The sequence below is a fragment of the Rhipicephalus microplus genome, chromosome 10, assembly GCF_043290135.1.
Source record: "Rhipicephalus microplus isolate Deutch F79 chromosome 10, USDA_Rmic, whole genome shotgun sequence".
NCBI classification, from domain to species: domain Eukaryota; kingdom Metazoa; phylum Arthropoda; class Arachnida; order Ixodida; family Ixodidae; genus Rhipicephalus; species Rhipicephalus microplus.
This window is the reverse complement of record NC_134709.1, coordinates 97,086,686-97,158,774: the sequence shown is the minus strand read 5'-3', so window position 1 is coordinate 97,158,774 and position 72,089 is coordinate 97,086,686. Positions and strand designations below refer to the sequence as shown.

The 72,089-nt window shown below is 46.1% G+C and overlaps 1 protein-coding gene and 1 long non-coding RNA gene across 2 annotated transcripts; one reads left to right on the top strand and one right to left on the bottom strand.

The window, feature by feature from the left end:
- Window positions 1-14,845: 14,845 nt before the first annotated feature.
- On the bottom strand, window positions 14,846-55,664 carry LOC142774821 (MIF4G domain-containing protein B-like). The gene is made up of 6 exons (XM_075875927.1): window positions 55,359-55,664; window positions 49,817-49,989; window positions 45,822-46,014; window positions 34,425-34,543; window positions 29,575-29,883; window positions 14,846-15,240 (listed from the first exon to the last, which is right to left on the bottom strand). The coding sequence occupies exons 2-6, from the start codon at window positions 49,985-49,987 to the stop codon at window positions 14,956-14,958; spliced, it is 1,077 nt and encodes a 358-aa protein (XP_075732042.1). The 5' UTR covers window positions 49,988-49,989; window positions 55,359-55,664; the 3' UTR covers window positions 14,846-14,955.
- A 4,550-nt stretch (window positions 55,665-60,214) lies between these two features.
- Window positions 60,215-71,271, top strand: LOC142774819 (uncharacterized). Its single transcript, XR_012886571.1, has 4 exons — window positions 60,215-60,397; window positions 64,223-64,286; window positions 66,936-67,095; window positions 69,630-71,271. It is a non-coding gene; the product is annotated as an uncharacterized LOC142774819 (long non-coding RNA).
- Window positions 71,272-72,089: the final 818 nt, after the last annotated feature.

Below are 72,089 nucleotides of genomic sequence, written 5' to 3'. Positions count from 1 at the left end.
CGACCTGATTTGTAGACAACCGTGTAGGAATATTCCTGTAGCCGTAGAGCCCACCGGCCGAGACGTCCACTGGGATCTTTTAAGGACGACAACCAGCATAAGGCGTGGTGATCAGTGACAACCGTGAACGGGCGTCCATACAAATAAGGCCGAAATTTAGCCACTGCCCAGACGAGTGCGAGGCATTCGCGTTCTGTGATGGAGTAATTTCGCTCTGCTGGCGATAAAAGACGGCTAGCGTATGCAATAACGCGCTCGCAGCCATGCTGTCGTTGTGCCAAAACGGCTCCAATGCCGTGGCCGCTGGCGTCGGTACGCACTTCCGTTGGAGCGCATATATCAAAGTGGCCGAGAATCGGTGGCGTCGTAAGTCTACTCGTCAGTTCAACGAATGCTCTGGTTTGTTCAGGTCCCCACACAAATGTCACATTTTTTTTTAGTAGTTCCGTGAGTGGTCGTGCGACGTCAGCAAAATTCCGCACAAATCTGCGAAAGTAAGAACAAAGGCCCAGAAAGCTTCGAACATCGTTCGCAGAGGTCGGCACAGGGAAATCTTTGACGGCACAGATTTTCTCAGGATCGGGACGAACACCAGAAGAATCGATAAGGTGTCCAAGGACAGTAAGCTGCCGGCGGCCGAAGTGACATTTCGACGAGTTTAGCTGGAGCCCTGCTTTGCGGAAAACCGAAAGAATTATTGAGAGACGCTCGAGGTGTGTTTCGAAAGTTGGCGAAAAAACAATGACGTCATCAAGGTAGCATAAGCAGATTGACCACTTGAAACCGTGAAGAAGAGCGTCCATCATTCGTTCGAATGTAGCCGGGGCATTGCATAAACCGAACGGCATTACTTTGAACTGATAGAGCCCGTCGGGAGTTATAAATGCCGTCTTTTTACGGTCCAGGTCATCAACTGATATCTGCCAGTACCCGGAACGAAGGTCGATGGAAGAGAAATAATTTGCGCCACTAAGGCAGTCAAGAGCGTCGTCTATCCGCGGCAGAGGATATACGTCTTTTTTCGTAACCTTGTTAAGATTTCTGTAGTTGACACAGAAGCGCCAGCTGTTATCCTTCTTTCTCACAAGCACAACGGGCGAAGCCCAAGGACTTGAAGAAGGTTCAATGATGTCTCGGGCAAGCATCTTGTCGACTTCTTGCTGGATCACGTGGCGCTCGGTGGAGGAAACTCGATAGGGTCGCCGGTGTACTGGATTTGCATCACCGGTGTTGATCCGATGTTTTACGACGGTCGTTTGACCTAGGGGTCGGCCGCAGAGATCAAAGACGTCTTCATACGACGCAAGAAGGCCACGAAGCGCAGACACATGCTCGGCCGGGAGATCAGAGGCAATCATTCCAGTTATGCAGTCTAGTGTACTGCGCGACTGAATACTTGTAGATGACGGTGTATCCTCTGTTAAGGCCGATATGTGGAAGTCGCCGGCCGGGGCAAGGGTTGCAAGGGATATTCCTCGTGGCAGCACTTCAGAGCAAAGTCCAAAATTCACAATAGGGAGACATGCCACGTTGTTCTTCATTGTGATGATGGTGTGAGGGAACGCAACATTGAGCGAACAGAGTACTGTAGGATTAGGTGAAATTACATAATCGCCGTCAGCCACAGGTGGATCAGAAGAGACGTCGATATACGTCACAGCTCGGCAAGATAGGCGAACAAAGTCGGCGGAGCATAGCTTTGGCGGCGCAGGATCAGGAGGGTCAACGGCGTGTGGTAGGACGAGCTGAACAACACCAGCAGAACAGTCAATTAGGGCGGAATGTTCCGACAGAAAATCGAGTCCCAATATGATGTCATGTGGGCAGTGGTCCAGTACGTAAAACAGAACAGTGGTATGACGTCCAGCAACAGTGACACCGGCGGCACACATCCCGGTGACCGCTGGTGTTGCACCATCAGCTACTCGGACAAGAGTGATCGGAGCAGGAGTGAGCATTTTCTTGAGTCGAGCACAAAGGCTGGAGTTCATGACTGAGATGTGAGCGCCGGTGTCAATGAGTGCTGCCACAGAAGTACCGTCAACATTTACTTTAATCAAGTTGTTGTGTCCGGGTATCGTGTGTAGAGGAATTTTGGGTCGGGTCGTCGAAGCAGGCTCACCTCTAGGAGCTGCGCCCGTCAGTTTTCCGAGGACTGGTGGTAGGAGGGCGAGGGGGAGTGACGTCGGTTAGTTGAGCGGGACATGCGTCCAGAGGGTGACGGAGAGCGGCTTGGTTGGGCGGGCCTGGATGGCGAAGCATCATCTTGTGCCGTGTAGATCGGCATCCGAGAGCCAGCAAGTGGGCGTCGGGTGTTGGCATAATGCGACCATGGCTGCCAACCCGAGGAAGTGCGGCAATGACGTGAAATATGGCCCACTCGTCCACAGTTGAAGCAGATCGGTCTGTCATCGGAAGTTCGCCATTCTGCCGGGTTCCGGTAACGTGGGCGGTTGTTCGGTCCGCGGGACATATTAGGTGTACTGGGCAGTCGGTAGTCAGGTCGGTTAACGGGGCATAGCGTCTGAAGTCCGGCGTTGGCTAGTTCCTGGCGTACGACACTCTTGATTAAGGAAATCGTGGCGCGAGAGTCGTCAGGGGCCTGGACTTGGTCAGACAGAGGAGATGCTGCTTCGATTTCGTGGCGCACGATGCGCACGATATTGTCGGAAGCAGCATGGGCTGGTGCCAAACGGGCGTCCTCGCAGGTTGATGTTGCAGCCGTGTTGGGAAGACGCGAAAAGTGCGGAGTGATGCGGCGACTTTTCGCGTCTTCGAAGCGTCGGCATTCATTAATAACGTCATCTACGGTCGATGAGTTTCGATATACGAGGAGATTGAAAGCGTCATCGGCGATTCCTTTGAGGATGTGCGCGACCTTTTCAGATTCCGGCATCTTGTCATCAACCTTCCGGCAGAGGGCGAGCACATGCTGTATGTATGTGACGTACGACTCGGTGCCGGACTGGAGTCGGGACGCTAGTTCTTTCTGCGCAGCACGACGACGCCCGATGGGCTTGCCGAAGAGATCGATGAGTTTTTGCTTACAGATGTCCCAACTCGTGATATCTTCCTCGTGGTTGGAAAACCATAGTTTAGCTGTACCATCAAGGTACAAAATAATATTGGCCAACATGAGCGTCGGATCCCAGTTGTAAAGAGCGCTCACCCTTTCGTACAGCTGAAGCCATTCCTCCACGTCAGTACTGTCACTGCCCGAAAATGTGCCTGGGTCACGCGGTTGAGTCAGGACGATGGTGCGGTTAGTAGCAGCTGGATGCGGTGCTGTTGGTGACTGCGTAGTTGGACGAAGCACGCTTGGGGTAGTCTCCGAAGAATCCTCGTGTTCGTCTTGATCAGGCATCGCACAGGCAGCCAAGGAACGTCCGCTGCGTAGAATCGTCGTGGTGTTGACTGTGGGAAGACCCGCACTCTCCACCAAAATGTTACGGGGAGAAGGCGTCTGAAAAATGCCTTTACTTTCGGTAAACAGGCAGGCATACAATATGGAGCCCGGTCTGCACGAGCTCGCGCTAAACATCGTCCTCTTTTCTAGAATGTTCATTTGTGGCGCCCCGTAGCAATATATATATATATAACGGTGTCAGTAACGCGCCTTATATCCAGATGGTAGCGTTGCATCCGGGACATCCATCACACGACCTGCTCTCGACGGGAGACTGAGAGAGAAGGCGCGCACGCGAGAGAGAGGGGTGAGCGCGCAGCTGCAGTGAGCGAGGAGAGCAGAGGAGCGACACCGATATCAGCGTCGCGTTCGTGGCTTATTCGGTAGAGCGTCGCGCTGCGGCCCGCCAAGTCCTCTTTCTTTTAAAGATAGAGAGAAGACTGCGGACGCCGCCGACTACGGTGGATGGTTTGGGGTCGCTTATAAAGTGTATTCACACTTAAAACACCTACTCCCATGTCGGCCCCTTGTCCCGATGTCCCCAGGATCCGCGATCCACCCATCTTCACGGGCGCCGATGGCACTGACGTAGAGAACTGGCTTGCCATTTACGAGCTCGTGAGCGTCCCCAACAAATGGGACGAGGACGGCAAGTTGACAAACATGGTGCTCTACCTTGCGGGCGTTGCAAGTTTGTGGTACAGCAACCACGCGTCCGATTTCGCAACGTGGTCCCATTTTAAGACTGCTACCCCCAAAGTTTTTGGCCGCACTATTGTTTGTAAGCTGCAAGCCGAGCAGCGTTTACGCGAACGCCTTCAGCATGCCGGTGAGTCATTCACCAATTACATCGAATATGTCCTGGACATTCGCAAGAAATCCAACGACGTATGTGTGAATCAGACAAGATCCGGAACATCATGAAATGCAGTGACGATGATGCCTTCACGATGGTGCTTACCAAAAACCCAGGCACAGTGGCTGAGGTCATCACGCTGTGCCAGAGCTACAAGGAGCTCCGCCGGCAGCGTTCGACGACCCGTCGCTCTACACCACGAGATGCAGGGCTTGCTGGCTTGGAGGAGAGCTGTGATCAGGCGGCACTGCTCGCAGACCTCAAGTCTTTCATACGCCAGGAAATCGCGCGCCAGTTCTTTCTCCTGCCCTTTGTCCACCCACCGGCTGTTCAACGATCGGCCACTACCATTCTTCCACCCATCCGCCGAGCGATTGAGCAGGAAATAGCAGCGGTCATGCCTGCGTACTACCCATAACAACTTCCTGCCCCATCGCCCCCAAGTTACGCCCAAGTGGTCACCAGGCCGCCTCCAGTCGTTCAAGCGCCCGCCCCTCTGACTTACGCCGAAGCTGCAACACGAGCTCCGTCTTTGCAGCGGGTACGCTGGCTACGTACGTTGACGCAACCCCGCAGACTCAGCTTCAGCCACCCTGCAGCTTCTCCAGCCACTGTTCCGTGCGTCGGCTTTTGCGACATGGACAAGACCTACCCCAGCGAACCGATGGCGCACACCCGACAACTGGCCCATCTGCTTTCCCTGCGGTTACGCCGGCCACATAGCACGCTATTCTTCACTCGCGTACAGACGCCCCCTATCTCATCGCCGGTTGCTGGGCAGATCAGCCGCCCCTATTCCGACGAACCGCCGTCGATGCCACCGCCGTCTCGCCTAGCTCCATCTCCTCGAAGGTCACCGTCTCCACGACATCGTTCCCCGTCCCCCATGCGGCCAAGTTCAGCTGCTCACGAGCGGGAAAACTAGTGGTCGCAGTCCTTGAGGCAAGGGCTGCGATGATATCGCATTGTGAAAGCCCCCAGAGCCGCCCATCTAATGTCATAGACGTGCAGTGTTCATGCATCCGCTCTTGTTAACACTGGAGCTGCCGTATCCGTTATGGACGAAAACCTTTGCCGCTTGCTACGAAAAGTGATGACGCCAATTTCTGGGTTGTCCCTTCGTACCGCTTGTTCGCATCGTATTCATCCAACAGCGGATGCGCAGCTCGCGTTGTCATTCAGGACGTTCTCCATGTCGCCCAATTCTTCATCATTTCTGCATTCTTTCATGACGTCATCCCGGGATGGGATTTTCTCTCCCGCAACGACGCCGTCATCCATTGTGCCGCCACCGAAATTGAACTCTCACTCTTCTGGATTTGACGCCAGAAGACAGTCGCTCGACACTGCGCAGGATTCTCGTGAAAGCCGATACCATAGTGGCTCCAAGCTCGACGATGGGTGTATCGGGCTAGTGCGCCGGTCTCTCCAGCACAATTGCACTCGTTTCGCCATCCGACCATGCTTGCAGAAGGAAATGGTGTCGAAACCTTTCGCGATCATGCAAATCACCCAGGACCACACCGCTATTTTTGTAACCAACCCATCCCCGTACACTGTTACCTTGGTTCAAGGGGAATGTCTCGGCAGAGTGGAACCAGTCGACGACGCACAAGTCCTGGACGCACCCGATGACTCACATTGTCCCAATTCGCGTACCATCAGTGCTGTTTCCACTTCTGATCCATCATCTCCTGCTGTATTTGGGCCCTACATTGATGACCATCTTACATCGGTGCAGCATCCCCAGCTTCTGGACCTGTTGCAAGAATATCGTTCTTCTTTCAATGTCGGGCGCAGTTCTCTCGGTCACGCGTCCACTGTTGCGCATCGTATCGACACTGGTTCCCATCCACCATTACGGCAACGTCCATACCACGTTTGAACGTCAGAAAATTTACGAGCAGGTTGACGATATGCTCCGACGTGACGTTATTCAGCCCTGGGACCGTCCATAGGCGTTTCCTGTTGCTCTTGTTGCGAATAAAGATGGTTCTGTGCAGTTCTGTGTAGACTACAGATGGCTCAATAAGATCACTTGCAAGGATTTTTACCCACAGCCGTGCATCGATGACGCAATTGACAGCCTTCCCGGAGCCAAACTTTTTTTTTCGTTCTCTCGATCTGCGCGCGGGGTACTGGCAAGTACCCATGGCTGATGACGCTCGACCGAGGACTGCCTTCACCACACCCGACGGCTTGTACAACTTCAACGCCATGCCGTTTGGTTTATGTAATGCACCTGCGACCATTGAGCGCATGATGGACACTGTTCTGCGCAACTTGAAATGGCACACGTGCTTGTGTTACCTCGATGACGTTGTTGTCTTCGCTCCGGATTTCTCCACGCATCTTCAAAGTCTGAAAGAAGTTTTCGCACATGTAAGATACGACACTGTCGCATGACTCCCCTGTCACTATTGTAACAGATTCACAAGCTGCTTGCCGTGCTTTCGCTCAAGGACTTGTGGATGCACATAAACACAATATCCTCTCTTCTTTTTCACCGTCCGCATTATGTCCTGTGCGTATCACCTGGTCTCCAGGACACGCCTCTCTCCATGGTAATAAACGCGTTCATGCGGTTGCCTGAGACCTGACTGCCTGGGCTCCATTGGAAGAGCTGTCCAATCCAGATGACGTATGAACAGAACCACTGAACTACAACACTACGCTTGAGTACTACCGAAAGAGCCGTTATATGTATCCTCCCCATTATCCTTCACTTAACAGAGGAGATGCTGCCGCTTGGCGGCAAATACAGACCAATTCATTTCCTTGCCTTTATATACTAAATCGCTTTCATCCGACTCTCTACTCCTCCTACTGCCCTTTCTGTGAATCTGTACTGACAGTGTGCCACTCCACGTGGGATTGCTTTTCCCAACAGGGCGTTCCTTCCATTCCCAACCCCACGTCTTCCTTTTGGGAGTCTGCACTGCTGAGCTTACGCGGCAGGAACAGCAGCCGCTGGTCCAGCATGCTCGCAGGGTCGCGCAAGGCAATGGAGGCCTGGACTGAGGGCCCCATCTAAGGAAGTCTCAGTGAGCATTTATTATTAATAGAACTTGATCCTTTCTCTCTCTTTCGCTCATGTAAGAAATGCCGGCTTGCAACTAAATCTGAAGAAATGCAACTTTGCAGCACGGACACTCACCATCCTAGGGTACGTCGTGTCCAAGGATGGCATTCTTCCTGACCCAGCCAAGCTTCGGGTCATGGCCAAATTCCTCAAACCTGCGTCTGTCAAAGAACTGCGTAGTTTTGGGGGCCTGTGCTCATATTTCCGACGCTTCATACGAAACTTTGCATCGATCATATCACCGCTGACGAAGCTCCTTGGAAGTAACGGGCCCCTCAATTCGTGGTCGTCCGAGTGCGACGACGTGTTCGCGAAGCTCCGCCATTTGTTGACGTCGCCTCCCATTCTGCGCCACTATGACCCTACGACCCCAACGGTGGTGGACACGGACGCCAGCGGTGTAGGGCTCGGCGCAGTCCTGGCATAGCGCAAATCCGGATTCCCTGAATATGTCATGGCATATGCAAGCCGTACGCTCACGAGAGCCGAGAAAAACTACACCATCACGAAAAAAGAGTGCCTGGCGATCGTCTGGGCTCTTACAAAGTTTTTTTACCTTATGTGTATCGTCGCCCATTTGATGTCATCACCGACCATTATGCACTATGCTGGCTGTCATCATTGTAGGATCCCTCAGGCCGTCTCGCCCGTGTGGCTCTTCGCTTACAAGACTACAACATGCGCGTGCTATACCACAACGGACGCCAGCATGCTGTTGCCGACGCCCTCTCGTGCTCCCGTCTGCCTGAAGATGACGTGCTCTGCTCAGTATTCTCGGTTGCTGTTTCTGCCATTGATGTTAACATCATCGTTACCCAACAGCCAAAGGATAATTGGATCGCCCCGCTGATCGACTCTTCCTCTGATCCGTCCGCAATGCCATCCACGCGTGCCTTGTGTCGTCGACCTCACCCTTTCGTCACTCTTGACGACCTCCTACACCGACGCAATCACTACGCCGATGACCGGCAGTGGTTACTCGTGATACCCCGAACCTAGACAAATTTGTTGGGGCGTTTATTAGCCGGCACACAGCGAGCATACACAATGGCGACAGTAATGACCAAGCACGGACTCTCAGCGCGAGTGGCGTTCTTTTTGGTTAGAGCCCCTGGAAAGCACTTGAGAGTTCGACCCATTTCAGTGTTTGGAGGCTTCGCTACAAGCTATACAATTCAGGTTAGCAGGCATCGTCAAAAACTTTGTAAAGGTCGAAAAAGTTAAAATTTAAGCAATGCGAGTCTACAAACGATCTTTACTGAGCCCAAGCTCCGGTTCCACGAAAAGTGCAAAGGGTAATAAAACTTGACGTTTGCTGCAAGAAACCATTCCGCCAGCAGCAACAGGATTCCAGCCACATTAATTTAATTACATCGCTTGAACTAGTTCAGAATAATTCCACACGCTTCATATTATCGAACTACAATCGCACTGCCAGTATATCTGCAATGAAAAATAATCTGTCCCTGCCTACCCTGTCACTTCGAAGAAAAGTTTCCCGCCTATCAACTTTTCATAAATTTTATGACCACCCCATCTTGTGCGACGAACTTATTTTGCAACCCCAGTATTTTTCCAACCGTGTCGATTACCGTCACAAGGTTGGAATTATCACCTATCGTACTAACACAGCTGCGCAGTTGTTCCTGCGTCGTTCTTCTCGCGAGTGGAACCACCTTCCCCCTGAAATTGTTGCTATTAATGACAACCATGTTTTTCGTGATACCGTAGCTAACATTGTATACGCAGGACGTATTTAATGTATTTTTTGTTTGTACGCTGACTTTTGCTTATATTCGTACTAACGCTGTATTTTTCCCTCCCCACCATGTACCATGTGTTATTCGATGTAATCCACTCCCCTCTGTAATGCCATTTGGCCCTGAGGGTATTATAAATAAATAAATAAATAAATGAATAAATAAATAAATAAATAAATAAATAGGCAGCTCTGAAGTTATTTGAAATTCCCGTTTGAAACATCTCCAGTGGTATTTAAATCCCTGTTAAGCTTCGTTACTACGAGAAATTTGATTTAAGAAGTGACGTCCGCTTAGCTCCGATGGCGTAAAACCAGACGCAACGACGAAGCTGCGTGGTCTCTGTAGTTTATCTTTATTTATTGCTTCTGTTCCCCTGTTTGTTTATTGGATAAGTTTTTTTGTACTTCATATTGTCTGTTTCTTTCTTCCTTTCTTCCTTTCTTTCTTTCTTTCTTTCTTTCTTTCTTTCTTTGTTGACGTGGTGCAATCTTATTGCAATCGCATGAATTTGTGCGCGTACTTCGGTGACCAATAGCATCGTATCAATGAGTTACGAAATTACAATAATGTGCTACCCACGTTCATATGAAAGCATCGTGTCTGCCATGGGAAATACTTAATCGCAAATTTTTTTGACTCGGCGAATTTTTTTTTTCAAAAGAAATGATTGCATGTATACATGGTGACCTGAAAGCAAGCGCAGCCTCCATGCTTCAGTTTGAGCTTCCGGCAGTTAACGTCCGCGTTTACAACAACATATGCGCACGACACACGAGGACGAGGAACAGCCACACATGCATATATAGTGGCATATAGAGCGCGTTATCAGACAAGAAACGAAAAACAGAGTAATACAGACGAGTGCTGCATAACTCTGTCCCTCGTTTCTTGTCTGTTTACGCGCTCTGAATATAACTATGTTCAAGCACAAACCTTTCCCAATATTTCAGTGCTTTTAAACATGTAGATATGCGTAAGTCATTCATCTGTCGCTTCGCTTGGTGAATGAGTATTACAACTTCTACTGTACATTTAAGGCGAATTATCAAAAGTGGCGCAATTTGCGCTGTTGAGTTTCGTTTATCGGTTCCCCCTGGATTTTAGCTTCATCCCGCATTATTCATAGAACACGAAGACTAGTTTGGTCTCCAACTTTCCGGCTTTGCACAGAAGCAGCGTCGTACCCATTGCAGTTCCTTCTGTTCTTAAGCGAACGTTGTCGAAAAAAACAACGCAGTTTCTATAAAGCTTTCGCCCGTTGGTTGCTCTTGTTCGTCCCTTTATTTTCAGCACGTGCTTGTCAACGATGAATTCATTGAAGTTAGAGGCTGACTCACCGTTATGTACAAGTCAGCATCTATACTCTCAATAAAGTTTTCCAGCACGGCAAGATCGTGCTTATAGGATAATTTCCAGCATGGCAAATCTTTCCTCGCCTGACGCTAAGCGCACTCGCACACTTCTGAGCGTGTTTCCGCTTGGTGCAAACGATAGCGGCCACGCTAGCTTATGCACAGTAAACGTTACATAATGAGCCCGCTCAGGCGGTTTCATTGTACTCATTATTGCACAAGCTACTATTCAGCCACCTTAAGGTAAGTATATATGTTCATAACTTCCTTATGTACTTTCACTTTCACCGCACTGAGCGAATTAGCAGGAGCAGTGGTTAATGCGGACGTGACACAATCGTTCGCGTATCCCGTCAATTGCCTTTCTGTTGACTTTCGAAATTCTGCTCCGTGCTTATGTTCCATATTCAAGTGCCGTATTTTGGTATTTCTTTATAGGGAAGCTGTCATGAGATCCCAACACGGGTTACGGGCACCGTAGTTGTCTGCTTCCACCGGTGTCTGTAATCCCTATCGCGCAAAGCAAAACAAAAAACTAAAAAAAATAGTAAGACCACAATTGGATTCGAGCCGAGTCCGCTGTGTGCCAACCCAGTATTCTACACTCAGCTACGCTAGTGCTTGGAACTCCGTGGCAAACTGCACCCTATAAGCAGGCTTCATGTCGGGGACGAAATCACCATTAATGTGTGTAAATAAAGCGTTTAGAGCTGCAACACAGCAGCCAGGCGCCACACCTTGAGAATTTCGTAACGAGTGGTTCGTCGAATGGTACTAGTTCTTGTTCTTGTTCACCTATATTGATCGGGATGCATACGGCCCAGAATGGAGTGGTTTTAAAATTTGTTGTTCAGATTAAGTATATTGGAGATATAATAGAAAGATTACCGATAACCTTGGAAAGTTTAGTGCTTAATTTAATGCATGCAATATTTAAATAAAGAAACGATTTTATTCTTAAAAACTAGCAATAACGTGATTTTTATGCGTTTATAATTTTGTAGATATGTTACGATTATGAAACACATTAATTAGTCAACCTATTAGTTTCATCAGCACGGTTTCGGACGGCCACGCGTACTATTACATTAAAGAACCCAGAACTGGAAGCTGCAAAAAACAAAATGACTGGCACAGATAAGTCCATACCAATACCACGTAAAGGTATTTCTAAAAGGTTGTTTCGGAATGTGTCAAACCACCTGCACGTGAAAAAGAAATGATCTATTTTTTTTAAGTTCATCACAGAACGTGCAAAGTGGCGAAGGTGCCTGAGCAGACCTGCGTTTAGAGAAATTCAGATTTGGTACCCGGCAACGCAGTCTTGTTATAGCTACTTCTTGTTTACTTGTGCTGCAAAAGTCTCTTCACCAGTGATATAATAAATGGCGATATTCTGTAGAGTTATTGAGCGCTGTACCTCTAAAGACTTCTATAAGCGTACGTATGCGGAATCGAGCAACAGTCACATAAGCGGATGATGGACACTGCGGTAGAATCGATTCGCTAATTTACGACTTAGCTGAGGAATCAGCTATTTCATTTAGAAATAAACCTTTATGTCCAGGCACCCAAACTAATCGTACTTTTCTCAAATGCTCAGGCACTAGTGCACGGAACACCTTTTGTTACTTGATTATTAGCACCAACAGAAAGTGCCGCACAGGGAGATGGGGAATCTGTTATTATGACAGCTGATGTAATTGCTGTATGTAACTTGCGTTATTGCTGTATGTAACTACTGTCAAAAATTCAGCCACAAAACGGGGTATGAAATCGGATAGTCTAAGGGAATAAATCCATTGTAAATTTGGGCTGAAAATACCAACCCCGCAATTTTAGTCACATTGCGATGCGTCTGTAGCAATAATAACGTTCGTTGTAATACCGCGCAGGTGGTCTTGTAATAAACCATCCAAAATATTATGGGAATGTAATTTGGCGTTATTAGAGAAAATATTGCTAAATTTAATTTCCACAGGGTATGAACTATAGCGACTCGGCATGATGTCGCATATACGTATGTTTAGAGGCTCCAGTAATTATTGCACAAATATAAGTAGGGGGTTGTGGAATCGCGGTCGTCTAGCACTGAAAATTGATTCCGGGGTGGAAATAAAGGCTGTTTCTGCAGGTAGTAATAGGGATTTATAAATTCTTAAGAATGTCTGAACGGTCAGAAAGAGAATTCTACAAGAAAGAGAAGGGACCCTCGATTCGAGACACAACACATTGTTAGCAACTGTTTTGGGCAGGCCAAGGCATAAGCGCAACGCTTCTATTTCCAGAAGAATTAAAGACCACAACTTGTAAGCTGGAACTCCAGAGAAAAGTACACAACCAAATTCCAAACTAGGATGAACGTATATGCGATATATCATTACCAATGTGTCTGTTTTCATACCTATGCGGTAGTTGCTTAGCCTACGTAATATGCCAATGACCCGCACACCTTTTCCGGCGATATATTCGATATGAGGTCGCCACTTAATTTATGTGTGTGGTCGCCAGTTAAGCGTTGGTACTACCCTGTCATAATAGCATTAGGCATAATCCTTCCTCGTCGTCAACCATGGCAACAAAACATTGCACAAAATTTCCTGCAAGCGTGAAGCGGATGACGCTGCACCGAATATTGACGAAGGATGGCATAGTGGATATTATGTATTCTTGGCCCCACAGTAAGTATGTGCCATCAATTCCAGTCTACAAACAAACAAACAAATGCCGGCACCAAAATTATGGGTGTAGTGGCTACACCGCAATTGTGTTTGTATCGGTTTCCCATATTGTTTAAAAAAGCTCCGGAAGGTTGCTCCTCCAGCTTTAGCGGTGTCTGTGTTGCGCGTTCTGCTCAGGCATGGCGTTTTTAAAGATGATAGTCTTTCTTGGCGACCTTCGATGGAAAAATGTCGGTCTGTATGACAGTTTGTACATTTGTCTGTTTGTCCACCCTAACGACATCTCAAACGGCACCAAACGGCCAACCCCATCCACAGCGCCCTCCAATATTGCTCAAGCTTTAGTGTTCATAGTTGTGGGATTGTCAATAAAAAAGCAAGTACTGTGTATATCAGAGGCACCACGACAACACGTCTATGTTTTGTATGTCTGCCTTTATACTAGTGAAAGCACACACAAGTAACTCTAAGGACTGTAGCGTTTGTCGCACTGCGCTGACAGTGCAACGCGATGCTCATGAAAATGTTTTCAACGCTTTGCTACGATGACAGGTGGTGGCACCTGCCCGTCGCTTTGCATTCTACACCTTATCTCCTTCGAGACTGGCGCGCATCTTTCTCCGTGGTCGCGCACACCATCGTTTTCAAAGATAACTGCCAGATGGCGCTCTTGTCTAACGTGTCTGGATGCTCTTGTTCACCTCCGCTACACGCTCGATGCACTCCAACGCAGCGCCTTGAGAATACCATTCACCGATTTTCTTGCACAGAACATAAAATACACGTATTGTTCACATTCTCCAGACGCAAGACTATCGTCTTTCGACGACATTTACAGTGTAGCATGTAGATACAGGCCCATTTTTTTGTCGTTTCTACTGCATTGTGTTTAGTCAGTTCAGTTTCCGTTATTATCATTGACATTCATGTACCCACTGCTGCTGCAGCCCGAAAACGCTCAGCAGTATTTGTAATAAACAAATAAATAAATAAATAGAGATAAAAATTCACTGTACTTATATCATGACAGATTTGCCCTAATCAGTATCGTTTCAATTTTTTTACTTCAGGGATTTCCATATTCACATCTCATCTGAATTCTTTCGGAAGGAGGTATTTATTACACACAGTGAATTTCATTCGGTAAATTCCACCATGACTTTCTTCAGGTATTTGTAGAGAACGCAATGCTTATCGGTCGTTTTTTTCCTTTCAGTCTTCCCCCTTCGGTCGCATTGAGAAAGGCACTTAGCAGAGCAGAGTGATTAGCAGCCTAAGCCAAAACAAAATAGCAGCCGACGCTGTCGGCACAGCCCACCTGCGTGAACGGAAATCTACGAAGGAATAAAATGCGTGTTTTATAATGACCTATTCGTACTGAAGCAGCAAAGAGCGCACTTGAAAGGGCGTAACCGAGATTCTCTTCTGGATGGGGTTCTGATATTCTCTTCGAATGTTCGTGAATTCTGTGTGTGAATACATACGCCTGCCAACTCGAAAAAAAAATATTTGAGAAGGTGATGAGGGTCAAACCATTTGCCGTCCTCTCGAAACAAGATGTATCTTGTTGCAGCTTTTGGTTCTGGGCCATGCTGTTACCTCGTTTTATCTGAGGCCTTCCATCGCTGTACTTAAAAAAATCAGTTTACATTTCAAAACGAAAAACCAAGTTAAAAACAGCTCGTAAAAGCCATAGGCAGATCCATCAAATAGGAATTAGTTTATTTCACACAAAGAAAAGGAAGAAGCTATTGAGCGTGATGCAAAACGTGTTGACGGAAAGGTTTCGTCTCCGGGTGCAAATGTAAGGAAGCCTCATTCGGCGATGCGCCATGGGAGAGGTGACAAGTTTTGAACATCGTCGCATTCGTCTCCGACGGCATCGTTGAGGCTAGCGTACGAGATTTGCTGCTCCGGGGATAGTTTCCACCCTGAAGCGCGCAGCTCTATAAGTTCGAGCAGGGTCAGGCGATCATCCTCCGGAACATCTGGCGACAAGAAAGCGTCCCGCAAGCAGTCCACTAGCGCTGCCATGCGGGCAGGGGCACCTCGTTCAGCAGCTTCGCCGGCTGTAGTTAGGGCTCTGCGGAGGCACTCGACCTGCGGTGGCAGTTTTAAAACAATAATATATTATTATATGCTTAGCAGTCTGTTAAAATGTGTTGTCCGACTGAAGAAACAAATGCGCCACTCAACAAGGCTTCAAATGACTTGACCTACGAAGGCTCTTTAAAGAATCGAAGCAATGGCTTCAAGTCGCAAACGCTCGGCACACTGCTCCAGGTCTTTGCATTGCATCGCCGGTGCTTGAAAATGTGCTAGCATCAATCTACATCTTTTCCCAGCACAGCTAATCTCACTACTTTTATATCTCCTCCCTACACCACCTGTTCTAATGCCACCGCAGCTTCACCTTCGTTCTGCTTCTTTCTACCTTGCATGGTCTTTTCAATATTGCCACGCTTTCTTTACCTGGCTCAAGTAGCTTCTCAATATAAGCCTCCCTGTGTTCCTCATATCTTTACCATGTTCTCCCTCTTGTCAGGCTTCTTCGCTCTCGCGCGTGGGCAAAAAAGGGCGCACGACCGACCCTCGGTTTTAAAGAGTTCCTTTGAAGGAGAGCTCCATGAATCATGCATATAACAGACACGAGTTCACTTATCTGCAACAAAGCCACACCACTGCGTGAAACGTCTTGGAGAAAACACCCTATACATGCTTTATGTAAGGCGAGAACTCTGGAATCAGGGGAGAGGTGAGAAGGTGAGAACACGTGGCCGAAGTGCAGAATAGAACTGTAAGTTGCATTATGTCAACCAGTAAGGGGGCTTGGAGAGCTTCGCTTATGTTACAATGGGCACAGTCATAACTAATGTTTTAAAGCAGTATGTGCACTTAAGAGATGTAGTAACCGTGGAGCCGAACCGCGAGAGTGAATTAACAAGAAGAATAAGGATGGGATGGAGCATATTCGACACACATTCTGAAATCATTAAGGACAGTCTACCACTACCCTTCAACAAGAATGTATGTAATAGCTTCATCTTACAGACACTTCCCTGCGCAGAAGGAACTTGGAAGCTTACAAAAAGCTAGGACTTGAAAAAAATTGAGGATGACGCAGTGAGCGATTGAAAGGAAAATTATAGATGTAACCTTGAGAGCCAATAAGAGGGCAGAGTTGGTCAAGGAACAAACCGGGGTTAAGAGTATCGTAGTCGAAATCAAGGAGAAATAATGGTCATCGGCAGAGCACGTAGTGCGTAGGCAGGACCACCGCTCGTCATTAAAGGTAACTGACTGATTTTTAACAAAAAGTAAAGGCGCGAAAGGGAGACAGAAAAGTACGTGAGCAGATGAGATTAAGTAGTTCGGGTAAACATGGCAGCAAAAAAGTACTATACCAGGTTGATTGTTGGGACATGGTAGAGGCCTTTGCTCTGCAGTGGGCGTAGTCAAGCTGATGGTGATGAAAATAAATAATCGCCATCGTTCACAATGTAAACAATACACTGAAATCTCGTCAATTCAACTTTCACAAATCCGGTAAATGTATCAGAAGTCATTGAATGTCGACCTATCGAGTACAAATAAAGAAAACAAAGGAAAAATGTCTGCTATGTATACCTCAATTTCCTTCATGAATAGGTAAATGCTGCACTTATTCCGCATAAGACCTGTGTAGAAGCAGCAACTTTTCTCACTATGCGTTCTAGTTTCCAACGCGACATCGGTGCCAGACTACCGTGTTTAATTAATTTAAAACTATTCGGCAGGCCTCCTCCTTTGCGTGTATACTGCCACCATTACGACCATCACACGCATGCATTCGCTATGATGAAAATAGCGATCCGGACTCAACTTTGTTTCCGCTGGCTGTGAATGCTGTTGTTCTTTCGGGACAAAGAATTGCCATGTTTCGTGCTAGGCGCGCTCCGAAGATTGTCAGAATCAACCGAGTTGCGGCCTAATGTGGCCGAATAAAAAATGTTTCTCGCCGTCAAGCAACGCGTAGGCTGCCCAGAACCAAAAGATCCGTGCGAAGGATCCTGTTTTATTGATTATTGAGGTACGACCTATAAAGCTTTTACTGCATTTGCATATACGTATATTGTGGGCATTTAGTATATGCATGCTCTTCACCTGTACATTATCATAATTGTCATGTGTGGTTCATGCATCCTCATCGTTGTCGCGTAGCATCATCATCTTGGTTCATTTATCGTAGCTGTCGGCTGCCGGTTCCTCAGGCCTAATAAAGGTTATCCAAACCAAGACTTCATACGTGGTGGGGCGTGCTGTTAGATCCCCCGCCTTCCTCTCGACCACTCTACCCCTGGGGCTACGTTCAGGTCGCCGCTTGGGCCAGGTGTCCAGAAATATGTCGCACCAAGATGAGGTCAGTGCTGCAGCCATTCCCACTCCACCACCGCGTGCCGTGCCTTCTCACGTCATCAACAGCCTCCAGCGCGAGCCCCATGCCTTCGCTGGTATGCGCGGGGGAGATGTAGAGGAATGACTGAACGATTTCGAACGTGTCGGCGCTGCTAACTGGTGATATAACACCTACAAACTCGCTCACGTGTCATACTACCTCACGGGTGTCGCGAAGACGTGGTTCCTCAACCACTTCATCGACATCCCCGACTGGACAGCCTTCAATGATCAGCTTCGCCATGTCTTTGGCACACCGGCTCTTCGTTCGGCTCTTGCAAAGAAAGCTTTCGCGACTCGGAAAAACCACATCGCGGAGTCGTATACATCCTACATCGGGGATGTTCTTTCACTTTGCCGCAGGGTTTACACACCAGTGACAGAGTCAGACAAAGTGCGCCAGCTTCTTAAGAGGATTGCACCTATCGCAATCAATGCCCTTGCAATCCAGAATACGGCTACCGTTGCTGACGTTGTGCCAACCTGTCAGCGCCTCGAAGAACTTGAGTCTACGCGCTTACAACCGGATAGTGACGTGGCCCGTATTACAGCCGATCCAAACCTACGAGACACGATAAGTGTGATTGTACGCGAAGAGTTAGAAACAATGGGATTCACACTCCCTTCAGTGTGTCCCATTCAGTCTTCTTCAACGTCATTGCGGGATGTCATCAGGGAGGAGCTCACGTGTATGACCCACATGGCCCACCTGCAGCCCACTGTCACCGTACTCTCCTATCACTCCCGCACACCGCCGCCGCGCCACCAGGCACCGTCAGCTCGACGTCTCCACCACGAACGTACGCGTCGGTTGCTGCCGCACCTCCCACATGCTTTCCCACGAGCTTTCCATCACCACCGCCTAAGCCGTCATCTGTCCCTCTCACTGCTCTCTCTCCTGGTGCAGTTAGGGCAAGCTACTATCCTCCTTATCGATCGACTCACCCTACGGGCTATTATTGCGGCTATCGTGGTCACATTTCACGCTTTTGCCGCAAGCGCCAGCAAGACAAGCGGTGAGGGTACGACATACGCGAACGGGACTATACCACAAGAGCCTTGTAGCAGGGCCACCGTTATTCGTCAGCGCCGCATTGGTCTCCTTCTCCGCCAGCGTAGGGAGACTTGCGCAGTAGTCATCGATCAAACCAACGCCGTTCACCATCGCCCTACCGTTGCTCCTCTTCTCTTCAGCCTGCTTCCCTCGCTTCTGATCGGCGTCCGAAAACTAAGCGACGCAGTTTTTGGAGGACAAACTGCATTCCAACACAGGACTACAATTACTCCAGCGCGCCCTTACAATATGATGGCGGTCAGAGTTGAGGGAGTGGACGTTGATGCTTTGGTGGACACTGAGGCTGCGTTTTCTGTTAGTGGTGCTGATTTGTGTGCCCGTCTTCGAAAAGTCACGACGTCTTATGATGGACCAACACTGGTTACAGCCCAGGGAACAACGATTTGCCCTTCCGCTCTCTTTACTGCCTGTGTACTAATCAACGAAATTCTTCATCACATAGGGTTTGCTGTGCTATCCCCGTGCTCCCACGAACTCATTTTAGGCTGAGACTTTCTTTCCTCTCCTTCTGCGGCTATTTGTTCTGCGCAACGTGTCGTCCATCTTACTGACACGGACCACTTACTCAACGACGAAACCTACAGGCCACTTCGACTTATCGCTGCTCTATACATCGAGGTACCACCACAAGAACATCACGACGTCAACTCTGGTCACATTCTGGTCACTCCGTCGCCCCGTTGCCTTAATAAAGGCATAGCTCTCGCATCAGGTGTGGCTCACTTCAACAATGAATCAGCTGTCCTTGCTGCTACCAACACCACACCAGATAAAATTTTACTGCCATGGGGCACTACTGTCGCCTGCGTTGCCGATCTGGAGCCTGTGTGCGTCGTGCCTCTTAACCCTGTTTCCTCTAAATGCCATCTTGCAGATCATGCTCCTTCCTCGCCCTTTACAGCAGCCATAAACAAGACTAGACAGACACACAGAAGCAGCACCTGCTTAATTTGTTGGAAAAGCATGCAAACTCCTTTATTTATTATTCATTTATTCACATTGTCAGTCCAAGAGCCAAGACAGGAGTTGGGGTTACATATCTGGCACGTACAAAGAACATATGTGGAAACAAGTTTCACACTGTACGCTCAAGACACACACTATGTGGAAATAACAAAAACAAAAACATAAAACTATATCAGAGAACATCCCGCACATATCACGGATAAAAGAAACATGTTCAAATACATCTCGTACACGTCACTAAAAAAGAAAAAAGATCTGAAGTGATATAGTACATAATGAACATATTGATATAGTACATTGAACATGTTCAAGCGACAAGGAACAAGCAATTTGGTTACAAATATTCTGACAAAGCCTTTTCGAACCTTTGTAAATCGCAATGTTCGACTATGTATTGGGGTAATTGATTCCAGTCTTTGATGTTCTGAACCAAAAACGAATACTTGAATAAATCTGTTCTGTAGCTAAGTGGTGTGATATGTTTCGAGTGTTTTGTTCTGGATGTGGTAAATAGGTGTAGTGCGATGTGTTTTTTTAGGTGAACTTTGTAGTCTCCAGTGAGTATCTGAAAAAGGAATATCAGTCGATTATGTTGCATTTTTCGTTTCACCGTCATTAAACCGGCTCACTAATAGACTCAGTTCTGGAATAGGAGTTTACGTTCATTCATTCACCCTGGGCCAGACAGCCACTACAGCACATCGTATTCAGACCAAAGGAACATCCATTGTGCTCCACCGTCCGTACCGCGTCTCGCTAGCCGAACGAAAAATCATTGAAAAAAACGTAGACCATATGCTACAACGGGAGATAATCCGACCCTCAACCAGTCCTTGGTCGTCTCCCATCATTCTGGTGTGCAGAAAAAGATGGTTCCGTACGATTTTGCGTCGACTAGGAAGGACGTATACCCCATGCCACGCATCGACGACGCCCTCGATTCCTTACAGGGTGCTGAACCCTTTTCGAGCCTCCACTTGCGTTCCGGCTATTGGCAAATCGCCATGCACGAAGATGATAAAGAAAAAACTCAGTTTGCAACCCCAGACGGCTTATACGAATTCAATGTTATGCCGTTTGGTCTATGCAATGCGCCCGCAACTTTTGAGCGCATGACTGACACCGTGCTGCGTGGCCTGAAATGGAAGATTTGCCTACGTTAACTCGATGACATTGTTGTCTTTTCATTGACGTTTCCTCAAGATCTGGAACGCTTGGACGAGGTCTTGACTTGTCTTGCGGGCGCTGGTCTTTAAATTAACACTAAGAAGTGCCATTTTGCCAGCATATCTATCAAGGTCCTCGGTCATGTTGTGAACAAGGATGGAATTCGTCCAGATCCTGATAACACTGCCGACGTGGGAGTCGCCCACTGCGCGCTGACGTGCGCCTTGCAGGACCTCAATAAAGTTTCGCAACCAACCAACCAACCAACCAACCTGATAACACTGCTGCAGTGCTTCGCTTCCCTTGCCCTGACAAACCGAAAGATTTCCGAAGTTTCCTTGGTCTCGCCTGTTACTTTCGGCGATTCATACAAAACTTTACCTCCATAGCCGCACCACTCCATAAGCTACTTGCTTCCGGTATGCCCTTTCAGTGGTCTGAGGAATGTGATTCGGCTTTTGACGGGTTGAAGAGATGCCCTCACGACTGACCCTGTACTTTCCGATTTTCACGAGGATGCAGCGACGTTCCTGCACACAGACGCTAGCGGCCGCGGTTTAGGAGCCGTGCTCCTGCAACCCGACAACTCTTCGCGAGAGCGAGTCGTTGCATACGCCGGCCGCGTCCTTTCTGCAGACGAGAGGAACTACACGATCACCGAGCAGGAATGCCTTGCCATCGTTTGGTCCATGCAGAAATTTCGTCTATATCTGCATGGCCACTATTTCACCATTGTGACCGACCACCACGCTTTACGTTCGCTTTCGACACTCAATAGTGGGCTTGGCAGCATGTCAGCAACGCCTCAAGCTCACGCGATCCCCTTGCCTTTCGTGCAGTCACTCACCCTGATGTGCCTGCTGACATCCTTCCATGGGCCGCCCTGCGTAGCCGATGGAGACCCGATGTTCGTGGGCTACCAGCTGCTGCATCCTTCAGCTACGACAGTCTTCGTTCAACGAGATCCCGGCTCCGAAAACTAGCGGCGTGTGCATGATGATCTTCGCAAGCACACCCCTGCCTACGTCATCGCTCAGATGCCTCATGCCCTTTCCTTCTGTGGATGCTTCACCGCTACGTCAACCACTCTGACGTCACAGCAGCACTATATAAGGCCTGATAAAATGTCACCTGCTTCCATTTGGCTTGGCAGCATGTCAGCAACGCCTCACGCTCACGTGATCCGCTTTCTTTTCGTGCAGTCACTCACCCTGATGTGCCTGCTGACATCCTTCCATGGGCCCCCCTGCGTAGCCGATGGAGACCCGATGTTCGTGGGCCACCAGCTGCTGCATCCTTCAACTACGACAGTCTTCGTTCAACGAGATCCTGGCTCCGAAAACGAGCGGCGTGTGCATGATGATCTTCGCAAGCACACCCCTGCCTACGTCATCGCTCAGCTGTCTCATGCCCTTTCCTTCTGTGGATGCTTCACCGCTACGTCGACCACTCTGACGTCACAGCAGCACTATATAAGGCCTGACAAAACGTCACCTGCTTCCAGTGGGCTTGGCAGCATGTCAGCAACGCCTCACGCGATTCGCTTGCCTTTCGTTCAGGTAACATGTTCATATTCTCTCTTCACCCGCCGTACACAATACAAGGCATTAGTCGTGCTGCCAAGCCCACGGTGTTGCATTGCCATGATTTGTGAGTGTACTCATGTTATTCTTAACCTCTTGCTTCTAGCAGGCGATATTGAGGAAAACCCTGGTCCCAACACTTGATCCGCTTCATCACAGCCATCTGATGACATATAGTTAGTGCTGAGCGCAATTCAGAGCAGACAAGCAACACTCTTAGATGAAATGAAATCAATCCACTTAAAATTATCAGAAAATGACAAAGCTCTCGACGATATAAAGAAAAGACTAGGGGAAATAGAGGGCGTTTGTTCTTCGATCGCCTTAGTCGAAAAACAAATCCATGAAGTTCGAGGCATGGCAGAGCAGAGCACCAAGATGTTTGCAAATTCGGCTACCAGACTAGACGACTCCGAAGATAGGGCTAGACGCTCAAATCTAGTGTTTTTTGGGCGAAAAGACAATGAACATGAAACATGGGAGCAATCGGAGAAGTTCGGAGATGAATAATCGATTTCTGCAGCGCGAGCCTTTTAACTTCTTTGCAACCAAGAGACATAGAGCGCGCTCACAGAATTGGCCGCTTTCGACCAAATAACAATCGACCCATTATTGTCAGATTTTTCCATTTCAAAGATAAGGAGGGCGTATTATCAAGAAGCACGTGACTCAAGGGCACCAACTACAGGATTACAGCAGATTTCTCGCCAGCTACTCGCCTTTCCCGCAAAAAGCTAGTCGAATTCGGTAGAACTCAACGCAAGCCTTTCAAGCTCCGTTATGAGAAACTTATACTCGATAACACTACTTACCTTTTTGATTCTACTAAGCAGAAGGTCATTCGACAGCCACGGTAGCAATCACATGACTCTTCTCAGCGAGAATTTCCACGCACAGCTCTGTCTTTCGTATATACGAACATAAGAAGTATCCTGCCCAAACGCGACTCACTTTCCCACTTAACAGATACCACTGACTGCAATTTCATAGTTCTAACCGATACTTGGCTAAAATCATCCATTTCCAACACCGAACTACAGTGCTGTTTCCCTGATTTTGAAATTTTTCGGCGCGACCGAGAAAATAAACGTGGTGGTGGTGTTAAGATGGCCGCCCATAACAGTGTTCAGTGCTCCATAGTTGATGTACCCTCTCCCTTAGAAATCTTTTTTGTGCATTGCCAAGCGTCTAATCCACCTGTTGTAATCGGAGTGCGTTACCGCCCACCTGAAGCCGATACGTCTTTCACAAAACATTTCCATGATGCCATTTATTCTGTCACAACTGCATTTCCAAACGCCCCACTTATTTTATTTGGTGACTTCAATTTCCCCGGAATAACATGGTCAAATGTAGCACTAACTGCATCAAAACAGAACGCTGAAAGTGACTTCTTAAACTCTTGTTTAACATTCGGCTTATCACAACTTATCTCTAAACCTACTCGACAAACAGAACCCTCCTCCAACATTCTAGACCTATTGCTTACGTCTCACCCTGATAATTTTAGTACAGTGTCATATTTATCTGCCATTAGCGATCACTCTGTTCTTCAGACAACCTTTCAGTGCTACTTACCTAATCCCAAAAAAACTAAGAGAACAATCGCATTATAAGATAAGGGCAACTACAGAGCTATAAACGATGAACTAACAGCTTTCTCTGAATCCTTTCTAACCGATTTTTTATGCGCACTGTCAAAACAAACTGGCACCTATTTAAAACCAAACTACAGCACCTGATAAAAGTTCACGTTCCCACCGTCACCTTAACCATAAGGTCAACATCCCCATGGTTCAACGCCTCACTAAAACGTCTGAAAAATAAAAAGACGCGCCAGTTCCGCTCCGCTAAGCATTCAGACACCCAGTACGCGTGGGACAAATACAAGGCAACCGAAAAGCTTTTTGATTCTCTCGCAGCTAAAGCCAAGCATTCTTTCTATTCTTCTACCTTACCTGGTATGCTCCGAAAAAATCCTAAGCGATTTTGGAAAACAATTAACCCATCATCTATTACCCCTTCATCGAACATTACACTACGCGACGAACAAAGTGTTTCAATTCCTGAACACTACACTTCGCATGTATTAAATGAAACCTTCTGCTCTGAATTCACCATAGAACCTGACGGTGACCTTCCCCATGCCCTTCCTGTATGCCACCCGATCATGTCGAAAATCGTATTTCATGCAAATGGTATTTCCAAGATAATCGGCTCGTTAGAGCTTACTTCATTAATGGGTATAGATGGCATTAACACAAAAATATTGAAGAACACTAAAATTGTAACAAGTGTGATTTTATCTAACATTTTTCAGCAATCACTCTCATCTGGGATGGTGCCCCAAGACTGGAAGGTAGGCAAGGTCATTCCAATCCGAAAGAAAGGTAACTCGTATTCACCCAAAAACTATCGTCCCATTTCGCTCACAAGTGTATGCTCTAAAATAATGGAACACGTAATCTATTCCCACGTAGTCAACTTTCTCGCACCTCTTCATTTCTTTCATAAAAACCAACATGGCTTTCAGAAAGGTGCTTCGTGTGACACTCAACTAGCTCTGTTTACTAATGACATTAGCTCTAGCATTGATGTAAATATACCAGTAGGCGCGCTCTTTTTAGACTTCGAAAAAGCTTTTGACAAAGTTCCTCATAAACACTTGTTCTTAAAACTTTCTTGTCTCAACCTTGACCCCTTAGTTTTCTATTGGATTTGCGACTTTTTAACAAACCGCCAGCAGTTCGTTTACGCAAATAATCTTTCTTCGTCTTTACGCCCCGTCATTTCAGGCGTGCCCCAAGGCGCGGTTCTAGGACCTTTGCTTTTTCTCATATATATTAACGACTTGCCGAATAATATTTTTTCTAACATCAGAGTTTTCGCCGATGATTGTCCTTTATCGCCCAATTAACAACACATCAGATGTTCATGAACTTCAATCTGACCTTCATAAAATTGAAATCGGGTGTACAACGTGGTTAATAACCCTTAACGCAAACAAAACGTCACTAGTCTCTTTCCATCGCCGACAGTGCTACCCATCTCCAGCATACTTCATTAACAACACTCAAATTTCATGCGTAACTACATACAAGTATCTAGGTGTTCATTTTTCTTCTGATTTAACATGGTCCCTTCACATAACGCACATTACTAACGAAGCAAACCGTGCTCTTGGCTGTCTGCGCCGAAACCTTCCTCTAGCTCCTACCCCTGTCAAACTACTCGCTTATCAGACACTAATCAGACCAAAACTTGAATACGCATGCGCTGTTTGGGACCCTCATCAGAGTAACAATACTAAAACACTTGAAACAGTGCAAAGCCGGGCAGCAAGATTCATCTTTTCAGATTATTCATATCAGTCATGCGTAACCGAACTTAAATCTCGTGCTAACCTCGCTACCCTTTCGTCACGCCGCTGTATAGCTCGTCTGTGCCTGTTTTTTAAGTTTTATCATGGATCGCCTCGTACTCCCACCATCACGCCAGCCCATCGTCATTCCGATCGCATCAATCACAGGAAAGCTGTTTACCCGCCAAGAGCTCACACCACTGCGCACCTTTCATCCATCTTTGTCAAGACCGCACATGATTGGAATGGCCTTCCTCCTCACGTTGCGCACCACTCCAGTATCATCAACTTCAAAGCAGCGATCGAGCATCTACTCCTTTACCGATTGTAATAGCCCACCCCTCATGTAAAACCCCTTCATTGGGGCCTTTGAGGTACTGTAAATAAATGAAGGAATAACTTGTCGGGATGCCTCGGCCGCTGGATTTTACGCCTCCAAGAATATGATTTTGTTATCGTATACAAGTGTGGAAGGAAGCATAGTGACGCCGACGCTCTTTCTCACTGCCCATTTACAGCGACTCCACTCAGGATTTCCGTCACCACTTTGCATTACACACCCTCGGAGTCCACATCTACGGAGGTTTCCTCTCTCCTCTGTGGACCAGCTGCCTTCGGACGATCCCCACAATTTTTCTTCTCGGCAGTTGGCTGACCCATACTGTCGACGTATTATAGGCTACCTCACTGGCAGTTCCCGTCCACCTAATGCAAGGCTCCGTCGCCAAGTCTCGCAATTTAAGCTGGATAACCGGGTGCTGTACCGCAAAAATTACCATCCTGACGATCTGCGCTGGGTTCCCGTTCTACCCCAATCGCTTCGGTCCGAAGTCCTCAGAGCGCTTCATGACCATCCGACCGCTGGTCACCTTGGTTACCATAAAACCTACGATCACCTTCGAAGTTGGTTTTACTGGCCAAGCATTACCACTAGTGTAGCTTGGTACGTCGTGTCCTGCACTACCTGTCAATGTAGAAAACTACCAACATCTGCTCCAGCCGGTACACTGCAGCCTATTCCGAGCCCAGCCACACCATTCGAAGTTGTAGGCGTCGATCTTAATGGCCCCCTTAAAGTCAGTGCTGCTGGAAACCGGTGGATAGTAACAGCCGCTGACCATTTGACGTGCTACGCCAAAACGGCATCCGTCACTACTGGTTCAGCTTCTGAAATTGCCGATTTCATCCTCCGAGCCTATATACTGCGTCGTGGTACTTCACGTGTATTGCTCAGTGACCGTGGAAGGGCCTTCCTTTCACGACTAGTGAATGAACTTCTTCACGCCTTCGGCACAACTCACAAGACTGCCTTTAGTTATCACCCCCAGACTAACGACCTCACTGAGCGATTCCACCGCACTCTAGCTGACATGATCGCCGCTTATATTCAACCAGACCACAAAAACTGGTACTTAGTTCTACCATTCGTCACTTTCGCCTACAATACGGCCATTCAGTGGACAACCGGCTACTCACCATTTTACCTAGTTTATGGACGCTCCCCTACTTCTCTCCTGGACGTCTCTTTCTTTACCTGCCAAACGGATTAATCTCCACACTCTACAGAGGAATACATTTTACGACTCGCACAGTGCCGCCAACGTGATCGCATAAATACTGAAACTCGACAGAAAGACAAAAGGATAGCTTATAATGAATCGCAACGTGCTGTATTCTTCCAACCTGGAAACGAAGTGCTCCTTTTGACACCTCTTCGCACACCTGGTTTGTGTGACGAATTTCAGCCACGGTTTATCGGGCCATACATAGTTCTTGAAGAGACTGCACCTGTGAATTATCACGTGACGCCACTTGTACCCCAGCAGATCGCTGTTATCGTGCTACAGAGGTCTTCCATGTCTCCCTTATGAAGCCCTTCATGCGACGTTCTTTGTACTCTTGACTTGTTGCAGCCAGGCTGGCCGCTTTGACGGAGGGGGGGGGATATGTGTGGGCATTTAGTATACGCATCCTCTACACCTGTACATTATCATCATTATCATGTGTATCTCATGCATCCTCATTGTTGTCGCGTAGCATCATCACCTTCGTTCAATCATCGTAGCTTTAGGCTGCCGGTTCCTCGGGCCTAATAAAGGTCATTCAAATTGAGACTTCATAATATGTCAGTGCACAGAGCGCGTTATAAAGAGGCGTAGTGGTTGATTTGTTAAAGCAGCAATGACATCAATTTTATGCATGTCACGTTTATGGCGTCAATGCGTAGTTCATCCCCTGGTGATGGTTCTGTACTGATCACGCAACATATGGACGAATGGATATACGTTATCTCGATCAGTATGACTAGTATCAAACCCAATTCAAAATGGGTGCAAAACCCGCCAATTTTCAGCGCTGCCAGCACCGCCAAGCGGTCCCCTCCCGCAGTCTCGCCCCGTTTGATCACGCAGCCACAAAAAATAGTGACTAAATTTTCAGTTGACATTTCTTTTGCTTGGCGCACACGTGTATAGGCATGCCTCCGCCACAGCCATTGTCGTCGCCACCGTCATCAGCGTCCACGAGCGATGATCAAAACACTGGGGAATATGGAATTGTGACGATTCTTGCCGCAGCGAAGCAATATCGGTTCGATCGTTGTCTGAGGATTTATTTTGAAATCGACGCCGGACCGCGCACTGACGAGACAGCTGCAGACGCACGCTTGGGCCATGCTGGCTGGTAATACATATTAACGCTGCTTGTGGGTTACTTGTTCGCGATTTGCCTATAGCTTCAAGTAATCACATTCACGCACACTAATTTCTGACAAATTATCCGAAGCGGCAAAATGAAAACGCACAATTAACACGAACGCCCTGCACAAACCAAGCAAAACAAGCATGTGAAGCCGTTGCCAGGCAGCCAGGCGTTTCCACCAGACGGTACCACATGTAGACTCCGTGATGAGAACACCAAAATTGTCGACATCATTGCTGCTCGCTCATCGGCACTTGTCGATGCTTCTATGCGTGGCCCTGGAGCTTGCTGAATATGCAAAAATACTATTGATGAGAGAGAGAAGTTAAGGAAAGGAAAAGATGCAAATTCTGCAGAAATAATTGAGAGCACGGCGCAGCGCCTGCAGGGGAGGAGGAGAAGAGGACATTAAAGATGTGAAGAAGAGATTGTAGAAAGAGAAATGGCGTCCATGACCAAGGACGTGGCGGGCGGCTTCTATAGCCGGTTGTCTAGTCCAGTGTCCTCAAGGAAGCGAAGAATCGCTTTGACGACCTGAGTGTTGTGCCGTGCAGGAACGAGAAGGCCTCTCTGTGTAGCTGCGGGTGGACCGTGGCGACGAAGTGCGGCGAGCAAGACGCCGCGTTGTGTGTGAAGCGCTGGGCAAACACACAACAGGTGCTCGATGGTGTCACCTGCCCTGCACGCAGTGCACACAGGGGACGAGGCTCTGCCAAGCCCATGACGCCGGGCCGCAGGCCAGGAGAAGCTGATGCGTGAGCGAAGAAGAAAAGACCTCTCATTCCCGATTGAACCCCGGTCAGGCAGCCGGGTGACTCATGGTCGGGAATTCGCCGATGAGCTTTGTCACCACCACCTAGTTTTCTCGGTGGCGGTGGCTTTGGATGCTCTTTGCGCTCGAAATAGAATAACTTACACCAAATGGATCTGATTCCTACTTCACTAAAAAAACACGTGCTTACCAAGAAACGAATGAACTCTACATATTATGTTTGAATTTTGGTGTCACTGCTCCTTGAAATCTTAAGACGGTTATTAATGAACGGCTTGTACTTAGCAACCATACTTGTGAAGGTGCGCTAACAGAGTTTATGACGAGTCCTATGACGAGCCGTGGTGTGTTGGTGGCGATGATGATAATAACATACCTTGGTGTGGTGGTCCAGCTCAGGCGACCTCAGGACAAGCTTGCAGGAATCACACAGGAGCGCCGCGATGCAGAAAATATGTCCGGAGTGGCACGAGCCCACATATGCAGCCGTCCCTTTTCCAGGGATGGATGACAGAAGCACGGCCATGAAGACAACTAAAGCGGTCAGTTGGTTAACAGCTTCTTGCTGCGGCGGTGGCTTCCATTGCGCCCTAGCAGTGGATCTCCGCAGCGGGACGTCGTGTTCCTTGAACCAGACGCGGCAGGTCCACAACAGCCGATCGATGAACACCCCGTCCAGCTCAGCCTGTGGTAATTCGCATTGCAAATAAATAGAAGAATATTTGTTGGAGTTTAACGCCTCAAAACCACGATATCATTGATAGACGCTATCGTGAAGGTCTCCAGAAATATGGACCACATGAAGTTCTTTAAAGTGAACCTAATTTGAAGCATTTTCGCCTCCATCAAAAATGCGGTCAGCGCAGCCGGGATTCGATCCCGTGACTTGCAGACAGAAGTCAAGTGCATTGACCCCTAAATCACCGTGGCGGGTCATTGCCAATGCAGTCGTTACAAATTAATATCTAATCAGTGCATGGTAAATAAGGGCAAATTTCCGACATGTAGTTGGAGGTAGCTCGGTCATAGACGACCAAAAATGATATACCGCTGGCCAGAGACGCCCCAGGAAGTAAATGTCTCCTATTATGTATCTGAGTAATGTATAGCTCGTACCACAGGCCTGGCAAATTTCGCAATAAAGTTTGTCCCCTCTTTCTTACCATTACAGTGCAATGTTTGTGGAGGATTTACCAAGACGTGGATGACTGACGAATGTTATCGCCCCGACTGGTTGCTGCTTAAAAAAATCGCATCTGGTGAATAAACTTCACACTGGTGAATATCTGGTAACTTATCTGGTGAATAAAGTTCAAAGTAGAATGTCTGTCCTGTGTACTTCTTGTTTATAACCCGCTTCATAGCACTTATCTTTATTGACTCAGTTTAATTGAGGGACTCAAAATGAGAATGACCAGACCAACGCATAAAACGCAGTGCAATCGCAGCCAAATCACAGCGAAAGCCTTTCTAGCGCGCTATGTAAAAACTCTTGGGGCAGTCACTTTTTGCAAGTACCCTGTGGTTATCTTCACCCTTCCCTGTCTATTTTTTCCGTCCCGCTCTCCATGGAACTGCAAAGACTGAGTAACGATGTGAACGCTACAGGTCTGCTAATTAGGTCTGGAGATCTACTAATTTTAAATTAACTGTATTTATTCTAGTAATCATTCGTCAATCTCTTGATGTGTCACTCCAGAGCTGCAAACGTAAGCCTTTTGAATGATGGCCTCCTATCTACGATTCAAAGTACTTTCAGGGACATTTCGACCACAGGAAACCTAACAGCAGCAGCTGCCAATAACAATAAAAATTGCTTGGTCCAGTCAGAACACGTAGCGCATTCGCAACGAAAGCTGGAACGGTGTCCTTTCCACAGCCAGTTGTAGACATTCCTGAAGACTGGTACAAGTTCAAGGTACCCTACGCCATGAACCAACGTAACTTCCAGGAAGTAGGGAAGTACCCAATATACGCTCACTGATGCTATTGCCACTGGCGTTTAATAGTTATGGCTGAAGCTTTTACAATTGGTTAGAGTATTAAATTGCGGTCGTTGTGCAATTCATATTGAGTAACACTTGTTTGTTATGTGCTAACATGGTTCCTTGCCAGGCAGACCTGCATTGCGTGTCCTACTGAAGGAGTGTTAAGAGCTACTGTCTCTTTAAGTGCTCGATTGCCGCGCAGAAATTCGGGTTTCAAATCCCATCCTTTCCTGGAAATATTTGTTACTGATTACATTTTACTTTATGTCTCGCGATAGTAGAGCGGTTGCGGACCCTAGCGCTGGCAGCGGCGTATAACTGCGCCGCATAAATCGGTTCTTGTTGTGATCTCAATGCAGCTTTCAGTATTATATTATGATGATGCCTGAGGCCCTTATTGGCACCACAGTGGTAGCCGAAAGCAAAGAGCAAATGTTAGGTAGAGGGTGGATGTATGTCGCCCAGGTTGACTCGATAGTTTGATATGAAAACCAAGGTGAAGAGCCCGAAACTGACCCCGAAGTTGAAGCTGCTCATTATCATAATTATGACAATAAAAGCTGTCTACAACCCTTAAATTTTTCTGGATTCGTTTTCTTTTACTAATTTTGCGGATAGTGGTTGTGGACACAAGCGGTGGTGGACAACAGCTCCCACTGCCACTTCCATTGTTATCTGATAACAGCTTTCGCTGCAAAAAAAAAAACGTCATCTTCCCGACGTGAAGGAAGATTGAGGAGCTCGCTCGGAACAGATCGGGAGAACCCATGAGTTCTCTGGACGAGGCCCTTTTTATAGCAAGGCGTGTTAACGAGCCGCGGCACTTGAGGTGTGTTTCGAAGGCGGCGTCGTCGGGCACGTTCCGCTGAAGACACTGCACGAGAGGAAACTCTCGTTGGAGCACAGTGATGACGTTCTCGTGGATCTGGTAGTTACGGCTGTAGACGATGGTCGTGATATTGTTAAACCACACGTGGTCGCGTGGTCGCTTACCTTAAATCCATGGCCGAACAAGCGATTCAAGAAGTTTCGCTTGAAGTGGGCGTTGGTGCAACCACACTCGGGTAGCGACATTTAGGCGCTTGATCGCTGTTTACCGCGACCACTTTGATTACAGGTTTTCTTTCCGCAACGTACGTGCCGCCTCTGCTTCGCGGGCTCTCACTTGAGGATCCGCTTGTCGACGAGCCCGTTTTGCTTCTGCTGCGCGTGCCCTCGCCGCGGCCGCCACCTCCGGATCGATGCTGGCGCTGATTTGCGATTGCTGCTGACGCTACTGTCTTTCTTCAAACGCGCGAGCTCTCACTGCGGGGTCTAGGCGGCGGGCCTGTATTGCAGCCGTACTGCGATGTCTCTGCGCCGCTGCCTTCGCTTTAAAGGTGTTGATCATGAGTAGCTGCGTGGAGATGTGCACTCATCGCGCTACTGCAGCTATCAGAAAGGAAGTGTACCAAAAGCCCTCGCCTCGACAACTAGAGTAACGTCAAGGGACATGCCGCGAGCATAATCTTGGCGAGCAAACTCCTAAATAAAGGCACATTCTTTGATAAAAAACATTCTTTTCAATTTAACAGACTCCATTTCCCTATCCAGGAGAAGTCCTAGCTTGGCGACACAAGGGTTTTTTAAGTAATAAAGGCGAAAGCCTTCCATTCCTTACCAAACGCTGAATTTGATCATTGCCAGTGTACTATACGTCGTCGGTGATTGATGCAAAAATTCTCCTAAAGGAAGACTGAATGCAAAAAGATTTTTCGCTTATTAGTGAAGTACACTGGCAGAACCACGAAAACACCCCTCCTGCCGCAAGACGACGTTTGCCTAGTGATGAACTAGCGAAAAAAATTGCGGGTGGAGACGTTACCAATTCCGCACCAAACACCGTGACGAAGTAAATTTTGAAAACGTTTACTCGGTCGTACATAGCATGTACTCAATAAATAGGAAGTACCTTGTGTGTCGGTGTCCTAGAGCGAGCATACGAGAGTTCAAAAATGTCGTGAACATAGGAAAAGTACGTTTCGGAATTTTAACACCTGGTGTGGTGATTTCGGTGCGAAATTCAACGATCAAACTTCCGTATAGTTTCTCCACTAATAATAAACTTGTGATTGCAAAACTTGAAGTGTACGAGTTCTTAGAGTCCTCTTTATCAACCTAAACCAAATTATTGCTTTTTTTCAGTGTCTAACAGGATCAACTCACAGATTGCGAAAAATTAAGACGTCGCTGTGAAGTCATGACTACGCCACATAGTCACGTCTTTGCACATCTGTCATTCTGTCAAATATGAGCCGATCCTGGAGGCAGTGGAAACCGCGTTATTTACCGGAAGCTTTTGTAAAGTGGCAGGATAGTGTCATTACATCTACCGAAAAGAATGCAAAGACTGCTACTGCCTTCGTGTTGTCTCAGCTTTATGCTTACGGGACACTGACAGTTCTTCCACGTGGATTCTAGCTGACTTGTATATTTTTCCATTCAACGCAGGAATGTTTCCAGTGACAGGAATGCTGAGGACAGTGGTTTTTCTGCTAGGTTTAACGTTAATTGTGAGCATAAGCCCGTCTAAGGAGTTATTACGACACTGGTTTTGAGATAAGGAAAACGGTTGCAAAGCAGATCACCAGTTTGTTGATAGATACAAGTTGTGATGGTATTTGTAACAGTGGTGGCCGCTTTACACGCCGGACAACTGATTACGGAGACGTCCTTGCACGCGAAGTACACAGTTTCATTTTAAAATAAAGCTCGCAGGGCCCCTCCAGCATCTTTGTCAGTCTACTCTAATGCTAAGTCCAACCCCTTTTCCTCTGAAGTTGACGTAATAAAGCTTCTGCGCGTTCCTCCGAAAGCTCCGTGGAACAAACCTGGTTTTGCAATGCGTTGCCGCCAGGGCTGGAGTTATTGCAGGCTTGCTGCTTCTTTCTTTTTTTTACGCAGCCTCTGTGATCAGCCCACGTTTGACCCAAGCACTGCTGCCGTGATTACGTCACCATGTGACTTCACGTTATACATGACGTCACCAGGACATTGCTATGAGGTCATTTGTTTTGATGATGGGTGGCGTCGTGATGACATATCGTGACATCATCTCATGATGATGGTGTTGTAACGTTACTGTACTAACGCCACCGACACTAGGCCGTCTAATCACGGGACCCCAGCCGATGTCCGCATCTGTCGAGGCATTTTCGCCTTGAAAAGTAAGGTGCATCGTTGAATGCTAATAGCTCACCGTGATGACGCGGGCGCAGAACTTCGCTGCCGGCTCGGCACTGTCGTCGTCGTGAATGGCTTTCCAGAACACAACGCGCACAAGTCGATCCACTTCCACTGGCGTCAGCAAGTCAGGATCTGAAGGAAAACGGCAAATGGGTCACGTTGCGACAAACGTGTCGTAATTTAGTGTAAAAGTGCATTGGTGAAGTGAATTCATACTAAACTTAGGAATGGTCAATTACGAAATGCATTCGATAACTGTATTGTTTATAGCACTGTTACGCAATGCAGAATATGTTGCAAAGTGAATTATTTGTTCGTAGGACGTCTTTGAATGATAATACAATTCCGCGAAGTGTCTAGTCGCGCGGCACTTTTTAAAGTACGAGCATTTTCTTACTACACTGGAAAAAGCTCACGCCATTGTAGCTATCACGACAAAGAGCTTACATTTGAGCCCTAAATTTCAGGCTCAATGTAAAACTTTATTGAATATATTGTACTTAAGGAAACAATCAACGTTCTCAATTATTGAGCTAGAAGCCACATGCACCTCATAAAAGGCGAGAATTTAGTAATGTCAACACGAGTGATAGAAAAAAGCCGTGGGAGGACGTCACCATATGACGTCATTATGATTTCACTGATAGCCAAAATTTTTGTATCACTTCACGTGAATTCACAGATTAGTGACGTTCAAAAATTTTGCTGACCAATGACGACATGATGACGTTATTACGACTCAACTGTCAATTCACATCAAAGACATGACATGGTTCTTCTGCTGATAGGTGGGCCCACGCTGGAAGCAGTACAACACCGCGTTAGTCACAGAAAGGTTTTGGGGAAGGGGGAGGAGGACGATGAGGTTCATTGCATCGAACTAGAAGATAGAGAAGGAGATGGATTGCGCCTTGAAGTCAATTCAAGTGGATTGCTAAGGAATCCTGGTCCCGGAATACTGAACAGAAATTGGCAACATATCCACGGAGTGAATGATGGAGAGTGGGGCGAAGCATTCGTCCGTCCATTCGTTCTTGCTTCCGTCCGTCCATGCGTCGATCCACCCGTCAGTGCGTGCGTCTGTTCGTGCGTACGTCCCTGCGTTCATCGATGCATCCGCCCCTGCTTCCGTTCATGCGTTCATCCATGCATCTGATGATATATGGTGTTTTTTGGTGCAAGGGCCATTTGATGGCCAAAGAGCGCCAGTTCATGGGACAAGGGATGTGGACAATGATTGTGATTAGCGGCTGTATAAGGGTCATAAAATTCCTCGCGGTAAGGCGGGTAAAAACATACAGGTAATAAAATCATGACCATGCCGTGAAAGGTGTGTGTGGTGCGAATAGATGAACAAAGTTGGTGATAATAAAAGACGATGGTGGATATGTATGGCATTAGCACAAGCGCCTCACTCGTTCATACCCTTGCGTCCAAGGGCCGTGAGGCAAGTGCTTTCTTGTGTAGCCACCGCAGCGAAAACCTCTCAGGAGAGGTCGTGCTACGGAATGCCCGGGTATATGATATGAAAACTATGAATTTCTTTTAAAAACGCTAGCAATGATTTATAACTAAAAAGCGGTTCCCTACCGACGAACAATGCAGGGTGTAAAGGTATATGTTGTCGGTAGGGTAATGGAAAGTGTTGTCTTCTTAGAGTGTCTAACTGTTTACATTGAAATAAAACGTGAAGAACTGTTAATGCCTCACCACATTTATCACACAATGGTGGATCACCATCGGACAAAAAATGTGTGTGTATCGTGTATGTGTGTCCTATCCTGAGTCTTGTTAGTGTTACCTCTGTTAGACGTGATTTTGATACTGGCAGCCAATGACCAAGGTGTGGCTTAATAATGTGTAGTTTGTTTTGTGTGTGTGTATTCCACTTGCTCTGCCAGTAGTTCCTGAGGTTTCGTTTGAGGGAGGGCTTAAGATCAAGGGCGGGGATTAATATGGGTGTAGAGGCAGTGCTTTTGTGGACGGAGGCAGCGAGCTGATCCGCCCTCACGTTGCCTTCGATCTCATGGTGCCCTGGCACCCAGCACACTACAACATGTTGTTTGAGTGTGTAGAGTGTGCACAAAGTGGAGTAAAGTGAGACAAGGAGCGGGTTTTTTTGTTTTTTAAGACTGTGCAGAGCCGTTACCACACTGAGGAAGTCTGTGTAAATTACTGCTTTTTGTATTTGTAATTGTTTGATGTGTTTAGCTGCCACAAGTATCGCGTAAGCTTCTGCTGTGAAGATACTTGTGCCTGGATGTAGAGGGCCAGCATCCGAAAAGGATGGGCCGACAGCAGCGTAGGACACAGAGGAGTTGGACTTGGGGGCATCTGTAAAGAACTCAGGACGTGTGTATTTGTGTTGAAGTTCCAGAAAGTATGTTCAGATATGGGAAATAGGCGCATGTTTTGTAACTTCTAGAAAGGACACATCACAGTCTATAGTCTGCCATTGCCACGGTGGCGGATATGCTACAGGAGCCATTAAGCTGTGTTCAAGTGAGACTCCAGTTTCCTCAGCTAGGCTTTTCAGGCGAACTGAGAAGGGCTGCCTCATCGAAGGCCTGTTTTGAAACAGAATTGAGCTCGACAAATCATTAAGAGTAGAGTATGCGGGGTGCTTCTTATCCGCTTTCACCTTAAGGAAATAAACAAAGGATATGTAAGTTCTCTGCAGATGAAGCGACCACTCATTTGACACAACATAAAGGCTTTCTATGGGGCTGGTGCGAAAAGCACCCGTAGAAAGGCGGATGCCCAAATGGTGCACGGGGTCCAGCATCTTCAAAGCACTTTGAGTTGCAGACTGATAAACAACGGCCACATAATCTAAGCGGGTGCGAACGAGGCTTCGATACAGATTCAGGAGGCATTGCCTGTCACTACCCCAAGTAGTACGGGACAACACTTTTATAACATTCATGGTTTTTAAACATTTTGTTTTTATATACTTTATGTGGGGTACCAAGGTCAACTTGTTGTCCAAGATTAAGCCTAAGAATTTATGCTCGGCTTTGACGAACAGACGTTGCCCGTTCAGTCAAATGTCAGGTTCCCAGTGCATGCCTCTCTTTCGAGAGAACAACACACACGTGCTTTTTTGTGGGTTAAGTTGAAATCCGTTTTCATCTGCCCATTTGGAGACCTTGTTTAAACCCAGCTGAACCTGCCGCTCACACATTGCCAAGTTGCATGACTTGAAGCCAAGCTGGACGTCGTGGACATATGTACAACAGAACATATTGCGGGGGATGGACAAGTGCAAGGAATTCATTTTGATGAGAAAAAGTGTGCAGCTAAGTACACCACCTTGTGGCACGCCTGTTTCCTGGACAAATATTTGGGAAAGAACCGTGCCCACTCGGTCACGGAATGTCCGGTTTGACAGGTAACTTTCAATCATTTGAAACATTCTTGCGCACGCCAAGGTGGAACAGGTCTCTTAAAATTCCAAAACGCCATGTATCATAAGCCTTTTCGATATCGAGGAACACAGAGAGAAAATATTGTTTATGGACGAAGGCGTCTGTGATCTGTGCCTCGATACGAACGAGGTGGTCTGTGGTGGATCTACTTTCTCAAAACCCGCACTGAAATGGGTCAAGCGAATTGTTTGTTTCAAGGATATATAGAAGTCGGCAGTTTATCATTTTTTCGAAGACTTTGCACAAGCAGCTTGTAAGTGCAATAGGTCTATAGTTTGAAGCTAAAGAAGGTCCTTGCCCTCTTTCGAAATGGGAATAATAATAGCCTCTTTCCAGGAGGTAGGGATAGGGTCAGAAAACCAGATAGCATTGTATAAACAAAGTAACGTTTTTCGTGTTTCGGCTGGTAGGTTTTTTAACATTTCATACACCACACGGTCAGAACCTGGGACAGAAGTACTGCTGGAGTTTAGAGATGTTCGGAGCTAAGCAAGACTGAAATCTTGGTTATACGCCTCGTATCCAGTGGATTTGTGTTCGAGTTTCTGCTTTTCTATTCTTGTTCTGTATTTTTGCAAAATGTCGGTATAGTGGTACGAGCTGGATATCCGTTCAAAGTATGCACCGAGGAAGTTTGCCTGATCTTCCAAGGTATCACCCTGAGTGTTTACGAGTGGAAGTATGTGCACTTGTTTTCCTGCTATCCTACTGACCATGTTCCAGACATTAGCCTCGTGTGTGTATGAATTGATCCCTGACAAAAACTTCTGCCAGCTTTCTCTTCTGGCCTGCCGACGCGTTCTCCTGCCTTGAGACTTTATTTTCTTAAAGCTCTCAAGGTTTTCCGCTGTCTGCAAGTTGCGCAGCAACCTCCATGCCCTGTTCTGTTCCTTTCGCGCATTACGACGCTCTGTGTTCCACCATGGGACGTGTCGCTTGCCGGGCTGTCCAGATGTTTGTGGGATGCATTTGGCTGCTGCATTAATAAGGAGGGCTGTGAAGTACTGCACAGCTTCATCTATGCTTAGTCCACATATGTCAGTCCAACATAACTGAGCATTGTTATGAAACTGTTCCCAGTTGGCTTTGTGTATAAGCCATTTGGGAACTCGTAGAGGACATTCGTATGATGTTTGTGTACTCAAAACAACAGGAAAGTGGTCACTTCCGTAGGGATTATTTAGAACTTTCCATTGAAGTAATGGTACCAGTGAACGAGATGCGATGCCGAGATCTATGGAAGAGTAGGTTTTGTTGGCAAGGTTATAATATGTTGCCTCTTTCCTATTGAACAGACAGGCGCCGGAGGAAAAAAGGAACTGTTCAATGAGACGGCCTCGTGCATCGCAGCGAGAATCACCCCATAGACTGCTATGAGCATTCAGGTCACCAAGGACCAGATAAGGTTCGGGTAGTTGGTCTATAAAGGACTCGAATTCTAGTTTTCCAAGACGGTGGTGTGGAGGTATGTACAGAGAGCAGATGGTGACGAGCTTGTTGAAAAGAACTGCTCGAACAGCCACTGCCTCTAGTGTTGTTTGCAGTGGTAAATGTGTGCATGCTACTTTTTGATTAACAATAACGGCTACACCACCGGATGATGCCGCAGCATCATCTCTGTCCTTTCGGAAGAGAGCATACCGACGCAAAAAATTCGTGTTTTTAGATTTTAAATGAGTTCCCTGTACACACAGCACTTTCGGCGAATGTTTGCAAAAGAGCTCTTGAACATCATCGAGGTTTCTAAAGGGTCCTATGACGTTCCAATGTATTATTTGTGTTGCCATGTTGGAGGTAACGTAGTGCTGTGTGTAAGGAAAAATGGGTGTGTCTGCTTCTTAAGCTAAGCGTTAAGACTCAAAGAACAGGGCCGTCACCGGGCCCCATTATTGGCTTTTTATTTCTTTTCGCGTGCTCCAGGGAGCTACGCCGATCTTTCTGCACCAGGGGTGCCGTGGTGTCCATTGCCTCCTCAGAGGCACTGCGTGCCCGCATTTGCGAGCTGATATTTTGGGCTTGAGACCTCGCCTGGTGAGACGAGGCCTTCATATCGGCCGACCCTGGGGTCTCCTTCACCTCGGGGGGCGAAACCTTCGGTCCTCTTGGGCTAGAGGTCGAAGGCACCTCCTTTGGTGCTGGGATACCCTGGCCGCTGCAAGAGCTTGCAGCGGCCGTGGTTGTCGCCGTGGGGACGAGTGGCAGGGCAGCCTTGGCTGTTCCCGCCGTGAATGGGGGCATTGGCGACCGCCTGGGCACACTGTGCCTGGCATGGGCAGTTGCCGCAGGCTGTTGTAGTGCTGCCCCCTGTTGCACTACATCGGCGAACGATGGTTTGTTTGTGAAAAGACCAGATACTTGTTGATGGGCTTCTCGGAAAGTAATGTTTTGTGTGATTTTGATTGTAACAATTTCTTTTTCCTTTTTTCATGTTGGACAGGTTCGGGAGTATGCGGGATGGGCACCATCGCAGTTTGCGCAGTGGGCCCCATCCTCCACCTTACGCTCGTCCGTAGCGTGTCCTGTGGTGGCACACTTTCCGCAGGTGAGTTGGCCGCGGAAACTCTGAGAGCCGTGACCAAAACGCTGGAATTTGAAGCAACGTCGTGGGTTGGGAATGTAGGGTATCACATTCAACTTCAAGTATCCTGTTTCGAGATGTTCAGGCAGGGTACTGGTGCAAAATGTCACAATTATGTGTTTTGCTGGGATTTCCTTCTTATCACGCCTAATTTTGATTCTTTGTACTTGTGTCACCTGCTGGTCCTTGCGGCCCTCAAAGAGCTCACCTTCAGTCAGGTCAAGCAAGTCTTGATCAGATACAACGCCTCGGGAAGTGTTGAGTGAGCGGTGTGGTGTAATTGAGATAGGAATGTTTCCAAACGATCCTAGTTTCGAGAGGTTTTCATACTTGCTCTGACTTTTTACCTCGAGGAGGAGATCCCCACTGACCATTCTTGTAGCCTGGTAACCTGGTCCAAGTGTAGTGGTGAGGCATTTGGAAACAACGAAAGGCGAAACAGTTCTGGCGTTCTTTTCAGCGGTTTCACAATGGATTACGTGGTAGCGGAGAAAGATTTCTTTCGGTTTGCTGAAATAATTGCAAAAGTCTTCGGTGCGCCCTCTCTCGAGAGAGGACGATCGTGCAATGAAGGGAGAGAAGAGAAAGCCAGAAACTAAATATGAGTTCGGCAGCCATGCCAGCCGCTCAGCATGGAGCCCAACACGGGGACGTGACAAGTCCTAAATTTATATGAGGCATGTCACCGTCAGCTGTACACAGCCGCTATAACCAAATATATTGCGCCCAAGACAGAGCACATACACAAGGTTAACCCTTGCCGCCAGGAAAAATCGGAAGTAAATGGAAGAGAGAAGAAGACAGGATAGATTTAAAGACGAAAAAAGACTAAGTTGTAGAGAGAGAGAGAAAAGGAAAAGGCGACTACCGATTTCCTCTGGGTGGGTCAGCCCAGGGGTGCCGTCTACGTGAAGCCGGGGCCAAAGAGGTGTGTTGCCTCTTCCGGGGGGCCTTAAAGGTCCAATCACCAAGCATTGGCTCAACCCCCAGGATCCCCTTTTCCCCGGACACGGCAAAGCCACGCACGGCTAGGCGTGGGAGGGAGCCGAAACTCCCCCGTTAGCTCGGATCCGTGGTGTCGCGACACACCAAACGCCTACTTGCACAGACGCCCCTGCGGGGTCCATCCATGCACCTGTCTGTGTGTCCGTTCGTCCATCTATTCAACACTCCAACTACCACCATCTCGCATCTTTTCATCATATATTCCCCGCATAGAAGCACCGCCATCCAGCGGACATTCCAAGGATTAAACGAGAGGTGGCACACGCACACTTTCTTACGGCTTGCGCTTCGGGTCGATTTCCCACCTTTAACCACCTCGTGTTCATAGTATATACAAGTTCGTTGTATTCATGACACTGCCGCTCAACGCTCGAAAACCTTTCTAAAACTAAGGAGCTTACACCCAGCGAGTATAACGTAGCAACCCTTTCTTGTTAGATAGTGCTCAATGTACATGCCAATGGCTGCTAATGGGGATTGCAGCGTGCGCGTTAACTAAAAGCCAAATACTCCTGTCTCTCATTCCTCATAAGCAGCCATTGGCATGTACATTGAGCACTATTTTTTCGTTGTTCAACAACGCGCAGAAGGAATGTCTCACCGGCACCACCTTGGAGGTCAAATTGTTATAGTTGTTACACACTACAACGGCTACGAGGGATGAACAAGTGCCGTTATAAAAAGCTTCGCCCCAAAATATCTACAGTGGATCCACAGCCACCATAGTTCTCCATAAAACAACGACAGAATTCCAAAAATAAAGAATGGTAAAAGCCATGGAGACATGATCTATTCAATGCTATTCACCACGTGTTTATAGGAGGTTTTCAGGGCCCTAGAATGGAAAGAGTTAGGGGTAAGAGTTATTAAAGAGTATCTTAGTAACCTGTGATTTGCCCATGACATTGCCTTAATGAATTTAGGGGATGGATTACAGCTCATGATTATGGAGCTGGACACAGAAAACAAATAAGAAGGTCTAAAAAACCAATATGCACAAAATAAAGTAATGTGCAACAGTCTCGGCAGAAAACCGCACTTTGCGATTGGCGAAGATGCGCCGGAAATCGTAAAGCAATATGTCCATTTAGAACAGATAATAGCCACGGAGCTGAACTATGAGAGTGAAATAACAACTAGAAGAATAAAAATGGAGTGGATCACATCCATTAGGTATTCGCAAATCATTATGGTAATTTGCCACCAACCCTCAAAAGGAAGGTATAAAACAGCTGCGTCTTGCGAGTACTTACCTACGGAGCAGAAGCCTGTAGTCTTACAAAGAGCGTTCAGCTTATATTGAGGACGACACAGTTAGCGATGGAAAGGAACATAATAGATGTAACCTTAAGAGAAATGACCAGAACAGAATGGATCAGGGAATAAACCAGGGTTAAGGACATCACCGTTGAAATCAAAAAGAAATGAACATGGGCCGGGCATTTAGCACGTGGGCAGGATAACCGCTAACCAATAAGGGTAACAACCACTGGCTGGATTTTCAGAGAGGGCAAAAGCACGAAGGGGAGACAAAGCTAGGTGGGCCGATGAGATTAGAAAAGTTCGCCGGTAGAACGTACGTAGGAGCACAAAGCACAACAACGAATTGATTGGCGGATCTTGGAAGAGGCCTTTGCCCTGCTTTGCGCGTAGTTAGGCTTAATATGATGATGATGATGATGGCATATGCACTCCTATAATAAAGGGGTCACGTCATGTTTATGTCACCTATATGCTTTAGCACCTTCCCGTAAAGTATGCTTAGGTAGCACTAGCCAGGGCTACCTATGTTCCTGTTGGCATTGTTACGAAACACGGAATAATTGGTTAAATAAAACATACGCACTGTTTGACATACGTCTATGCGTCTGTTTGTACGTATATTTAGCGACATTTTGAAACGTTCGGCTCAATTAAAACATTACACCAAGTCACCTTCTCTATGCACGTTTCCCATCACGTCCATTTATTTATTTATTTTATTTATTTTAATACCGCAAGGGCCTCCGCAGTGGAGGCATTGCATGAGGGGTGGTACAAAAGATACACTTGGTACGAGCATACAAAGATGACATGAGCTCCATGATTACAAAAAAAATACACACACGTTGGGTCAACAACTTGTACAAAAATGTAAAATTCGGCGGACACATGAGCTGGAAATAGCAATGATAAATGCGAAGCGCATCAAACAAAAAAACGGCACCAATATATCACACAATCCCGGGCGCTGTAAGCGACTTGAACTGGTCAAGGTTTCTTAATTAGACTACGTAATCTGGAAGATGGTTCTGTTCCTTTGTAGTGCGTATAAAAAATGGCTGCGCAGATGAGTTAGTACGGGGGCGAGGGTATGTTACTTGTAATTCAATATTGCTACGGCTCGATACATGCAGTTTCGGCACGATGTAAGTATTGGGTGATGAAGAATGATAAAACCGGTAAAATGATGGCAGTCTCGAAAGCTTCGGGCGGTGGCTAAGGGGAAGAAGTGCCAGGCGTGATTTCAGGTATGTGCCACTAGTAAATGATGAGTAGCCTGAGAAAAAGAATCTAACCGCGCGGTCTTGAATCGCTTCAACGCTATCAGTTCGGTACTTCTGATGCGTATCTCATATCGCGGCTGCGTGCTCTAATTTTGGGCTGATGAGGGTTTTAAAGGCCAGTAGTTCGGTCCAGGAGAGATCATTCGCGATAAGAACACCTAAGTACTTATAAGACTTCGCGGATTGTAAAGACGACCCTGATAGAGTGTAAATAAAAGTTAGTAAGCTCGCGCATCATAAAAAAGACATTATTTGAACTTGGAAAGATTTATTGACATTTGTCAACTTTTACAGTAGTTTTCAATAGTAGTTAAACCAGATTGCAACGTAAGTTGGTCTTGGTTACAAGTAATTTTGGCATACAGCACACAATCATCTGCAAAGAGACGTATGTTGTTAGTAATGTCGGAAGGCAGATCATTGATATAAAGAAGAAACAGCAGCGGGCCAAGTATACCTTGTGGCACGCCGGAAAGAACAGGGGTTGTGTTGGATTATGCGGCATTTACTATACGACAAATTGCTTTCTTGTTCCGAAGAAGTTTTCTATCCAGTTGAATGCAAATGAATCTAGATTTAGCTGTGATAGTTTGTACATTAGACGGCGATGGGGCACCTTGTCGAACGCTTTTTTGAAATCGAGAAAAATTACATCTGTTTGGATATTGCTGTCGAGATTAACGTGTAAATTATGGGTGAAGGCGGCAAGTTGTGTTTCGCACGATAGCCCTTTACGAAACCCGTGCTGTGCGACCGAAATGAAGTTATTGCGCTCAAGGGGGTTTATGATATTCGTAAAAATTACAAGTTCCAAAATTTTTGATGGAACGGAAGTAATTGAGAAGGGGCGATAGTTCAAAGGTTATGATCTGTTACCGCGTGTATAGGTTGGAACAATCTTCCCTTGTTTCCATTTAGTGGGAACACAGGTGAATGACAAGGACTGAGTGAAACGCAAGGTAAAAATGGCACTGACAGGAAATTTAATATTTTTCAGGGTTTTGAGTTTATTTTGTCCGGTCTGGTGGCATACGATAGTTTTATAATTTTAACTATGTGAAGAATTGCGCTGAGTGGGATTGAAATTGGAGGTAGGCATCGGTTCTGAAATTACTGGATGTGAGGAGAGGGGGGGGACTCATATCTGCTCCTGTTGTGAGCACTGAAGAAAATGTTCAGTGTGAGAGCAGTGTCACTATCGGTTAGTTCATCGTTCTTGTCGTCACATAGTGTTATCCTGATTGGGGAGATGGGTCGATAGTCTTTCAAAATTGCTTGGGGTTACTTTTTAGCATACTTGTTAGTGTTATCTCGTAAAAGTTTCGCTTAGCAGCGCGAATGGTTTCTCAAAGCTTTTTACTGCACTTTGATATGCTTGCCACGTGAGTTGATCATTTCTTGCCTCTTTCCTAAACAATTTTTCCTTTCTTGAGTTAGAGAACCATGACACTGGCATCTTGCTTTGATTAGTTACCGTTGAAACATACTTGTCAGTTCATTCTTGCATTTTATCCGAAAACAGCCTCCAGTTTTGCTCGGCAGGGCAGTCGCAATAACCTTGCTTGAAAGAAGTATAGAATTCTTCCAGTTCAGTGGTAAAACTTTCATAGTTGCCATGGTAATTAGGCCCTATAGCTTTGTTAGACAGACAGACAGACAGACAGACAGACAGACAGACAGACAGACAGACAGACAGACAGACAGACAGACAGACAGACAGACAGACAGACAGACAGACAGACAGACAGACAGACAGACAGACGTTCTTCACCTCTGTAAGTAGGATAACTGTGAATGTAGAGCTGGTGAAAGTTTAAGATCAGTGTTTATTTCGAAGACCATAGAAGTCGTACCTGATAGAGCTCTGTGAACTACGCTGATGCGCTTCTTTGTGGATGCGTCATCACGCCGTTCTTGCTTCTTTGACGTCACTTGAGCCGAGGGAGCGGCGTCTCCATTCTCGACGTTGCCGCTGGTACCCCGCTTTCTCCGTTGTGGCCGTGACAGACTTGTCTTCCTTCTGGACTTGGACTTCTTTGATGCACGCTGCATGAAGGAGCGTACACGAGCAAGACGTTTTGTTTATTTATCAGGGCTTCAAGTTCACGTAGCTAAGATTGTTTGGTATAACTTAGGCACTCTGAGACCCTGCCTCCTCCAAAGAGGAGGCACAAAAAGGTGTCCCAATGAGCGCGAACTTCAAACATACGTCCCAACCTCGATGGCTGGTGACTGCACATTCAAACACATTTCCAAGTGCATAAACGGGTGTATTTGGGTATTTAGTTGTGGACGCGATCATCATCCTTCCTTCCCTCGTCTGGATGTGGCGTCTCCGGATTGAAGTAGTGTGCGATTACAAGTCACCATACATGATCATACATTTTAAGCTTGAGTTTTTAACAACGTTCAGAACTGTTTTTATTTATCATTCACATTCTAAAATCATCAACTATAGTCATCATCCAGGACCGTTTTTGATAAGAAATTCAACACATGAAATCACGCTCATAAATTAAAAGATGATATCATGTAGAGGTACTTAAATTTTAGTTGTGCATGCTTTAGTGAAGAGAAACGAAAGCTATAGTGATTGACCGTCCCTAGTGATGTCTATATTACAGTGTCAGTCTCTGCTAAGCATTGCTCGTCAATATCCTTTGCTCTCGAGGTAAGTGAACTCAGGTGTTGAAGAACTATTATGCTTGCATTCCACAATTGCCTTTCGGAGGCGTACTTGCAAGCTTTTAACGGGTGTTAATCAATGGTCACAAGTTCGATCCCCGCCAGGGCAAATTTATCTCTCAGTCCATCTTTCTTTACGCTTACAATACAATCACTACTAATGAGATCCGTCATACTTTGCTTGGCGTTTTTGTGTTAGTTCTCATATTTATAGGCTGCCAAAGAAAAACAATCTCTTTCATTTCCACTTCTTTCCCCTCCTGCCCCCTCACACACTCAGAAAGAGAGAGAGAGATAAAAGAAGTATTAGTTCCGTAGTTTTTATATGTGCCCTATAAAAGTAAGCATTTCGTGCGTTTACATAAAGGAGGCGCTATGTTCCCCCATTCATCCACCCAAACAAAAAAAGGCAAATATTAGTTCGCCTGAAAACGTATACTGATTGAAACACTTCACTGTCCTTAAAGGGGCACTGACGTGATTTTGAAGCACCCTAAAAGGGACATCTTTCATTTCCATGGTGTGCAGTACCATCAACGTTCTCCACACACCGAAGCCACACAACGCTCACAAAACATTTTACTTTGATTTCAAGGCTAGTCGCCTAGCGTCTGTGAGCCAACGCCACCACATAGTGCATTGTCAGGACAAGTCAACGCAGTTCACTGGCTCTGCGAAATTCACGTCCTGCCTGCCACCTAGATAGCAGAATTCAATGTAAGAACCTCTGGACGACAATTCATTCATCATTGTTTACTTAAACCACGTGTACTTGACAGCAAACAGACTGCTTACACCTGTACATCGTGAGTTGCAGTATCCCCGTGATATAAGACCTCTATGGAAATATTACTGTGAAGTCACATTCCCGATTTCAAACCAAAACTTCTGTTTAAGGGTCTTGGTATAAAAACAATCCCAGCATATCCACGGAGCGAATGATGAGTAGGGTGAAGCGTCTGTGCCTGCGTGCTTACGTGCGTCTGTCGGTCCCTCTGTCCACCTAGTGAACACTCCAAGTACCATCATCTCGTGTCTTTTCATCACACATTCATCATATAGAAGTACCACCTTCCAGCGGACATTCCAAGGACTAAACGAGAGGTGGCTACTATATCACAAAAATGGGACGTAGAACCCATGGCGTAAGGAGCTTCGCCCCTGAAATGCATTTGCTGCATTCCCAAGCACCATGACATTCTTTTTATAGTGTTCCTTACACCCGCGTTTCAATTAAAAAACAGCAACCTGAAAATATTTAGAATTCCGGTCAATACTCCTATAAATAAATATTAATACTCCCGGCAAATCTCCCACCAAATTACCAGAGAAACTTCTTCGATTGCATTATTGTATAAACCACAATTTTAGAAGTCATGACCGCATAGAGGATAATATCTCTCTCACAGGGATCAGTGACGCCTCCCAAAACGTAATCAGCCTTTTCAACTTTCCAGTGCCGGCCTCTCCCCTTCTGGTATGCTTTTGGTGGAGGCCTGGGCAGCCGGTAAGGCCAGAATGAAATCCTCCGACATCGACAGGCTCTCCGCGGCTTTCTCGCTAGGAGCCGAACGCACATGCCGTGGTATCATGAAGGAGTCAGATCGTTTTGTTAACTTTACCGAGATTCGCGACGAATATACGCCTTGCTCATACATGACTCACCAATATTGTATAGCGAAGGCTGCTAAATCGCATCATTGTTGTTCGCTGCATTTTTACCTCATACATTTGGATACAAATACCTGACTGGTACAGACTCTTAAGCTAGTAGGTTCATGACATTCTGCGAATCGGCTGCGCAATATGCTTTCTACCTCGGTGCTGTGTCTTCAATGAATACAACCGAAAGGTACACATTACAATCAGCCTGGGTGTTGCTTTCGCAGCATTACATTACGCAGTTGGCGAACCATCCACCCCTGTGTTTCGCGCTATGATTGACGCGTCAAAGGTTTCACGAGAGGCCAACTGCCGCCCTGATTCGTACCCTAGTGGAAAGCGATGCGTTCGTTTATGCAATCGAGGAGGGAAATTCTGAGTGAGCTGGAAGATTCGCATGCTAATTGCTCATTTTCTCTTCGTAAAGTTTTCCTCACCACTTGGTTGTTCTAGTTTTGTCAAGTGGTGGCTAAAAAATGGGACTATGCATTAGGCTTTCGTTTATTTTAAGACGTGGCGCAATGAATGTATGCCCAATTACCTCTCTTTTTTTATATGAATGTACGTGATTGCTTCGCTGCAGTCACTACCAAGTTCGACGAGTCGTACGGTTTTCGGCTTCCCGCAAACCATGACAAAAACTAAAACAAATATTCTTGAATATATGCAGGCAAAAACAAAATGTGCTACACATTTTCTTGTGCAAGATTTCATTCAATTTATGCAAAAAAACATCGCAGGGTGAGTTTTGGATAAATATACCTTTTATTAGACTATAGATAGAGTGCTCGCGTTTTGCTAACGTAGCGTAGCTGTGCCCAGCGTGCGCGCGCGTCAACAATACGTTAGAGTATATTGGGCCTTTCATGATGCGCTCGCGGCCGCTTTGCAAACTGCACATCTCCCAAATTTGGTGTTACGTGACGTCAATGGATGACGAAATATATGACTGGTGCAAACATGATAATCCTGACACGCGTGTCATGTAAGAACATGACAACAAGCCACGCTCATAGCGTGCTCGCGGCCGTTTCGATAGCTCCACATATACTAAATTTGGTATAAAGTAACGTGAATAGATGACCAAGGTAAACAACACATCCAAACATGAGACTCATGACACCCAAATCATGTACTACCTCCACCTCGTATCGTTGTGCTGATTTTAAAGTGACATATCAAAATTTCTCCTGTGTGCTTCGCATATCATTCATTCGCACTCTACCTGAAATCTGCCAATTGTTATGTTTTGCAGAGTTTTTAACGCTGATGTCAGGCACAGATAAATGGTTATGACTTCTACGAAGATAGAAAAATGCTATACAGCAGCTAGCACTTGGTTGAGTGAACGGCGGATGAAGCGTACGGTGATGTCATCACTGCGACCACAATTCACTCAACCAAGTCCATGTCCTGGAAGTGTTGATGCGAACCTAGCTAAAGTACCTCTAAACACCACAGCCACCCACAGACATTCGACAACGCGTGGAGGATTACTCACGTTCGAATACACCACCGTGACAACCGAGGACTTCTTCATACCAGACTCAGTCCCAGTCTCGCACGAAGTGACCGACGCCTTTACGCCACAAGCGCCATCCGCACCCCCAGTGGCCGACGACGGTATTTCTTCATCGGCACTTTCCTCTCTAGGCGCGATAATGTCGGCCATGTCTGCGAAAAACAACATAGGATTATTACTTCAACAGAAACAGACAAGATTGGGTGAGTTGGTGACTTTTCATGATAAATATATAAAACAGCGTTTAGACAAAGCACGAAGGCGGGAAGGTTTACACACGGTGCTGTGTCTCATCTTTCGTGGGTCTTGTATCTAAATGCTTATTCATATTTTGATCATGGAACAAAACTAAAATCGCCGACGAACACGATACTTCTTAATGCGAACAGTGAGTGCAGCCTCGTGCTGGGGCAACGCCAGCCGCATATGAAGTTTTGGCTATAGGCAGAGTTATGAAATTTTGAAATTCATTACATATTGTCACAGAAACTACCAGTGTTGAAATGATTTGCACAGCACTTGGTGCATTGCGGGTGTCGCAAATAGAGTGAAACGCCAACAGCGCGTTACGACAAGCAAGGCCAGCCGTAGGGCACGCACCAACCCTGCATACGTGCGCCCATCGGAGGGGCCAGCACGCGTGTCAGAGGAAGAAGGCAACGTTGGAGGCCAGTGGCTCGGGATGTCGACAGCCTCTGCGTTCTCTCTCCTTCGTCAGTGTTCGCTCTATCAGTTACGCCGAAGCCGGCCAACCTGTACGCTACTAAGCACACGAACGGGTGCCTAAGAGATCAGCTCTAAGTAGTATTATGATCCTGATACATTTACTTGTTTATTTCGAACACTGTAGGCCTGAATACCCTGTAGTGTCGTGGAGTTACAGCGAAATGATTGGAGAAAGGGAGTTGCAGAAAAAGAAGAACAGTGCAGAAATAATTGATAACGCCGGCACCACATGCAATACGACAGTGTCGCTAGTATGAATTTTAAAAAAGGAATAAAAAACAGCTCTCAGAGTTTACAACACCCGCAAAACTATTATTACACCACGTCAATTATTCAATATAAATACGACAAATGTTACTCAAGGAATTCATCAGAACTGTCTGCCTCGTAAACGAACTCAGGTACACTGTTCTAAATCGAAATGAAAAAAAAAACCCGGCATGCTTTCGTTTTGGCAAAAAGTGTGCTTTAGACTCTGAGTGTTGCGTTACGTTCACTGTAGTGGTAGTTAAACTTGAATTTGCCCAAATTAACTCTAATACGGAAGCCGAACTTCGTAGTCTAGTGCACCGATATACACACCGCCGCCCGAAAGCTTTAAGCACTCTACGCGGTTTTGCATTGCCTCCGAGATTTGCCTCGTTTGACCAAGCGACGGTGTCACGTAATGACGTCCTCGTATGGCCTCATGATGGCGTCACAATCTATGGCGACCTGTAATATCATGATGACGTCATGAGGAGACGTTATCAACTACTGGATTCTTTCATAGCTGGGGTCGATGCTGGCGCTACTGGTGGTTATTTTTCTCGTTTTTAAAGTACTACTTCAACAGTAGTAACCACGCTGAATTCATGAAACCAGGGTACCATTCTCGCAAATATCGTAGGTGCATCATGCATTTCTCGCTGGCTTGTTGATGCGGAAAGTGTAACAGTTCAGTTTTGGTCGCGGGTTCGATTCCGGCTATGGAGGTCCAATTTCAGTGGACGCGAAATGCCAGAGGCCCGTATACTGTGCGCATAACGTGCACGTTAAAGAACACAAAACGGTCGAAATTTCCGGCGCCCTCCACTACGACATCTCTCACAATTATATCGTGGTTCTGGGAGGTTAGACCTAACTTAACATTATTATTTTTTTCTAACGATAATACATACCATTGGCTCAACCTAATATCGCATCCACTTCATGCTATGATGAATTCCAAAAGATGAAAAGAACAAAAACATTATGCCCAGCAAGACAGTTGCTAAGGAAAACTGCTTCAGAAGTACACTCAGAAGTGTTGAGAACACTTCAGAAGTGTTCCTGTATTGTAATATTATCTTGGTATCTCAGGCCTCAAATGCTAACTACTAATAAATTGGTACTAGGAAACAGTGAGCTATGTTTTCAAGTGCTCGCTAGATGCACGGGAGCGAACGGAGCGTATCCTATGCTAGCACTGCTCCTTGCACGCCTCGAAAGTCTGGGCGCGTTTGTGTAGTTGTTGCTAAAATCTCTTAATATAGAGGAAGTACCGATACTCTCCTCCAAAGTGCCCAACCCTCCTCTACCAAGTGTCCATACCTTCTTTATATCCTCTCCCGACTGGCCACCGTGTGGGCGCTGGCCCTATCACCCGGCTAGCGTCACTTTACTATCAAGAATGCTATGCCACGCTGATAACGCACGTGATGCTCATAGCGGCCCGAGAGAACGGTGCACGGCGGCTTGGTTAAAATAATGGCGGTACTTTCCTAAGAATATCCAGAGACTTTATTTGTTTCTACCTTGTAAAACTAGAGGGACTCCACCCCACACCCCTTATGAACCACTGTGCTCACGCCTACTATAGCAAACATTTTTCGACTGATAACACGAGCATCCAAACGTTGTCATGGTGACCCGCAATTCATTGATAAAGTGATATGCGGGGTTTAACGTCCTAATACCACCATATGATCATGATTGACGTGGTAGTGGAGGGGTCTGGAAATTTCGACAACCTGGGGTTCTTTAACATGCACCCACATCTGAGCACACTGGTCTACAGCATTTTTGCCTCCACGGAAAATGCAGCCGTCATTCAATCCCGCCGATTAATTTATTGATATGTGGGGTTTAACGTCCCAAAACCACCATATGAGTATTAGAGACGCCGTAGTGGAGGGCTCCAGAAATTTCAACCACCTGGGATTTTTTAACGTGCGCTAGAGACTGAGCACATGGTCCTACAGCATTTCCGCCTCCATTTGTATTGCAGCCGGGATTCGATCCCGCGGCCTGCGGGTTAGCAGCCCAGTACTTTAGCCACTAGGCCACCGCGGCAGGGCTGTGACGCGCAATTTTCTTTTGTTCATGGCTCTCGAAAACACAGCTAGCATACTAGAACTTAATCTTAGATAAATATTAACTCATGTAGTGCACAGTGCAAAAGGCGTGGGCGGATTCTGTCCATCGTGCCTAACAGAGGTCATTGGCAACATTCATCACACGGCGACTCAGCAATCTCAGCCGGGGAGCTACGAGTATGTTTTGGGTAACGATTTAGAGTACTATACACTGTACTATGGGAGAGCATAAAGGGCCTTACACCCCTGTCACGCGTGAACTTAAGTGCACTTCGAGCGAGTACAGTTAGCCGAGGGTGTCGTTTGCGCGCTGTCACACGAGCAAGTTTAGTATCACTCGCTACAAAGTACACCTGCCGGAAAGTGCGTTCGCCAACCTCACTTCGCTGCGACCAAGTGTGCAGCTTTGCCATTGGTACCAGCGACTTGCACAAAAATACGCTGTTGTATAGAGCAGCGCTCTATTTTTTAACTATTGTTTTCGTTATAAAGGATTTCGCTATGTACTATAACAAGCCATAAATGAACAAACATTCTCGCTGCTCTCATCCTCGGGCAGTTTGCGACCACGTCCGCAACGGGGATGCGGCGCACATGTTGTGCAATAGCCGCGTCCGTCACGTTGTTTACTCCCAGGCACTTTTACATGTGTAGGCGAGTCGTTCTCCAGTCGTTTACGATGGCGTGTGCCAACGGTGCGACTTCCACGAAGACAGTTTGGTCCGACAATGAGACACGGGCGCAAATTTGGCAAATATATATTGCGCTACAAACCCAACAATTGCTACAGTCATCCCTTCCAAAGTACACTTCACTTGCTCGTGTAGCAGCGAACCGCCAAAATGACACTTCGTGAGCGTACACTCGCTCAAAGTGCACTTAAGTTGCCACGTGTGACAGGAATATTACACTCGATGTGGCGCTGTTATGAAAAAATAATGCAGTTAACCAGTTCCCGACAAGAATATTCACACGTTCGCCAGTGCAATACTAGTTTTACACGGGATGAATTCTTAGAGTGGGATTCAACACGTTCAAACAAAACCACGCCACTGTAAGAACAACTGTAGATGAACCCAAAGTGTGGGGGGAGTCAAGGCACACATCATCCGTCCCGGCAATTAATGTGGTGCAATTTTCCTAAATAAACGTTTTTCTCAGAGTATGCATCCAGTCTCAGATTGCTGCCGACTTTGACAGACGACTAGGCTGTTTTTTCGCAAGGAGCACGAGTCCTTATTTTGAAGTCTTTGTTATTTAATATAGGCGCATCTTTAAGGCCAGGACTTTACCACAACAAGCGTTGTCCAGCCGTCTATAACAAGGAACGGATGGGCTCAAGGAGGTTAAGCGAAATGCCCACCCCTCCCCGAGGGGAATCGTAAGGAAATGCGAAGACATTTGTTGCGCCGAGAGAGGGTACCGTTACCGTCAGACATTCGCCTTCGCCGAGTTCAGCCATCGCCTTGAGAGGCGCACAGCGAGCGAGTGGTCCAGAGTGAAGAGCGAGCGTTCTCGGCTTGGCGTAGTCGTTTCACAGCGGCCTGTCGAACACACACTTGCCGATGTTCTTGAGAGGCGCCCAGCCAGCGAATCGTCGAGAGTGAGGCGCGAGTGGACGTTCGGGTGGGGCGCAGGAAGGAGAGAGCGAACGGTGAGATTAGGAGTGGCGAATCTTTGCACTTACCCTCTCCTACGCCCTCTTGCACCACGTGCTCCATTTTCTAGGAGCAAGGTCAAGCGCGCACGCCACAGCTGTTGCTATTCGAGAGGGAGTGAGAGCGAAGACATAATACCTGCGGCGCGCGGACACCGCAGCGGACAACGTCGGGTGTCTGACAGAGCCCGGCTCACGGTGCAAGAATACCTTAGGTAAGCGAACTCCGGTATTATCCGCTGCCCGACAATGTTCTGCTTCGCAAGGAGCCCGAGCGATGGCGCTACAAACTTCGCAAGGGGATATTACGCATTCACCTAAAGCGACTAGAAGGGGAAAGGCAGGCTCTGCCTTTCAACAGGGAAGGTATTCTTAGTTGAGCTTTTCATGTCTGGGGGCCATCGCAGTACATTGAAAGGTATGTGCCACCAAACTTAGGTAAATCCCACATCAGAAACGTGCCACTACGCCCACTATTCGCTACTCTGCCTATTCAGCAGTACTCCCGCAACTGCCCCAGGCACTCCTCACACGTCATTCATCCTCACTTCATCGGAATCCCATTTCATTGAACCAGCTAATAGGCGAAGACTTAGCCACTAGCTTACCAGTTTCATCAGTGTTCGCCAAACGGAGCTGCCTGAATTTTTTTTCTCAGTCAATCGTGTTAACCCTTCAGCACAGTACTGCTCGGGTCCACTGTTCAGAAAACAGCCTTCCCACTGTCACGTTCAATGCACAAATCATTCAATGATTCCATCATACCTACAGAGTGGGAAAAGGCAATCGGTGCCCTGCTCACCTGCGGATTCCTCGACGTTGGATGGTAGGTTCAGTCCTGTATGCACGTTGCTGTCGATGGTCGAAAGAAGGCAGCTTCGTGTCGGGCAGAGCAGCAGAAGAACGGTAACAGACGTTGACCTTTCGGCGTTACTTCGCGGTGCTCTTAAAAGACAAAGGAACGAAAACGGCAAGTTTTCTTGTATTACGCGGCTGCGCCACGGCGATCCAACTGGACTTTGATGCTACTGCCAGCCACAGGAAACGGCCGGTCCGTTGTCTCCGGCAGCTTGCGTTTCTGTATTCGAGTGACATGGGCGTTTTGATAACAGCCACGATGTCGACGATATCACGTGTTCATCAGTTGGAAAACTATCGCACGCGAAATCGCGCTCATCTTCGGCAACGCTCTTTGAGTGGGTTAGCCACTCAATAAAATTGTACATTTGTCCAGTCACTTTTCACACAGCCGGAGGCGTAAGGCCGTCCCTGTTACAATGAGCGCCGCATCTTAGAACACCGAAGCGAAGTAGATAGGAAACGCGGCACTTCGCCGAAGAAACGCGTCATGCACCCCTTCAAACGAATAATCCGGTGCCGTGACCTGGCGTGCAGCCGACGTGAAAAGTGTAGAAAACGTGAAATATGAAAAAACAACTTTCGGGCACTTAGCGTTGAATCTGGTCGAACTTCATTTTACGATCTAAAAGCGTGCGGCTACTTCTGCATTAGAAGAAGGTGACTGTATTGAATGATTGATTGATGGATTGATTGGTTGCTTGATTGAGGAAACCTTGACGAGGTCGTGTTAGTGACACCCGCGTCGGGACCATTAGGTCTCAGCCGCATCGCGCGCTTGCTGTACAGTCCAAAGCTTGAAAGCAAAATCTGTATTCCTTTCGAAATTCTTTCAAAATCCATACTCTTTCCACACTATTTGTTTCGGCAGGGTTGACTTGTAGTTACCCTTCCTCACCCCCCTCCTGGAGACGACAACACATTCAGCACTGCCTCCGGCATCAGACTCACTGGAACCTTTCTGCAATTGATGACGCATTAAAGTGTCTTTGGGACTGGCCTACCTTTGACCAAACCAGAAAGCCATCTTGTGTGGTCACACATTTTGATGGCTTTCGATGCCACGCTGGTCAAAGGATCACATGACGTCAAGATGAGGTCCCGTCAGCACTCGATTAAATATTTCTTGCATCGGTCGTGTTGACGCCTCCTACGGTCACTCTTCACCATTGATGAGGCAACTAAGGATTCCGTCCTACTTTAAGCAGCTGCATAACGTGGTCGGCAACGTGGCTTCGTACTATAGAGTTAAGTTAACTTGTAATCAGTGAATTCAGGCTTCTTTTTTCGCTGAGTTGCTTCCAGGACTTTACAATATCCTATTTGTTGGGCTCATTTGCACTTTTCTGAGAAATGTAGTTATTTTGTGCCCATCGCGTTCGCCATAGCGCCTTTGTCACTTACTTATAGCGCGTTTGTCGATGACGGTGGGTAGTTGAGTCATAGAGTAAAATGAAAATTAAAAAAGATGGTCACTCTTGCCAAAAGTGGTGGGGCTACGCAGCTTCCCCTAGGCTTTATAGGATGGCAACACATCACTTACTGCTTCAACGAAACACGTGTACTAGTTATTTACTACAGTACCTTTTCTGAAGCATTATACGTCTACGTGTTTTTGCGACTGTGATAGCAGCCTGAATTCGTCTTCATTGTCTGCGATTGTACGTTGTGATAACATCGGGCTGGGATCAGTGATGGATCGGACGCGAGAGAAGTGCACACAGCATCGACGCGTCGGCACGGTGTGCTACGGTAACACTGTCACGCTCTGTGTTCTTGAGCAATTAGGGCAATGAAGAAGTACGGGCAGCAGCAGGGAGACACCAAAAAAAAATGTGTGATAACGTGCCTGGCGTGCGTCGTGGTCTTCGCTTGTTTCGGCTGCTTCTCACCTTGGCTGTTGCTAAATACAAACGCCATATACTTTGTTAAGTGCGCATTGCGTTTGTCATTGAAGCCTTACCCTAACGTTTCTGTCAGTGCGACTTCATTGAAGACATCTTTTTGGGTTGTTCACGTCGCGAACTGTTTTTGCGGATTGCTGCAAGGAAGGAAACTGTATGGAATGTTTCGTAGCAAGCTTGAGAGAATATTGTTTCTTCGGTGAAGAAATCGAGTCACCGCTCACGTTGCTAGGTTTTATTTCTGCCGAAATACATGTATTTAAATTCACTTCATGAGCTAGATTATCCCGTCGTGGTGGTGTAATAGCTAAGGCACTCAGCTGCTGACTTGCAAGTCGCCGGATTGAATCCCGGCTGCGCCAGCTCCATTTTTGATGGAGGCGGAAATGCTGTAGGCCCTTCTGCTGAGATTTGGGTGCACATTAAAAAATCCCAGGTGGTCGAAATTTTCGGAGCCTGCAACTACGGCATCTCTCACAATCATATCAAGGTTTTGGGACGTTAAACCCCACATATAAATCAATGAGCGAGGTTTTGTGAAAAGTGCAGCTATGCTCAGTATCGTTATCTGTACCATTCGCAAATTGCTTGAAGCTCCAGCGAGCGCATTAAAAGAAAAGTGCTGAGCCCAACTGTAAAAGCTGTCCTTCAAACGCATGGCATATACGGGTGTAATACTCACGGACAACTGTCATTTTATGAAAACACGTCGTAAACAGCCGTAAAGCGCAATGGACATATGCTGTATATTCAAACATGGAGATATTGGTTCTAGTGGGTAATTTTTAAATGTGGTTAGGTAGGTTGCACTGTTAAGGTATCTTCCAACGAAAGACCACTAGAGACTACTGTTGTTGCAATAGCAATTATATGACCACGCTTGACGTGTTCTTGCCACCAGCATCGCCGTCATGTTCCATATAAAGACCAAATTGATATCCTCCCTAATCGCACAGTTTGGATCGCGGGTAGAACGCAGATGATGCGCATACGGAGCGCGACACAATACAACCAATTTAACTTAATATGTCACGCTCGAGAGCAGCGAAGTAAATAATATTTAGCTATCGTCCTGACATACTGCCAGACTGTCTGCGTGTATTATTTGCAGCGAAGTAGACACGTGCAAATATTTGTGCACAAGGAATACTCAAAAGAATATCACAGTATTGCCAGAGATAGAATAAGTGTATATTACAACTTTGTGAAAGTGGTTTCATTACACCGTAAGAATGCTATGCCAAGAGAACACCTACAACCAACCCTTTTCTGCGCTGCCGCTAGGCTGAACTTCAAAGTTGAATGAACATCTTGCTCTCGCTGTTGTTACTCATTTATTAACGGTTAAAAGCTTGTTGTACGGGCTTATATCTTATGAATATAGTACTTTTGAAAGTTTACTGTATTTTACTGATTATCTCGTTTGAAAGCAAAGGAAAACAAAATAAATACAGATTTTCACTTTTTCTTTCATGGGAATAGTTATCGTGATTAAGAACTGTATCCTATTTGGTCAGGCACTCTCCAAGTTCAAAATTTGAGAACTTGGAATAAAGTATTTATTGTTGTTTGCTTATGTGGGCACAATTTGTATACATTTTATTTCGATCAACAATATTTTTTTTGCAAAACTAACTTCCAAATCATTGTTTTGAGCCAAAAACCTGCGCGTGTAAGTTTCGACAGAATCAGGAAGGCTGTCCATGGGACCACAGTATGACTATGATTCACGCCTTAGTGGACGGCTTCGTAAATTTAGTCCATCTGGGGTTCTGCCACGCACACTGACATTGCACACTACAAAAGCTCCTCTATCGAGACAAAATTCAGTCTCGCCGCCGCGGCCAGCTTCGATGTTGTGCGAATATAACGTCACTACGCTTTAAAAAAAGGCAGTTCGACTATATACCGATCTTGTACCGCAAAAATAATGGAATCAATGAAAATGAATAAATAGTAAAAGTTAAACAGTTGGATGCGTATATGAAGAGTGAGAAACGATCTGCAGTGTGTTGGCGACAGATGCACGCATTGCTATGCGAAATCAATCTCAAAGACCCGTGACAATAAAATAAGTTCAGTGTGATAAACAACGCAAACGCCTGGCATTCTGTTGACTGCAGTTCTGTCGCGGGAATTCGCGCCTCACGGTCTCGCGTATCGCAAGTAGCGAAATCGGAAGCACGTACTGCACTGACGTTTGCCGGTCTTTAGTATTTCAAAACACGTAATTGCAATTAAACACTGTTTCAAAAATTGTGAGATCTGCACTCCTTTTTCGTCGCACTTGTTCCTGGAGGTGTTGAGTAAGCTCGAGTGATTAATATTTACCTATTTATTTATTTAAAAGTACTGCAACCCCATTAAGGAATTTTCGTTGGATGGAATACAAATATTTGATACAAATAGTAGGGCGAACAAAACAATAAAAAACGAGCTACGTGTGGTACCAAATCTATGCAAATATATATAAAATTGAAGCAACACCTTAAATACATTTATCAACACAACGAAAAGTAAAGTAAGCTAGTTGCACAATATGGGAGATGAATAAACTCAGAGATGGCTGCAACACCACATTGTTGGACAGTTGATTCCATGCATTTGAGACCCTGCGAAAAAATGAGTATTTAAAGCAGTTGTTGACGAAGGGAGCGGTTGCCGTTTGCGCGACGTAATAACGACGCCTACCAAGCTTACGGCATGACGCTGTCAAGGTACAAAGGTTGTCGCAGAGATAACGCCGTCACCGCGCCGCAGTACACGCTCTGCCCCGAACCGTATCCCCCGCTTGCGCAAAACGCGCGTTTGCGGCAGCGCACACCCACTTCAAGCGCTTCAACAACCGGGCGCTGGCGCTGGATTGGCGCTGGATCCGGGAGGTTTGGCGCGGGCGTCGTGGCGGAGTTAGTCACGTGATCAACATTTCCCGCCTTTCGTCTCGGTCGTGTGCGGACTCCCCTCGGCGCACGGCCCGATCCGTTCGAGTGTTGGTTTTCGTCGACACATTGTTCAAGCAAGAGACTGCGACGACGTTTAACGATCTTCAGGACAAGACTCGCTGGGAATTTTACCGCAGGTACGTGTGCTTCACTTTAGCTTTTCCTATTGATATTCCACAAAACAGGCACGCGAAACGTATATGCGATCTAAGTAAGGCGCAGCACTCCCGGTCAGTTAGCAACAGATCAGCAAAGCTTATAATGTTTATTAAAAGCATAACGCCCGTGGTACAATGGCGTGAAATAAGGTTCCTGTTGCCAAACGGTTTACAGCTATGACCAGAGTGGCACTAGGAGGTTTATCTTTTGGACAACAACCATTCGAAACCGTACATTGTCACCCGTTGAGGGTTTAACGTTTCATGTTGGTGGTTGTTAACGTTTGAGCTGAACGTGTTGCGTGGGCTCATCGTTGTGTATTTGTGTTGTGCTGAGAATGGTCAGGGTTTATAAGTTCAAGCTGGCGCTATGCGTTAAGTGACGTGAACACGTGTTTCTTGAGGGAAAAGTACGTGTTGCTATATCTATAGGTCTGCGCAGGCTTCTCTTTCGGGGAAGGAGGGAGGTTTGTCGCAGTGCCCCCTCCCCCTTCCCCATTATACGTCTATGTATGGGGCTTACTTTAAGCCCCTCGTGCGCACGCCAATTATACTGTCCATTGTTACATGTGCATAAATGCCTCGACCTATATTTTCGCGTGTTACACGTGTATGCTTCGCTGGCAGTGCACCTAATCACGAAATATTTACTAAAGCCCTGGTGAACCGGTGGAAGTGATGAGGACCCTTGCAGTGATTGAAAGGTCATAAACACAACATGCTGCGTCAAATAGGTGCCTTTTCTTTCTGTTTGGTATAAAATAATTCAGGTTGCCAATTCAATCTTAGCAGCTTTCTAATGTGTTGAGTGGTCTGCTGCCAAATTCCACCTGTTTCTAGCTACGTTTGGCCTTGAAATGTGTGAGCATTGAAAAAAATATTTCTGCGTGCATATGCCGTAGAAAACCACAACAGATTTTTTTTAGCCATTTTGTTAAGAAAGGGCAACACAAGTCAACTCTGCTGCAATAAAAAAACTTGTCGTGCGGTGATGCATACCAAAAATAAAAAGTAGCAGTTGTTACGGTAGGTAGTGTTTGCGTTTTTTGCTTGTTTGTTTGTATCAATAATCAGTTTCACGCAACCCCGTTGTGAAAATTTCTGGTGTAAAACGCCTTGTGTGTTTTTTTTTCGTCTCCTAAGTTATGTGTCATATTCCCTCGAGTTTTTGTGTGTGATGCTTTCGAGTAGACAATTAAAGGTGTAATATTACGTAGTGGGTGGCGTCATCTCCGACCTGACAACACTTTCTGATCCGACCACTGCCTTGTACCAAAACGTTCTCCGACTGTAATGACCTTTTTGTGTGTGTGTGTGTGTGTGTGTGTGTGTGTGTGTGTGTGTGTGTGTGTGTGTGTGTGTGTGTGTGAAGCTCCTCGTCTGCACTTGCGGCCGCTATTGTGGTGTGCACCATGAACCACACTGAGACGTTCAGAAAAGGTTCAATACTTAGAGGACCAATAGGCTAATAGCAAGTGGTTGTTGATATTTGTTTACAGCACTGTATTTCTTTTTGAAAGACTCCGTATTCTTCCATGCAGAGCGAGTAAGTGCTGGCACCTTTCGGGGATAAATTGTATTTTCATTTTTGCTTTATTTAGCGTCCTCTTTGTTTTCTTTATCAGTAAGTTTCTGCTATAGCATCCACGTATTGCAATGTGTGGTCGCGCGATGGTTAGTGTTGTGTCGACGATGATATTTGTTTGCCCTTAAACTTTTCCATCCCGTTTCTCACCAAGATAGACAATCCCTCCTCACCCTTTAATTTTCTTCGGTTGCGGAATAACATCTGATCACAGGCGAATACTGGTGCATAAAATGATGTTAATGTTCACCTGTCTGCGTGTCCCCCCCCTCTTTTCTTTATTGAATATACTGAACGGCATAGCTGTTGAAACTCGCCGTGATTAGTCAATCGGGGAACGGAAAGGATCACCATGAATCTGCTTCTCGTCCCAGAACGCGTGCGCCGATTTTTCTGGCCTAGGGTGCAATGCAGCATGGCCCGAGCTTTTCCGGCAGCCGAGTTTGCTCCAACCTCGTTTGGGGTAGCTGTGCAGGACGGTGCGCAGCGCGTGATAGCCGTGTTGCTAGAAATGGCTTCACGAATGCGCGTGAAGCCATTTGCGGTGGTTATCAAAGAAACACCGCGTGCGAGCACGTCAGCGCCACTACTCACTCAGCAGTTCAGCAGTGCAGCGACGTTAGCGTCATTGTCGTGCTGTATTTTTGCCAACTCAACACGTGCCTCCCACAGGCGTGTTTTTGGGCGTATGTCCTCTTTCGCACAGGTTCTTTCGCTCCACCTGCAGCATGGAAATTTTCACTCTCGAAGGCAGCAAGGTTGCTCACGCAACGCTCTCGTGCTGATTCTTTCGGTTCCATCAAGTATTACGGATAAATGTAAGGAGAAGGGGTCACCAGCGGTGCTCGCATCTTGTCGGCAACGCGGCTTTGATTGGATACGTCGTGAGCGCGGTTAAAGGAGGTATGAGATCATAGGGAGGTTTAAAATAACGTTTGCGGGTGCTGCGGGCGTTGGTTTAGTTGCGGGCGCCATATGAGTTTCAGAATAGCGTTTGCTCTTCCTGAGGAAACTTTCACCCCGACCGCAAACCCGAATGAACGGAAGCTAGAGACAGCAATTCACGGGCCACGGTCGCCACGTGCTATTTCGGATTTTTTGCGGGCGGGCCGCGAACGCGAGCAGCGGCTCGCGTTACAACGCATGTGCAGTGGGAGCTACCGCACCGCAAGGGCTCGCGGTCCGCTATTCCATACCTCCCTTATAGTAGCGACGTGGCTTCCTTAACTTCTGCGTGCGTGTGCGCATAGTCTGTGCAGTAAAGCTGGCAGATGAACCATGCGCTCGCTGGCGTTGCAGCGTGAGCACTGCTCCTTGGCAAAAGCAAAAGTGGTGGGCGGATTCGATACTCGCCGCGGGCTTCTGTCAATCGAACTCATGGATGAGTGAACTCGGATACAAAGTCGTTGATTCTGAGAAGGCCCGAGTTCAACTCGTGACTGTGATGGTGCCGCTGCGACTGTCAAGCGTTTGATGCAGTGAACGCTACGCGGCAGCTTCCTTGCATATAAAACATGCGACGCGCTTTTTATCCCCCTCTGTCCGTGCACGGGCTTCTCTTGAAACGCCTATACTGCCTGTCCCAGTGTTCGTGCGCGACCCGGACTGCGTGTCACATGGACTCCGGTACGCGTTCTTTGCAGTGCACGTGGGAGTGTTCCGGCGCTCTTGTGGGACGCACACAACGTTTTCGTCTCAACGAGCACCGCTTGAGAGAGCTCAGCCGATGGTTACACTGCCAGTCTCCAGTCATGATAGGTTGCACTTCTGCACTCAGTGGAATGACAAACAAATGAAATAATTAAGATGCCTCTGGTTTGAAAACTCCACTCAACTTAGCCGACCGTCCCTAACGCGATGACTGGTTCGTAATAACCAATAAATCGCAGCGCGCTGAGGGGTGGATTGGACGTTTTTGTACTGTTGGCTCATTCGAAAAGGGGGGGGGGGGAGTATGAGCCCACAGGTATATCAGCGTACGACTACACCTCACTTATATGACGTGAGACGTAGCAGCGAATAGTGGAATTTGCGCTGATTTCGTGGTAAGTTTGCCTGTTCATAATGCCGGTAGTTTCACAGCAAGATCAAATATATAAGACGGGCATAAGCAGCTTCGCCTTTATGTCTGCTCAAGTGGAATGTCCAAAATGTTGAGATGCGTTTTTGAGGAAACGTGCTCCTAACATTGGTCAAGTGTATTCCTCGTTATTTTCCAGGAAGGAATCAGCATCGCAGAAAAACTCTCTGAACTGCCACACACCCCTACTATCATTGCACTTGGTATGTTCAAATATGAGCTTTCGTTGCATTGCTATATATGTCTGAATGATTATGTAGCCTAACTTGCATTGAATTTGCCTCGCATGTTATCACCACATCTGCTCCCTTTATAGTAAGGAGGGCAGGAATGATTGTCATGTCAGAAAAGATTATAATGTGCTCCTTTTTCTAACCACGTACAAAAGTTTCTTTCCTTTCGTTAGGGTTTCTGCTGGCTGTGCTTAAGGAATGTTTTTCTCTTGTGTATTGAACAGGTACTCTTTCTTTTTATCTTTATTAACTTGTGAGTACAGCTTTTAATGTGCTCTGAGGGTGGAAAACCCTGTTAGTGATAACCACAAGCAGCCTTGACATTCATTACATCACCTTGGCTAGCCTAAGTGAGAAGATTGGTTGAAATGACTACGTAGCACATTGTCTGCTGCAAGTTGTCATCATGAGGAGAAGGTGGAGCAATTTGTGTGCACTTACCTACTGTGTAGCACCCATCTGCAGCAAACCACATGTCCAATTGACTGCTTATTTAAAGATGTGACTTTTGACACTATTTCTGCCAAAAGTTGTTTCTATGCAGCTATGCAAATGACAGTTATCTAAACTAAATCTGTGGTGTGCGTCTGTCACTGTAGAGCCTTTGATTGCAAGTTATCAAAAAGTAGAGGTGCTTTTCACATAAACCTCTAAAGTCATGCAAGAACCTACCTAAATCAGCTCTCTAAACACAACATGTTCAGTGTTCATTAGTGAGTAATGAAAGAGATTTTTGAATCTCTTGTGCAGCATACTGCACTCACACGAAAACAGCTGCTATTACTGCAGGAAGACTTGATCACTGTTTTCCAACAAGTATAGTGTTGCAGGCTTAGCTGCGGTAATGCAAAGGAATCTCCTGCATATTGCATTAGCCCTTCGTCATCTTTTCAAACGTGGTTGTCGCACAGTTACAGCTCTGACTTATTAAAATCAGTTTCATTGCTGCTGAGGGAGGCAGTCTGTATTCTGCTTAGCAGCATTTTTGGAATTTAAGAGCCAAAAACCCTCACCAATTAGTTGATGTAATCAGTATATTTGGTTCTCTTTTAAGTCACACTTAAAGGGGCCTTGAAACACTTTTTCGAAGTAACCATGATATGGATTCATGAAAAGATTTTATTCTTTCATGAATTCAATGCCGCGAAAACTTCAAGAATCCTTCTTGTGCGAGCGGAATAACAAAAATTTGACGCACTCTGAAATTGCATTCTGTCTTCTCTCGTCCCGACAAAAGCGCTGGAAGCTAAGCAGGGAGGTGGGGGTGGGGGGTGGCGTGGTCAATAAAAATACGTCACTCACGCCTCGTGATATTGAGAAATTTTTTTAACCGCAGCTTTTTCGGTGGGATCGCGTGTGCACACGTGGTCAAGTCACAGCCTCCCGCGGCAATCCCTGTATCGACCGAGCGCGCCATGTTCAAATCACCCAATGTCTGGTAGAAGGCCTTCTACGAGTGCTTTTTGAGCTTGCTCCATCATTCGCTGAGAAGAGAGAGCAATGTTTAGCTAAATTTGATAATTTATTGTGAATTGCATGCCATGTGCCAAGCTATATTACTTAGCCCGCGTGTTGTCAAGAATCAGCAGCGTTTTGAGACCATGTTCAAAAAGTGTTTCAGGGCCCCTTTAAGCCACCGACCCCGAACTGTACTCGTCACGCTATTTTGTACCGCTGCCGAAGACACGTCACAGATGTCAATTACTTTTCTTGCAGTTTTCAGCTCTAGACAGCAGTTGTTCTCTTTCAAAAACCACGTTTAGTGTCTTTCGTGCGTGTTTTAATCTCGGCAACAGTCATTTCATAGTGCTGTTTTGCAAGAAGAATGCCAGTGGCAGCATTAGTGGCAACATGACACTTGTTGCCGACAGTGACTCGAACGTTGCGTTTACCCGGCATATTGCTTCTGATGACGACAAGAGCAGCAGTGACGGTGATGTCGTGAGCAGTGCACATGTGTGGCATTGCGTGAACGCTGATAACCGACCACTTGCGCAATAAACATCTTGGCACTTTTCAGCGTGTTACCATGTATTGCATAAGGAAAATGCTTCAGGTTTCAGTATGTTGTGACCCATTACCAGGTCATTGATTGAGTGAAAGCCGCCCTCAACAGCAGTTTTTTTTTTCTTAAATTTTTGTGCGAATTCCGGAAATCAGCGTGATAATAATTTAAAAATCATAATTGCATAGACATATTGATGTATATCGTAAAATATTAATGATTTTTGTACAATTTTTGGAAGTTAAATAGGCAGTTATATAGTTAAGTGGGAAGACCTTTTAGTGAAGTGTTTTAATTTATGTTTACTGAGAGTTAACTGTACTCAATATCACCTTGTTTTATTGTCAGGGGCCTCTATCATGTTAGTATATTGTGCAAACATTCAGTTCTCTGTTGGGAACTGTAAGCCATCTGCAGTGACACAAGTTCTATTCAGCCATATGACAAAATTGCACTTGGCTTGAAACCCAATCATATGTTGTGATCAGGTGCTTTGGATGCAGTAAATGTAGTGGGAACCTTTTTGATAAAGCAGCTATACGTTTCAGGCTGCATTGATTATATTAATAATGAAGTGATTTCAATCCGTTGGCTTGTTTGCCATCTTTTCACAGGAAGCATTTTAAAGAAGGAATACTTTGTGGCCTGCCAGCAGCATCTTTTCATCGAGGCTGTGGACTTTTCAGAGGCTGCCTGTCTTTTACTTATTAGGTACTAAATTTTCAACTTAGCTTATGCAGACTCTGTCTGGACAACACTGGAATTTCTTCATAGGTGAGATGTGCTGATGATGCAATCAGTCTCTGTGTCTTGATCGACCACAGTGGTCTAGTGGTTATGGCGCTATGCTGCTGACCTACAGGTCGTGAGATCCAATCCCAGCCATGGAAGCTGTATTTTAAATGAAGGCGATTATGCTGAAGGCTCATTTGCTTAGATTTAGGGGCCGACTAAAAGGGATTTCAGGTGATTCAAATTTCTGCAGCCCTACACTAAAGTGTCTTTCACAAACATATTGAGAATTTGGGACATGTGACCCTTGAAATTGGAAAAAACTGATAAGGAATCTTTGAAGCCCAATATCTTGCTAAATCTGAAGATAAATTTGTCAGTACCGCATGATTATAATAGATGTTTTGTTCCAAATCACCCGATAGTAAAACACCTATGCCTTCTATCTTTGAATAATGTTGGAAATTTTTGTGATAAGGGGTTGTTCTGACGTAGACATAAGGGATCAATTTTCAGTAACGATTAAGTTGTCAGTTTAGCACTAGTCCTGTTGGGTGTGTTGCTTTATTGCCCTCATTCTTGTTTTTTTGTGCTGCTTCAAGTAATTTATAGAAAACAACAAATGAAGGGGAATTTTTTTGAGGAGCTCATTTTTTTTGTAAGACGGAATGAAATAAATGCAACAGACACTATGACCAAAGAAATTTTTATGAACATTATATACAAATTATGGTTAGTTGCCACTTGAAGAAGTGCTGTTGATCACATTTCAACATTTAAATAATTTAGTTCGTTTCACATAGTTACATTACATTTCACGTAGTTTAGTACTGAGACACAGAGTGGGAAAAGCTCCTGACACCTTGCATGTCTAGTGAGTACTGAAATAATTTTCCAAATCGTTTTGTGAAAAGTTGAATCGTGTCTCTATTATAAAAAAATGAAGCCTCCTCAGCCGCAGATTCATTCTTGAGCCTGGATTTTCTGAATCCTCAGAAGGTGGGGTTTGTATAGCTTAACAGCACCAACTGGCAGGCGTTATGCTCTAAAATGTTCGAAACATTGATTGTATAGTAAGACAAAGTTTGGCTGAATCAAGCTTCCTGTTTTTGAGCAAACACATTGAGCAATTAGGTCTAGTGAAACTGGCACCGCCGGTATCCGTTTCGGAAGTGTCTGACATTGGAGCAGAAAGTTCAACTGATACGTCAGGTGAAAAAAAAAAGGCCTGCAAAGGTCTGAAATCGCAAGACAATTCGAAATACCACCGCAACAATATCAACTATTTTAATTTCTCAGGAAATGAAAGCGTAACTATAATTCTATGTATTCTGAAGTGGAAAGAGTGCTTCTCGAATAGTTGAAAAGCATTAGAAGTGCAAACCTTCCGATAAATGGGTCTGTATAGACTGCAGAATCCAAAGCCCTAGACACCTGAATGGGCAAGCAAGATTTAAAGTGCAGCAACGGCTAGCTTGAACATTTCAAAAGACAGCACGATGTGTCTTAAAATTGATCATTAGTGAAGGTGCAGCCGTGGACCACGATGTCGTGGATAGATGACGCAAGCGTCGGCTGAGCGCCCTACTTCAGCAGTATGCAGAAAGAGACATTTACAACTTGGACGAGTCCGCATTCTTTTACAAACTATTTCAAAAGCGCGTGCACTCTACACAGGGCGAAACTTTATCAGGATTTAAACAAAGCAAAGAACGCATTACAGTGCTGTTGGGTGCTAACAAGATAGGGGAGGACAAACTTTCTTTGCTTATACTGGGAAAGGCAGCAAAGCCTCAGTCGACTAGCCGGCCGAAATAGACAACTTGCTTAGAGGCCCTGATGAGGAAGATGAGCCGCTAGACTAACAGCTCCGTGAAATACCAACAATGGCACAAAGGCAAAAGAGCCTCCGTCTCTAACGAAATAGAGTGTAGGGCTCGAGCGGCGACCATGACTTCATAGTTTGCCTCAACAAACTCAAGCAGGCAATCCTCGCGCCCAGCCAAAGCACCCGACAAAGATAGCTGAATGACTTTTATGTGTGTGAATAATGATATGTTTCACGTGATACCACTTCTGGGAAGTTGTCATAGCTAATTTGGCTGTACTTGCTTATCTTTTATCAGGCAGTTGCGTATATTGAATCACTGCTTATATGGAATTTTTTTGCTGTCCCGCTGACTTCGATATTACGAGGGTTTACTGTACTTATCGCTACAGAAAAAACAGAAAGTAAAGTTTTTTGTAAGTACTTTTAGCAGTTACATATTTATGATCTCTAAAGGACAGTCTAGCAATCATGCTTAACGTGGTCACCCTTCAGTGTCGCCCTTTTGTGGCATCCACTGAGAAGTCAATCAGCTTTTTTGTTTTGAATGATAATTTTATTTCAGTTTAGGTATACATGTCTTTTATTCTTCGAGGAGTTTGATTGCACTTTGGATGCATTAGAGCCGCTTTATATGTTTCATTTGTTATTGCTAGGTAGATGCAATAGTATTTTGTTTTGGCAAAGATTGCCTTCTTTCACTAGTCGACGTGTCCTAATATTTTCTGTTTGTTGTGTTTCTTTTTAGGTAAACCATAAGACATGGTGTGATCGGCAAAATAATTTCCACCTGTATATGTTCAGAATGGCTGGATGTTCATTTGGCAAGTATAATAGTATGTATGCACACTTCCTATCAAGGCTATGGACTGTCTTACTCTTTGTAGGAAGCATAGTGAATGCAATGAGCTCAGCTGAGAAATATCAGGCTATGTTACCACAGGAGGCGTTTTATTGCTTTACTGTAATCTGCGTGCTAAACTTGAAATGACACTGTTATCTGGCGCAATGCATGCCACAGGAAGATGTGCTTTTCACAGTGACATGCTACAACATTTGACCAGCTAGCAGAATCGCAATGTTTACTGACCAGTACCAGCAGCTGCTTCCACTAAACTGCTGAAGAAACGCAAGACAGAGTTCAAGCAAAGCATGCACGACCATGTTTTTTTTTAAAATATTGCACGCGGTCAGTTTCATTACATTACAAGTTAGTGAATCGAATACACAGTTAAGTACTGGGTAAACAAAACAGATGTGCATATTTGTTGTCCCAGCTTGAACATCTATACAGGTCAGAAAAACAAGCCTCGTTACACTTTATTTACAAATTCACACATCATAGTACGCTTCTGCGAGTAGTGAATTTTAAGTTCAAAGTGAATAGTAATTTATCTGGAATAATTTTAAATCGAATTCGAATAGTGTATTTCACATATTATAAAAAAAATGGCCATGTTCATCGTCATCCAACCAACTTGCACAATATTATTTTCAAGTGAAACAAGGCGCGTTCAAATGTCGGCCTTTTTCTTTCAAAGGAAGTGCAATTGACTTTGAATAGTGCTAGCATAATTCGACTTTCTGCAGAATGCAAGTGATAAGTAGTAAGATATGTTAGACTTTAAGATTTGTTATACTTGGAGCATATAAGCCAGCATAACAATCTTTTAAAGTTGAAAAAGAAAAATTGATTCGAGGGCAATATGTCAATTTAACCTATGAAAGTAAGACTTTGCAGCAGTGCGAATTATTTCTGCAAAGAATTTTTCATGGCATAGCACTTTTATACAGCAGTGAAACTACTTTTTGCAGGGTATTACCTGCACCTATGTGTTGCACGTAATTTTGGGCACATAATTTTCATTAATTTATATTGGAATCAAAACTATTTCAAATGCATTAATATTCATTTGAACATTTGTCATGCTCGAGTGTTCCCATAAGCCTACGATATCGCATGAACAGTGCAATATGTGTATAAACTGCATGCATTCAATCCACATATGGTGAGTGGTAAAATACCTGTGAATATATTATCAATGCATACGATAATAATATATCAAATTGCCTTATAAAGAATTTTTAGTTTACTTTCATCCGGGATGCACTGCACTATTGTTGATCTATATTCCAGGTGCAAACATCAGGCCTTTATTTTTACGTGGTGTCTTTTTCAAGCACTGTGCATTATTTCACTGCATGCAAGTCTGAGTAAATATTGTGGTCTGTCAGCCCGAGGGGAAGATCAGCAAGGGCTTCACCCTTGCTGGTCTTTCCCTGGGAATTCGCATGGAACAGAAACGGAGAAAGAGGAGTTTTGATATTTACTTACTAAATTCGCAAGAACTCCACCACAGCATAAAAACAACACATTCTGGCTCGCAGCATTTCCGCTAGTGAAAAGTGAGGGGGGGGGGGGGGGGTACCGGCAACGGCTTTAAGAGGGCAATCGCCCCTACTGCTCATTTTCTAGATCCACCACTGGTAAGTACATCCCACAAAATATAATATTGACTTGAAATGACATCAAATATGTCAGCAATAGTGTCTGTTTTACTTTCTGGCTATCATGAAGACCTACGTATACACTGTTCTTGGAGTGGAGGGTTGCATTCACATGTAACGTAAGGCGTTTGTAGGAAATTCCTTCATAAGAAAACAGCTGTAAAACAGTCACGGAAAGGTGCTTCTTCCGAATGAAGTACTCTGCTGTGACCGTTTCAGTCGCGGAAAGGTGTCTGTTATTAAAAAAGCTGGGACGGGGTGTTTTGTGGTGGCCGTGCTAACGTTAGCATTCCGTACGAGGACTCCTTCTTACAGAAACCGGTCTAATCTGTTTCATGGAAGTACTGGGCACCGCTATACCTTCAGCTTCCTCCGTGAAGGAGGGCCCTCATTTTTTACTGTTAAGAAAAGTTTGTTAGCTAAAGGTAGGTTGTAACCTTGAATAAACACTACTGCCTCATTAACTGCTTGCAGGACACCTAAAATTGCGTCGTTTTGCTGCGGCAACTGCTACTGACTGTTTTTCGCGACAGAGCGTTGTAAAATGCAAAGTATGAAATTAGTGAAATGTTGGCAAACGAAATGTAGTCAAATTTTGTTTTTCTTTTTTTGCATGCCGGAGTTAAGTGTTGGAGTAACTATAGCCGTGTTGCATTGTGCACTCTATATGTGGTTGTGTGCATATACTGAAGTTTTACTC

Bases quoted from the DNA above. Each gene is read 5' to 3' on its own strand.
- LOC142774821 (XM_075875927.1), bottom strand. From the start codon at position 49,987: ATGGCCGACATTATCGCGCCTAGAGAGGAAAGTGCCGATGAAGAAATA. The intron at 34,544-45,821 runs GTACGACTTCTA...GTTTTCCTTCAG, and splicing joins AGTTCACAGAGCTCTATCAG to ATCCTGACTTGCTGACGCCA. The intron at 29,884-34,424 runs GTGAGCTATTAG...GAATTACCACAG, and splicing joins TCTGCGCCCGCGTCATCACG to GCTGAGCTGGACGGGGTGTT.